The sequence below is a fragment of the Bos indicus genome, chromosome 15 (assembly GCF_029378745.1).
Source record: "Bos indicus isolate NIAB-ARS_2022 breed Sahiwal x Tharparkar chromosome 15, NIAB-ARS_B.indTharparkar_mat_pri_1.0, whole genome shotgun sequence".
Classification (NCBI taxonomy): domain Eukaryota; kingdom Metazoa; phylum Chordata; class Mammalia; order Artiodactyla; family Bovidae; genus Bos; species Bos indicus.
Window position 1 is genome coordinate 6,304,048 of NC_091774.1, and position 72,089 is coordinate 6,376,136.

A 72,089-nucleotide genomic window follows, 5' to 3' on the forward strand; every position below is an offset into this window, starting at 1 on the left:
CACTTTCCAGGCAAATCTATGTTTAATCTTCACAACATTCCTACCATGTAGGTGTTATTGCCACCATTTTACATGGAAGGAAATTAAGGCATAGGGATATGAAGCGACTTGTTCAAGGTTCACAGCTGTAAGTGGCCAGAGGCATGAAATAGAAGCACAGAGATGAAGGAACCTGTCCAAGGTCAAGCAAGTGGAAGAAAGGGATCAAAGCTGGGTCTCCAGACTTCCCCTCCCAATCAAAAGATAAACTTGCTGCCTGTGGGGCCCTGGCTTCACTTAGGCTTCCTCTGAAGTTCTGTCCTCACGTGCTAGGCAACCAGGCTTGCATAATTTAGAGGAAAGAAGGGTCAAAATATTCCTATGGGGACCTTCAGTTCAGTTCAGTTTAGTCGCTCAGTCATGTCTGACTCTCTGCAACCCCATGGACTGCAGCACGCCAGGCCTCCCTGTTCATCACCAACTCCCGGAGTCTACTCAAACCCATGTCCATCGAGTCGGTGATGCCATCCAACCATCTCATCCTCTGTCGTCCCCCTCTCCTCCTGCCCCCAATCCCTCCCAGCATCAGGGTCTTTTCCAATGAGTCAGCTCTTCGCATGAGGTGGCCAAAGTATTGGAGTTTCAGCTTCAACATCAGTCCTTCCAATGAACACCCAGGACTGATCTCCTTTAGGATGGACTGGTTGGATCTCCTTGCAGTCTCAAGAGTCTTCTCCAACACCACGGTTCAAAAGCATCAATTCTTCGGCGCTCAGCTTTCTTCACCATCCAACTCTCACATCTATACATGACCACTGGAGACCTTAGTGTACATTTAAACTAAAGAAGCTATTAAGGTGAAAGGCGACCTTAGGCTATGACTTTATTGAGCTTTATTGGAAACAGTTTGAAACCAAACTGTTACAAAACCAAAACAGAATTTCCAAATCTACTTACATTACAAGCTTGCTAGCTATGTCACCTTGGGTAATTCACTTAACCTCTCTGATCTTCAATTTCTATATTGCTTTAAAAACACATATAAATAGATTCACATGAAAGTGATGTTGTGAAAGGAACTGCTATAGCCCCTGATTTAGAATGGGTGTTTAGTAAGTACTCACATGATATATTCTTGGCCCTGGAAGTCAAAAGGGGGACCAGGGTGGGTGTAGGTCATCCTGGGGTCATAGGGCATTATCTTCTAAAGAACTTTAAAACCACAGGCAGACCCACAGGTTCTCAGCTACCCTCCTCTGTGCAGTCACCCTCCTCACACTCACCGGGCCCTCCCGTCTTTTCCCGTTGAGAGTTGCTGCTTGTGGTGAGCGTGGTGACAGCCCCAGATATGTCCACACCTGAATCCCTGTTCTTCTGTGAATATGCGAATCTACACGGCAAAAAAGGTTTTACACGTGTGACGAAGGTTCAAGGCTTCGAGCTGGGGAGAGTATCAGGGGTTATCCACGTGGGCCCAATCTAATCACAGTAAGTCTCCTACGTACAATACCTTCAAGTTGCAAACTCTCAAGAAAATGAGTTCACGTGTCCAATCACATAAGTTAGTTCACGTGTCTGGTGTACAGTTTCACACGCATGCATCCTCTACAAGGGGCTGTGCTTCTGTGCACTGTTTTGCACAGCACTGAAGACCATACAGTACTGTGCCATCTTTATTTCAGGCCTAGGGCATCTGGACGTGAGCCTAACAGCAGCATGACGCAGCTGGCACTGCTGTCCTTTCCAAGGTGCTGTACTGAAGATTCAAAGATTTTATGTGTGTTTGCTGTTTTTCATGTACTATTTGTGTGAAAGTGTTATAAACCTATTACAGTACAGGACTATATCGCCGATTGTGTTAGTTGGGGATCTAGGCTAAGTCTTGTGGACTTATGAACAAAATGGAGTTGGGAATGAACTCTCGGAACAGAGTGTGTTCGTATGTAGGGGACTTGCTGCTGCAGAGAACTTCTCCCAGCTGCTGTCAGGGAAAGACGTTAAGGACAGAAGGGTTAGAGAGGAGTGAAGGGCTTGAAGACGGAGGACGGGGCCACAGCCGACGCGTCCAGGCTGCCTTGGGAAGCTGAAAGCAGCGAGGAACGTGATGCCCCCGGGAGCCCCCGGCAGGAGACAGAGTCGTGCTGACACCTGGATTTTAGCTCGGGGAGACCCGTGTCAGACTCCAGACTGCACAGCTGTAAGAGAACGCACGTCTCGTCTTAAGCTGTGGGCTGGCGGTGGGCTGTTGCAGCAGCCGCAGGAAACTCACACGTGGCCGGAGTGGAGAGTGGGTCTCCAGCGGGCAGGCGCGCATCCTCCTGAGAGTCCGGCTTTAAATGTGAGACGCCCGGACCAAGGCGGGGGGAACAGGACCGAGTGGAGGCCTGAAGAGAGAGACGGTTCTTTCAGGGGCGCTCTCGACTCTAAGGGCCAGTGGGGAAGGGAGGACAGGGCCCCGGAGTCTGCGTTGGGGAGAGATGGGGGAAGGCAGCTGGTTTGCTCTGTCTGGTTTCCATCAGGAAGCGTCTGCAGAGGTGAAGGTGTCAAAGCAGGGACAGGAAGAGGGGAGAGAAGGTATAAAGAGAACCGGCTCTGGGGTAGAAACAAGAGAGATCCATGGACACGCGGAAGGGCCATTATCAGGAGCCTGGGATGAGTGAGATCAACGTGCTTTGGGTTGTGTGTTTTTTTTTGCACAGAAATTGAGGTGACTTCCCTGTGGTAAGAAGTCATGTCTCTTGATGTAGAAAGATGGGACGTGAGGCCAGACTCCCAAGAGTGGAGAAGATGTAGAAATCACATAGCTCAGGAGAAACAAAAACCCAGACACCCGATCACAGAGCCGAGCTCCTTGAGGAGGGAAGAGAATTATGGCAAATTCAGTCAGCAGGGACTCCTCCTGTGGTGGAGCGGTGAAGACTGTGCTCCCAGTGCGCGGTTACAGCTGATCCCTGGTCGGGGAGCTGAGACCCCGCATGCCACACGGTGGGGCCGAAAACCAGAAACCTCAGTCAGCAGCTTCCGCCGTCCAGAAACGGAGCCACTTGGAGCAAACGCCTATCTCCTGCCACGTCTGTCCTCACGAAAGGGAAAGTCACTCAGTTGTGTCTGACTTTTTGTGACCCCATGGACTACACAGTCCCTGGGATTCTCCAGGCCAGGATACTGGAGTGGGTAGCCTTTCCCTTCTCCAGGGGATCATCCCAACCCAGGGATCGAACCCAGGTCTCCTGCACCGCAGGTGGATTCTTTACCATCTGAGCCATCAGGGAAGTCCAACATGGGTCTCTGTCAAATGGTTTTGTGCAGTTATTGAGTATCATTGGATCATTTTTTTCTCCATTTTGTCTTATCCTCAACATTCTGAAGTTGGGAGGGGATGTGAAGTGGTGGCAGAGTCAGGGAGGTAAACGGGAATGTTTGAAGTTAAAAACAAGACAGAGATTGGATCCTGGTTGCCAACTGTAACCACCCTCTCATGTGCCTGGGCCATCTCTGCTGCTCAGCTGGGATTTAGTGGCCTCATTTGCCTGTTGCGTTCACTTTGCGACCCCATAGACTGCAGCATAGCAGGCTTCCCTGTCCTTCACTATCTCACTGGAGCCTGCTCAAGTTCATGTCCATAGAGTCAGCGATGCCATCTAACCTCTGTTGGACTCTTGGATTGCAGCACGCCAGGCCTCCCTGTCCATCACCAACTCCTGGAGTTTACCCAAACTCACGTCCATGGAGTCAGTGATGCCATCCAACCATCTCATCCTCTGCCATCCCCTTCTCCTCCTGCCCTCAATCTTTCCCAGCATCACGGTCTTTTCCAATGAATCAGCTCTTCGTGTGAGGTGGCCAAAGTATTGGAATTTCAGCTTCAGCATCAGTTCTTCCAATGAATATTCAGGGTTGATTTCCTTTAGGATTGACTGGTTTGATCTCCTTGCAGTCCAGGGAACTCTCAAGAGTCTTCCCCAACACCACAGTTTGAAAGCATTGATTCTTCAGTGCTCACCCTTCTTTATGGTGTCACATCCGTACATGACTACTGGAAAAACCATAGCTTTAACTACATGGACCTTTGTCGGCAAAGTGGTGTCTCTGCTTTTTACTACGCTGGGTTTGTTATAGTTTTCCTTATAAGGAACAAACGTCTTTTAATTTTGTGACCAGGAAGGATCAAACCCATGCCCTCTGCAGTGGAAGCATGGAGTCTTAACTGCTGGAGCACTAGGGAAGTCCCCCACTTATCTGTGTTTTTAATACAGACTCTGATATAGAGCTGAGACTGAGAATTATTGTCTTAATTTGAATCTTTCCTCACCGGGAGGACAAAGGGGAGATTACCAGGAAAGATAAATGGAAAGGAAAGTGTGAATCAGATTTCTGGACCTCAGTTTAGTTACCTTTAAAATGAGGATAATAGACCCTTCTTCCTTGGGTTATTATGAAGCTTAAGGGAGGCAATATGTAATAAACATCTAAGACTGACTCCTACAGAGTGAAGACAGTACACACATTCCGCTCACTTAATAGTAAAGGCTGCCAGCTTCATGCAGTGTTTAATACAGCTGGTTTGTGTCATCTTTAACTTAACCACTTATGCTCTATGTGAAGGGTGTGTAAGTTACACCCTGACTGCCCTGAGCTCTGGATGCTGAAGAAAGCTGGATGGAAATTACTTCATCACTCAGTGGCTTAACCTTGAAGCACTTCTCTTTCTGGAAACGTGTAGCTTTTCAACATTGCTGACTCAATTTACAGAATGAGCACAAGAAGAAGCATAACTTAATCACATTTGCAATGCAGAGAAGAGTGTGCTGGAGGGTTTACATGCGACTTTCAAATGCACTGTCTCATCCAACCTCCCTGAAGCCATGTGAGGGAGAAGTTAATGTCCCAGTTACATAGATGTGGAAGTTGAGGCCCAGAAGAACTTAGATGATTTGCTAAAAGTTACCTAAGTAGGAAGTGGCAGAACTGCGAATTGAACCCAGTTAGTGTTAGTATGATTTCATGTCTGATGCTCTTTACCTTCACCACCAATGATTCCAACAATCACCTGTTCATTTGGTCAGAGGGTAGAGACATCCATGCTGATCATCACAGTTCAAAAATGCATGATGCAGGGAACATTTTTGCCTGTTCACAAACTATTCAAAGATCCATCCACTTCACTGGGTAAACTGCACTCGGCGTGTGCTCTTTCTTTTACCGGCTCACATTTCCCATTGGCAAACTCCTACTCAGCCTTGAAGACTCAGGCCTCCCTGAGCACCTCCAGGTAGCTTTCCCGGCTACCTATGCCACCCCAGCTAGCCAGACACATTCTCCTCCTTTTTTCTTTTCTTTAAAGCTCAAGGGAAAACAAGCTGTATCTATGCAATCAGTTTCTTCTTGGGCCTAGAAACCAAAACAGCTATAAAACGACGACTTGCTACCTCTGGAGTGGAGCAGCACATTGGACGGTGAGACAAGGTTGCTGTCTACAGGGGGTGGCAGGATGGAGACAGGATGACCCTTCGCTGCCTTTCACTGTCTCTGTCCAAAACTAAATTTCCACTGTCTCCTTTGCTTGCTCTGAAACTCACAGGAAACAAAACCTTCATTAAAAAAAATGTCAGTTTTTTTTTTTTTTTCCTAGTAAGAAATTGGCTTAAAAGGCAAACGGTCCCCAAGTTCACACTAGAGTGGAAATGACTGATAGCTGGTCTTTTCCCAGAAGCAGATTTTCAGAGAGGGGAGGGCCTGAGAGAACTCTGTGTCCTGGAAGGGAGGCGCAGACACCATGGAGGCGAGTGTCAGTCACACACAGACAAAGGATTCACAAAGCAGAAGCCAGAGACCCTGACAACAAGCGTGGCCTTCTCCACCTCTGTACTAGGGCTGGACCTGTCATCTGGGATCCAGGTCCAAAATCCTGTTTCTTTTTTTTTTTCCTTTTATGTGTATATTTTTTTCTTTTTAATTTATTTTTTTTATTGAAGGATAATTGCTTTACAGAATTTTGTCGTTTTCTGTCAAACCTCAACGTGAATCAGCCATAGGTATACAACACAACATTTACACAAACACTAGAGAACCGAGTTCACTAGAGTTTGGGAGTCTTGTCTAAATCATTTCTCATTATGTTCAGGAGAAAGTACATTGATAAACCTTATAAACAAGACAGTGAATCACAATAACTGAACACAGGGCGTTCTCATTTAGGGAGAAAAGGCTTTTTCACTGAAGACCTAATGCACAGAAAGCCACATCATGACTAAGTCATGTACCCAGGGAGGGTTAACATGGAGAACAGCTTGAACCACTTGGAAAAAGAACATGGGGACAAGGACCGGATCCTACATCTCTGCACATCCACATTCTGCTTCCTCTGAGGACAAGCTCAAATTCTGCCTCCTTCAGGAAGCCTTCCCTGATTCTACCCACCCTGCACTTTCCGCCAGACTCCCACAGTACTTCACCTGAACCACTGTTAACTTGTCTCCTGCCGGGAGCAGGCGCTCCGCCCGTGGCAAAGGTCATGAGGAAGGAGGCTTGGCATACGCAAAGGCGGGGTCGAGCCTCAGGAGTCCCCCTGGAAATTCTCGAGCATCTACCCCCAAAACCAGAGTCTGCCTACTTTCTGCTTTGTGCTCTCACCTACACCTCTGACTTTACGGGGGGCTGTCCCCCACTACCTCTCTCTGAAAAAAGATTTAACTTACAGCTCCAGTTACTAATTCCTGGGTGTGACAGTGTTTCAACCTACAAACTCCCTTGGAAGTCCTCTAGCCTGCCTGAATAGGTTTTTCCGGCCACATGTGATTGCTCAGAGCCTCCCAACTGTGAGAGGCATGAGATGTTCTAAACTGTCTAAATACAGATTCCTTTGAGCAGTTAAAAGATTGATTAGAAATTGTATTGGTGAAGGGTTTTTCACTTGTTGGGCCAATGTTTGCTGCTAAGTTTCCATATCCCTTACCTGCTGTGTCCCTGGCAGTGTATTGATTAATATAACTGGTGTAAGTAGTAGCTTTAATGTTTGTAACCTTGGACCCTTGAGTTAATTCTTTTTCTTGTTATAGCCCACCACACCTTTGCCCTGTAGGAATGCAACTTTATCTAATGCTTTTGGAGGGTGGCGCCTGACTAATCACCTATAGAGAAAAATAAGTTTTCTGAAGAAAGGGTCTTAAAATGTTAACAGGCCTCCGGGCCAGAAGATGATGCAAATCACCTAAGCTTTTGCATATGATAAGTTTGCAGGAAGAAAGCCTGGCTTACTGCATGACTCTACCCCTTCCCCCATTATCCTCTATGCATAACTTAAGGTATAAAAACTACTTTGGAAAATAAAATGCGGGCCTTGTTCACCAAAACTTGGTCTCCCCGTGTCGTTCTTTCTCTCACCTTCTGGCTGAATTATTCAGCCTCTTTTCTCCACTAAATTTTCTCACTGAGCTATCCTTATTTCACCACTTTTTATATCTTTAATTAACACTTAATTGATCTATTGTTTCCTGATCGCTGAAGCCGTCTCCCCTTCAAATTCCCTGGATCCACCGGGGCTGGACCCCGGCAAGTCTCTAATAACCCAGCACAGCACCTGGCGCACAGGAGGTGTCAGGAAATACTTCTTGAGTGAATGTGAGAATCTATCTCATAAACATTTTTCTGCTCTCTAGATAGGTTCTAACCCAAGCCATGTTTCTTCAGCTTGTTTTAAAAGCTGTTAAAAGACTTCAGGAGGGAACTGAAGCACTTACCAAAGCCTCTCAAATAGAGATATTATTAACACATTAACACATGCTGTACATGTTGGCATATACATTTAAGCACAAGAACAGCCTGCCTTTACAGAATACAGTTGACCCTTGACCAACACAGGTTTAAACTGTAGGCCTACTCACACTTGGACTGTTTTCTTCTTTATCCCTCATTTTATTTATTGGGATATAATCGTTTTCCCACGGTGTGTTACTTTCTGCTGCACGGTGAGATGAATCAGCTGTATGTACACACATATCCCCTCCCTCTGGGAGCTCCCTCCCAGCCCACACCCCCATCCCCACTCCTCTAGGGCATCACAGAGCTGAGCTCAGCTCCCGTGCAGACAGCGGGTGCCCACCAGGCTTTTGATACATGGGAGTGTATGTATGTTAATCCTAGTCTCCCAGTTCACCCCACTGGATTTTCTCAATAATAAATACTAGAGTATGACAGGATTGAGCGTTAGTTGAATCTGCCGACACGGAAGTGAAGATACAGAGGAACTGAGTATACTGAGGGCTGACTATAAATTACATGCAGATTTTCGGTTGCACAGAAGGTCAGCACCCCAACCCACCCCCTTGGTAAGAGTCAACTGTATATGTGTTGTGCTTAGTTGCTCAGTTGTATCCAACGCTTTGATACCCCATGGGCTCATGAGGTCTTTGAGACAGTAGCCCACCAGGCTCCTCTGTCCATGGGATTCTCCAGGCAAGAATACTGGAGTGGGTTGCCATGCCCTCCTCCAGGGGATCTTCCCAACCGAGGGATCAAACCCAGGTCTCCCATGTTGCAGGCAGATTCTTTACCATCTGAGCTACCGGGGAAGCCCAAGAATCCTGGAGTGGGTGGCCTAACCCTTTGCCAGGGGATCTTCCTGACCCAGGAATCAAAACAGGGTCTCCTGCATTGCAGGTGGATTTGTTACCGACTGAGAAACCAGGGAAGCCCCAACTGTTATATTAACATGTGTGAATGAATCTATTCAGAGCCCTTGTGTGGTAGCAGTGGATATGCACATAGAGTCAGAATTAGTGGGACTGAGGACCATGGTTTAAAAAGCAGGCCCAAGGGCCCCTGCCCAGCATAGCTGCTGCAGAGCCACATTGTCTGGGAGTCCTCTCTGAGTCCTTTGGGCGTACACAAGGCATCCTGTGCCCCTTCTTCCTGTCTTCTCCATCCACACAGCCAAGGTCTCCCAGCTGCTGCAGGCCTGGACCTACAGCTCCATCTGGGCCAGCCAGGTGCTGGAGGGGAGACTAGAAAATAAGTCCTGACAAGTCAGTCATAGCTGCCAGTTCAGCCTCTAAACACACACCCTACGACTGAATCCTGGCTCCTCCACAATGTTAGCATGTGTCTTATATGAGCCGTCTCATGTCTCTGGATTTGATTTTATCTGCAAAGTGCAGGTAGTAGTAGCATCCGCCCTCCAACGCCTTGTGAGCATGGGCCAAGGTCATACACATATAGCACATAAATCTGGGATATAAAAAGTATTTAGCAAACGATCGTTATTATCATTGCCATCAGAACTGTTTTCTGTGTCTTTCCAAGGAAAATCCAGCTGTGGACTGGGGTTTTCTATTGCACTGATGCCACAACCACATCTTCCAGAAACTACTCTAGGACCCCAGATGCATCCAACTTTGTCACAGTACACACAAGCACACATGCTCCTGACCTACAACAATGGAGGGGGGTGGGGTAAGTGCAGAGATTCTCCAGTTAGACTCCTTAGTCCCAAGACACCTACCACTAATCAAACAATATTCTACTGTTTAAGTAACACAGCCTCAGCCTCTGACATATCCAGAAATGCTGTTTATTAACTTCAGAATTAGTCTCCTATTCCTTTTCCTCGACAATTTTGCAAAAGTAAATATGTAAAAGCCCCAAAAGCAGAGTAGCAAGTTGTACTTTTTTCCATTGAAAGACTCCCCCATTTGAGGGTACTCGATCACATTATAACACTGCAGAACTGTCAGAGTGTAATTAGCCTGCATTGCTTCACGTTCCTGGTGGGGCAATTGTTTAAGACACAGCTTTATAAGGGACCAGATGAAACAGTGAGAGACCTGTGATGCTGTGACCTTCAGGGTACCCGGCAGGGGAAGGGGCAGAAGGCAGGCCGGGAGAGGTCTTCCTTGAAGACAAGGAAGGCCATGTTCAGCCTGAAGATGCTCCCACTTCTGCTCTTACTCCACGTGCAGCTTTCCAGGGACTTTCCAGTATCTTTTGCATCCCTAGAAGAGAAAAACAGAAACATTGTTCAGGTAACTCAACTATCATTTAGGTGGGTGGTTGATTTGCTGGTGATGAGAAAATTTGGGGGTTATCTTCTCTTTTTAGTTGAAACCGCCTGAAGGAATTATGTGAATGATTTGCTTGAGGCTGAACATCTTGTTTCAATGATTAGGAGAGTTCCAAACGGGGCTTTCCGAAAGCCGGGCGTGCAAACACGCTGGACTCTTCAAACCCTCGGAAAACACGGCTGCCAAGCTGCTCCAGCAGGGAAAACCTTTTAGAAGGAATGGTTTTAATTATAAAATGATTTTCTTTTTCACTTACCTAAGACTTCCTTTCTAGAATGTCTGCAATGCAGTTACTACATGATTCGTGCTTTCTGTATGAACTTGTTTGTGCAGCCAAATATCTCAGGTGTACAAGACAGTGTGAGGATGGGAAACTATAAGAAACCAGAAATCAGTTCATTATGTGGTCTTATTTCCGAAAATCAGACTATGGGGCTGTTTATAAACTCTGGGAAGCATTGTAAAAAACAAAACAGATAGCTTTCCCCCCATTGTTTAACAGTATGAAAGGCCAAGTCTTTAAAGAAAAACAAAGGAATGCTGTCAGAAATTTGTCATGCACAATTTTCTCAGCATTACAGTTTTAGAAAAGCATTTTTTTCTTGTTGATTCTTTTTGTTTGACTTGAAAAAAAATACTTCTTACCATGATACAGTAACCCATGGCTGATAGCCAGAAGTGATTAAGTACTTATTCTGCACAGGGTGTCCTGCTCAGCATTTCTCAAATATTGTCTCATTTCATCCTACAGCAACCCTGTGATGACAGATTATTAATTCCACTTTACAGATAAAAGTGAATCTTAAATTATCTAAGTGATGTGTCCAGGACACACAATTAATCCGTGGCAGAGCTAAGTTTTGAACCCAAAGCTATCTGATCTCAAAGCCTGTGTGAACACAAAATTGCTGTGTCCTGTGTCACTTGCAAAGTGCCACTTAAGGATGCTTAAGGTGAAAGAAAGAAGTCTCATAATTGGCTCATTAACAACCTTCAGAACCTGTACTTAATGAGTTTCTGGCCCCTCTTGAAGAGTTACTGTGGTGAATAAAAGGCTAATGAGAGTGATGCTGCTGTTACTCCAAAACATGTTTGGCGTTCTTCTCTTAAAATTCTCAGTTCTCATTTGGGAAGCAACGTGGTGAACTGGGACCCGATTATCATCTTGGCAAGTTCCTTATTTTTTTGCATCTTTATGTCAGTGTGAATGATTAACCCTCCTCTACAATAGTGAAAAGAGGATTAAAAAAGAGAATCTGCGTTGCTGCAACTAATACTTCAAGAAGTCAATAAATGCTTATGCTGTTTTGTTTTGTTTGCTTTTTAATAAAAATAAGAAGGCAGTCTCCTAACTGTATACTAGCATTTTGCTTGAGATTGCTTGAGATGTCTATCTTACCCTTCATGAAATACCTATTTTTATGAATAACAGTAACTGTAGCACTGAAGGGATAAACTGTTCTTTCCAGTAGGCCCTTTTCTCTCAACCAGCAAATTTGTGCTTTTATCTTTGTGGCGATCAGGTTATTAGCCCTGGTTTGACCTCTGTAATAACTTAAAAAGGGATGCAAAATCCCAGAGAACTGAAGGCAATTTCACAGCAAATCCCTTATGTTTGTCTTTTTCCAGAATTACCTAGAGAAGTTCTACCAATTGCCAAGGTTCAAATATAAGTCTGAAAGGAAGAGCAAAACTAATGTGATTGTCGAGACACTTAAAAGGATGCAGCAATTCTTCGGGCTGAACGTGACAGGGAAGCCAAATGAGGAAACCCTGGAGATGATGAGAAAGCCTCGCTGTGGAGTGCCCGACTCGGGCAGCTTTATGAGAACCCCAGGAAACCCCAAGTGGGAAAAAACTAAGCTGACCTACAGGTGATATTTCTCGAGTTTCAGTTTATTCCCTGAGCCAGTGTTCACTGAACTCTTACTGTGTTAGACACTGATACAGAACTTGGACCCCACTAGAGACGAGTAAATATCCCTGTTCTTACACAGTTTACATTCTAGTGAATGAATGAGAGGATGAAGTGGAGAAGATCCCATGGGTTCTTATCAATCCAAAGCCTGCCATTTTTGGTCTCCTTTCTCTAACAGTCTAAAGAAGACTATGGCAAAGTTAGGCTGTCTGTCCAAGAACTCATGTAGGTGGTTTGTGGTTTAGTCACTAGGTTATGTCTGACTGTTTATGACCCTGTGGGCTGTAGCCCACCAGGCTCCTCTGCCCATGGGACTTCCCAGGCAAGAATACTGGAGTGGGTTGCCATTTCCTTCTCCAGGGGATCTTCCCCATCCAGGGATCAAATCTGAGTCTCCAGCATTTACAGGCAGTCTCCTGAATTGCATGCAGGTGAATTCTTTACCACCGAGCCACCAGGGACCCCCCAAAAGACTTAATCATTGCTGGAGATAATCTAGCCTCACTTTTCATCCATTTTGAAGATAATAACAGTAATAATGATACACTATATTTATTGAAGACCACTATTTGCCAAGTAGTGAACTAAATGCTTTATATATATTTACTCTTACAAAAACCTTATGAGAGGGTTTTATTTTATTTTATTTTACCATCCTCATTTTATGAATAAGGAAGTGAAGTTTAAAGACATGTAGTAACTTGTCCAGAACCCAGGTCTGTCTTCAACCCTAAGTCCTTCACCCACTCCTTACACACTGTTCAGTGGTAGCATGTTATACGTGCAACAAACTCCAAACTAGAGCAATTTAATCTACCGAGGGACTGCTGTTCTAAAGACTAACGTGCCTTCTCATTTTGAAGGATTGTGAACTATACCCCAAATTTGACAGAGACGGATGTGGAAGCAATTATTGAGGAAGCCTTTAAAGTCTGGAGTAAAGTGTCACCCTTGACCTTCAACAGGACCTTGGACGAAGAAGCAGACATCCAGATTTCTTTTGCCCAAAGAGGTGGGCTCAAAGAAGTCAGGCTCAATGTTGCTTTCTCTGGCTAAACTGAAAAGTGGCTAATACCTAACACAAATTGTTTTATTTCAGATCATGGGGACAATTCCCCATTTGATGGACCCGATGGAATTCTTGCTCATGCCTTTCAGCCAGGCCCTGGTATTGGAGGAGATGTTCATTTTGATGCAGAAGAAACATGGACCAAAACCTCTGAAAGTAAGTTAACCAAGGTTATGTCCACATGTAGCTTCTAACTGAACTTTCCCATATTAGAATTTGCACGTCTACATGCATACACACACGCACACACACACACACACATTATTCTTATGACCTCAAGATACTAAGTTAATTTAGGTTGAGAAAAAATCTTAAAAGCTAAATCCTGACCTTGTTTCCTAAGGCAGGAATCAAAACAACAAATCATGGCTAAGTCCTTCCTGTTCGTATTTGTATAAATGAAGTTTTATTGGGACAGGGCCACATACTCTTCTTTTTATGTATCATCTATGACAACTTTCATACCACAATATCAGAGCTTATGGCTCACGAAATCTAAAATATTTACTATCTGGACTCTCATTAAAGAAAGTCTGCTTACCACTGATTTAGGGCATATCTTTATTTTAATATTGTGAAATTTTATGATGTTTGAAAAGATTTCTACTTTTGGAAATTCAGAAATAATAAGGTTTATTTAGAAAACTGTCCTACTTAGGAAAGAGCAGCCATCTAGATATTCTTGTTTATCTAGTCATTTCATCTTAATAGAGCTATTTTTTCAAAGATATATTCCCATATAGCAAACTACCCCTTTCAGGAGAAGACTCAGGGTAAGAATAAGATCACCTGAAGGGAATAACTGAGTGGTGCTTTAAAAGGTTATAGGGTAACAAGAGGCCATGGGACACTTTTTTGAAAATAATAAGAAAGGAACATTTTATCTTCGCTTGGGACCTGTTCCTCCCACCATTTCCTCAACATCAATGATCTAAGTATTTATTCTATCTAAATCCCTGTGCTTGGAGCTGTGTGTTCACAGCTTTGTGTGTTCACAAAGATAATAAACTCTCCCCATGACTTCGGATTCTTGTTGCCCTTCCCACCAGGTCAGATGGTCACTACCGCTCACCTGATCCAGAATCCCACCTGACTGTTCACCTCTGGTCTCTGTCCCTCTAATTCTCCCCAACACTGCAAGGAGTTTTGTTCTTGGAAAGCTCATGTCCACATTTGGAAAGCCTGGTATTTACATTTTCTAGGCCAAGTATGTCCACTTGACACTGAAAGCTCTTGGGGATCGTCCAACATCATCTTTCGTGGCTTGTCTTCGCATTTCACACAGAGCAGCCACACTGCAATTCACTGCTCCCAGATGACAGCATCTGCTTTCCAACCGTCCTACATTGGCTCACGTTGCTTCCTCTTCCTGAAATGCCCTTGCCCACGCCCAAAGCCCCACCTTTCAAAATCTCTCTTTTTCCATACTATGTCAATTGGTATGGAAACACCCCATTTTGTCTTCTTCTCAGAATCCTAGTAGCCTTTGTTTTGTCTTCTCTGACTTCCCTCCTCACTATTCTGCACATTCAAGTTGTTTGCACGTGTCTCCCCGGCTAGTCTATGCATCATGATAAATCCTCCAGAGCCCCTTGCCCAGTACTTCAGGCACTCAAAGATGTTTTTTGAAGCATTCATGAATGCAAGGTGGAAGGATGTGATGATCAAGAAAGTAAGTCGTAGAGCATGGGTAGAATATTCAAGGCTAATTATCATCAGGAAGTGTTGAACACTGGAAAGAGCACAGGTCTTGCTATCATAACTGGGTTCAACCCCAGCTCTACCAGTTGTTAGTTGCAAGACAAATAACAAGGTTCCAAAATCTCTGGGCTTCAGTTGCTTTCCTGTAGAAGTATTTCTAATAATACTTCATAAGAACGTTGCTAAGATTAAATATTATTACAATGACTAGCATATAAGAAAGTGCTCTACAACTATGCTTTTTTTTTTTTTTTTTTTAAGTAGGCAGTGTTAGAAAATGCCTGTGTGTTTGTGAGATGGCACGTAGACCAGCTGGAGGGAAGGGCTCACATCAGACATCCAGTCCTCAGACATCTGCCGGAGCCAAATGCAGTAGTCTTCGACTTGGCAAAGGAGCTTGGGCTTTGTTTGACAGGAAGTGCAGGCCTTGAAAGTTTTTCAGTTCCTAGTTACAAAAGGCACCGTACTCCTGGAAGTCAAAAGACAAGAGTAGGAACCAATAAGGGGCGGGGTTTGTCTCTTTCTGGTGGAAAATTCCCGATGCTTCCTGGAGAGCTCAGAATCAAGGAAGAGCTGGCGCTAGGCTCTGGGTGGTCAGGAAGCCAACGGGAGTCAACCCCGCACGGGAGGCCTGGCTGACCGGCTTCTTTTCTATGTGCCTCTTCACTTCGACTCGGCTTGTGGTGCTGTGGGTCTGGGAGGCTGGCGAGGAGCAGGTGTGGGGAGAGGACCTCTGAGAGTCTTGAGACTTGTGATGGCCTCGTCATCGTTTCCCTAAGCCTCAGGTCTGTCGATTATGAGAACTGGAAGAAAGGCAGTCCTCTTGTTTCTAAGACCTGATGAGGCGCTCATTACTCCTAATCACAACCTGTGAGTCCTATCTTGTTTCCTTCTAGCCTCTATTTCATCAGATAATGAAGAGGGAAGGGAGAAGTCAGGCAGTTTGGGCCTCGAAGCTGCGTTCCTTGAGATCCTATTCCCACCACCCTTCAATCCACTTCAACCCATTCACTGCACACGCTTGCATTTCAGATTACAACTTGTTTCCTGTTGCTGCTCATGAATTCGGCCATTCCTTGGGGCTGGCTCACTCCTCTGATCCTGGGGCCTTGATGTATCCCAATTACGCTTTCATTGACCCCAGCAGCTTCTCACTGCATCAAGATGACATCAATGGCATTCAGGCCATCTACGGTAAGGTCGTCTGAAGTACATGGTGACGCCTGGGCACGTCAGGGATGCTCACTGCAGTCTGCTATGATGATGGATGTTGGAGGGCACCTGGGAGCCCATCAGGAGAATAAACAGGGAAAATGTGGTAGATGCAGGCCATACAGTAATGTGCAGCCCTGAAAAACTCTGAATCAGGTGGACACCGATAAGTCTTTTGGAGAAGGAAATGGCAACCCACTCCAGTATTCTTGCCTGGAGAGTTCCATGGATAGAGCCTGGTAGGCTACAGTCCATGGGGTCTCAAAGAGTCGGACATGACTGAGCGACTTCACTTTCTTTCTATAGTTCCTTTTGAAGAAGGAAATGGCAACCCACTCCAGTGTTCTTGCCTGGAGAGTTGCATGGACAGAGGGGCCTGGTAGACTGTAGTCTATGGGGTTGCAAAGAGTCGGACACGACTAAACAACTAACACACACAGATGTGTCTTTAAAACATTGTGATTCCTGGATAAGAAACAGAATGATACATATTACACAGTGTGCAAATTATGCAATATGTTGAATCCACACAAATTAAGAATGCATACAAAGCAAAGCATTTTCAAGAAACATGCTAACAAACATATATTTACATATATATACATGTTGAACATATCAAGATAGTTGTCTGTGACAGAAAGAAGGAAGTGGGATGGGATGGAGTATGAAGAGAGAGAAATGTTTTTTAAAGCTGAGACTGACACTTTTCAGGGAGGGATATAGAGGCCTTTGGCTCTGTCTAAGTGTGGTCTGGACCATTCCATCTCTCCTTCCTCTTGCCCTCCTGCCCCCTAGTAGCTGTAGGAACAAGAAGCCAGAGAAAGGTTTGCAGCTCTTTCTATCTCTAAAAAAAAAAATTTAAAGTGTTGATGGGACAGGAGTGTTGTGGAGTCACATTGGGTAAAACATTCTCCCTTTCTGGTAAGACAGCAGTATCAAAACCAAGCAGGCTAGGGTCCCACAACTATGAATGTTTTTCATGACAGTAGAATTTTCAGGAACAATGAGACCTAGTCTAACTGCCCCTACTTCCCAATTCCTTTTCCTCTGAAAACACCTCCTTTTCTCACTCACCCATATTTTAACTGCTTGCAACCTTTTGTTCTGCAATGAGAAAATACATTACAATTTAAATATTTATAGGAAAGATATTTCTAAAATTGGACTTAGATTTATGCTGTTTGGCAGAAGACTGATGGATAAGAGCTTCTTGAAGGGGGATTTTTGTGGGAAATGAGAAAGTAGATATTGAGTGACTAAACATGCAGAAAGAGGAACCAAGAAGGGAAAGAAACGTGGGATTCTGATTTTAAATTGGCAGAGGGGAAGGGGAAGAATTCACACTTCTTTGCTTCACAACTTAACCTGGAACTGTCCTTAAAGTCACAACTATTCTTTTGTTTATTTTTTATCTAATTCTTCGGGTGTGCTGGGTTTCTGTTGCTGCCCAGGTTTTCTCCAGTTGCGGCCAGAGGTGGCCTCTCTTCGCTGCGGTACACAGACTTCTCACTGCAGTGGCTTCTCCCGTCGCGGGGTACAATCTCCAGGGTGCTCAGGCTGCAGTGGTCACGGTCCGTGGGCTCTCTACTGGTGGTTCCCGGACTCTAGAGTGTGGCAGACGGGCTTAAATGCTCTGTGGCATGAGAGACCTTCCCAGATCAGGGATCAGACCCATGTCTCCTGCATTGGCAGGCGGACTCTTTACCAACTGAGCCATCAAGTTGAGCCTGTTTAATTTTTTAATTATAAAAAAAGACTTTTAAGAGAGCCTTAAAAGACTTTTAATGTGTGAAGGCAATGGCAACCCACTCTAGTACTCTTGCCTGGACAATCCCATGGATGGAGGAGCCTGGTAGGCTGTGGTCCATGGGGTCTCGAAGAGTCTGACACGACTGAGCGACTTCACTTTCACGCATTGGAGAAGGAAATGGCAACCCACTCCAGTGTTCTTGCCTGGAGAATCCCAGGGACGGTGGAGCCTGGTGGGCTGCCATCTATGGGATCGCACAGAGTCAGACACGACTGAAGCGACCTAGCAGCAGCAGCAGTGTGTGATTGGAGAAGGAAATGGCAACCCACTCCAGTATTCTTGCCTGGAGGATCCCAGGGACGGAAGAGCCTGGTGGGCTGCCGTCTAGAGTTGGACATGGCTGAAGCAACTTAGCAGCAGCAGCAATGTGTGACTACTTTAACACCTTGTAGGATGGCCAAATAGCATTTCTTTTCATATGAAGACCCTTCACTGACCTGAGATATATCGAATGTACACCCTGGGCTTATGTTTATAGAAAGTCTTTTTTAAATTTCAGGACCCTCAAGCAACCCTGTGCAACCTACTGGACCAACCACCCCCACCGCCTGCGACCCCAGACTGACGTTTGATGCTGTCACCACACTCCGTGGAGAAATACTCTTCTTCAAAGACAAGTATGAGAATGAAATATTCCTTCTTTTGACTTCTTTTACTGGCTAACTTGAAACTGTATTCTAATTAAGTCACATATTACACATTACTCAGCTTTTCCTTTGAAATCTATGCATGTGAATGTCATTGGAATTGATAGTGCTTTCTGGGTAACTTAAAACATCCTGGAAGAGAAAAAATAGTTAAAACATTTGTAAATATTCAGATGTTTCTGAAGATGTATACAAACATGGGCTCTAGCTGTTAGAAATTCTGTGGCTGGGTTTCCCCAAGACCAAAATAGTATTCGGTCCTACCCAAATTCAGTCAGGTGAATGGAACCAGTCACTTCGTAAGATGCGGGAAAAATCATCTGACTGAATTTTTCAATTTTCCATTGGCTATTTTGTGACTGTGTACCCACAGGCTGAGTATGCTTGTATTCTAAATATCTTCATCATACTGTAGCACCAGTAATGAAAGAGCCTAACAAAATAAGACTTGTCGGTGTGTGAGAACGGAGGTGATGTAAAACGCAATGGAGTAAGGCCCCTCCTGTCAGCTCCCCTGACACCTGCAGAGTTCTCACCATATGGATGGCGTCACCACAAAGGACTGGGCATATGCTGGTCACCGACTGCCAGCATCGCCGTCACTGGGTGTCATATCCTCTCAGCAGGCTTACAGGGCCAGTTCCGGCCCCAGACTCGCAGAAACCGCCTACGTAGACTGTCACGCGTGCTTCTCTCCTTGTGTTCCACTAGGTACGTCTGGAGGAAGCACCCTCGGCTACGAATGGCGGAATTCAATTTCATTTCTCTCTACTGGCCGTCCCTGCCAAACGGCATACATGCTGCTTATGAGGATTTTGACAGGGACCTAATTTTCATATTCAAAGGTGACTGCCCGAGGTTTTCCTCTTCTTCTTGTTCCCGGTGGAGGGAAGGGCAGGACTCCTTTGTGCTCTTTCCCAGGTTCAAAGAGGTGAGTCAAGGAGAGAGTGTTAACGCTGGCTGCGTTTTTGTCGAGAGACCTGGGTTGGGTCCTCTGTCCACCACTAACAGCTGTGTGAACTTGAGCAGGTTGTACCCTCTTCAGGCATTAATCTCCTCATTTACAAAATGAGAACACTTCATTAGACCACCTTTAGCGTTCCTCCAGCCTTATCCCAGGTATAATTCTCTAAGATTCCCCCAAGGTTCTAGTTAAATCTCTGTATAGAAGTCACATGAGATAAGACATTCAAGTGTGGGACCCTGAATGCCAGGCTTAGAAGTTGGGAATATTTTACAGGTGTTGGGGAACCATGAGGTCTATCATAGCCCAATGATCTTAACTTGACCACCTTTTTCTTTTCAAGACTATTTTTTCCATTTTTATTCCTATGATGAATGTATGCAAAGGTTAAGAAGTGATATACATTTTGTAGGAATGGAAAAACTTTATCTGACATACACCTGAATCGTTGACAGGCACCCAGTACTGGGCTCTGAGTGGCTATGATACTCAGCAAGGTTACCCCAGGCATATATCAAGCTATGGCTTCCCGAGCAGTGTCCAAGCAATTGACGCAGCTGTTTCCTACAGGAGAAAAACGTACTTCTTTGTAAACGACCAGTTCTGGAGGTAAGATTTTTTTCCATTAGAGATTGAAATCTATGTTTTTCACCCTGTCTAGAAACCATCGATGATCAGGTATCTGAAGGTTTAACACATCTAGATGGTCTCTGATAAGCATTCTTTTTCACAAGATGATTGATGTTGCTATGGCTTTTGAAATTTTCATAAAGTTAAGACACCTGCCCAATGGTATTGAGCACTCTATATCCTGAAAAAGAGCTAACTTGAATAGAGCACTAAAGTGGGATCCAAAGAAAGAATTAGTCCAAGTCTCATTTATTCATGAAATTCTAAGAGTTAAATTCTACTACACTCAAGCAAATGTTATACAGAACTTGATTCCCAAGTTGAAATTATTGTTTATATTTTTTCAGATAGAGATGATGAATCAATTAAGTAAAAGCCTTAGAAACATAAGCTCTCCTTTCGAAAATAACACTGCACCAGCAATCAGATATCTGTCTTAGTACTAGTGATAGCAGTATATTTTATAAATAGGTAGGTACCCTTAGGTAGAGAAATTAACCATCATTAGTTTCAATAAATAGGATATTGTGAAGAACTAATGAGAAGATATGTGTGAAGGCACTTTTTAAAAGTATATACAATTTAAAGAAAATTGTTATCATTGTATATTGTATTGGTCTTAAAACATGGGATGATTTTTTTTTTTCTCATCAGCTATGATGACCAAAGTCAATCTATGGAACCAGGTTATCCCCAAAGCATAGCAAGTTTTTTTCCAGGAATAGAAAGTAGAGTTGATGCAGTTTTCCAGGAGAATTGTAAGTAGAAAATAAACTTAATAAATTTGTTTAATTTTTTAAAATAGTTCATTTGCATGTGATAGTTATAATAGGACTGGAATGGGGTTTTTTAATTGAAAATATCCAAGATCTTCTACAAGCTAATTCAATACATTATATCTTTTCTTTTATATAGCCTTGTTCCTTTTCTTCAGTGGACCAAGATATTATGCATTTGATTTTCATGCTCGTAGAGTTACTAGAGTCGACAGAAGCAATACGTGGCTTAACTGTTGGTACAGTTGAAGCAAAATTAAATGTGATTGTATCCATTTTCTGAATATGGAAGGGAAGTCTAATTTGCATATCTATTACACTGTATCCTATTTATATTTTCTGAATAATAAATAATGTTGTTTGCTATCACTGTATTCATTGGACTTGTCTTCAGTGAAATTACATTTGGAGTATCCACTGTTTGCAGAGGTTGATTTGGTTCTCATACATTCCGTCTCATGTTAGTGAATCCATCACAAGAAGGAGATTAAGTCTTCTTTGCCACCTCAATCAATATTCATTATTTCCTAACTTGTTTATTTGACTTCTAAAATGCCCATTTATTCTTAAGTCTTTTAAATACATCTTAAGTGTACCTGCTACATGTTATTTAGCACTGTATTTTGGTTAGAAGTAAGGATTACAACCCCAGAAAAGGAAATTGTAACTCACTCCAGTGTCCTTGCCTGGAAAATCCCATGGACAGAGGAGCCTGGCCAGCTATACTCCATGGGGTCACAAAGAGTAGGACACAACTCTTCGAGTGAATAAACAACAACAACAAGTATTATGAACAACATAAGCAGTACACATTGCCTTGACAAAAATGTGATGCTATTTTCCACTCTTGGAAAAAAATATTGTTGATACCTGTTGTGGATTGAATTGTATCCCCCTAAAAATGGTATCCAACTAGTGCATCCTAAAAGAGATCAGTCCTGGGTGTTCATTGGAAGGACTGATGCTGAGGCTGAAACTCCAGTACTTTGGCCACCTTATGCAAAGAGTTGACTCATTGGAAAAGACCCTGATGCTGGGAGGGATTGGGGGCAGGAGGAGAAGGGGACAACAGATGAGATGGCTGGATGGCATCACCGACTCGATGGACATGAGTTTGAGTGAACTCCGGGAGTTGGTGAGGGAGGCCTGGCATGCTGTGATTCATGGGGTCGCAGAGTCGGACACGATTGAGCGACTGAACTGAGCTGAAAAATGGTATGCTGAAGCCCTCACCCCAGGTACCTATGCAACTAGCATCTCTGTTGATGTAGTTAGCTAATATGAGGTTATACTAGATCAGGGTAGGTCTAAAAACTGATGTTTTTATAAGAAGAGCAGACACTAGATATCCAGTAGAGAAGGCCTTGTGAAGGTGTAGCAGAGTGGGAATGGTGCATCTATGTGCCAAGGATTGCCGGCAACCACCGGAAGCTGGAAAGAGGCAAGGAAGGATCTGCCCTAGAGCCTTTAGAGAGAAGGACATGACCCTCCTGACTCCTTGATTTGATCTGTAGCTTCCAGACTGTGTTAAAAAAAAAAAAGGTTTCTCTTGTTTTAAGCTACCAAGTTGGTGACAGTTACAGCAGCTCTGGAAGCTGAAATAGTACATCTGCACTTAAGGAAATGAATCAATACAGAAAGTCAGAATTGAAACCCTGGTAAAGATAATTGGTATCTTCCCAGAGGAGCAGCAAAAAGGAGGGGTACCACCTCCTCTCCTGCCTCCTCCTTGGCTTCTAGAGTCTGAGCAAATGGGCGAATTAGATCTGTTGTTCTTTATTTCTGTTTTCCCTGAGCTTCTCAAAAGGACACCCTCTACAGAAAACTAGGGTTTGCCAGACAAACAGAACTGTGCTGGGCACAAAATTCAGTAACTATTATTTAATTCAATTACACTGAGATGAGATGCATAAATTTGCTAATGGATTTTCTATTAAGAACTTTAAGATTTGTGGGATCATAATGGTTAGTCCCAGAAAAGGCAATGGTAACCCACTCCAGTACTCTTGCCTGGAAAATCCCTTGGACAGAGGGGCCTGGTAGGCTGCAGTCCATGGGGTCGCTAGGAGTTGGACACGACTGAGCGACTTCACTTTATTTTTTCACTTTCACGCATTGGAGAGGGAAATGGCAACCCACTCCAGTGTTCTTGCCTGGAGAATCCCAGGGACAGGGGGAGCCTGGTGGGCTGCCGTCTATGGGGTCGCACAGAGTCGGACATGACTGAAGCGACTTAGCAGCAGCAGCAGCAATGGTTAGTCCAGACACTGAAATTATTATAATATCCAGGGGGCCCAGGCTGGTGCTCTGGGATGACCCGGAGGAGTAGAATGGGGTGGGGGAGGGAGACTCAAGAGGGAGGGGACATATATATAATTATGACTGATTCATGTTGACGTACAGCAGAGACCACCATAGCACTGTAAGGAAATTATCCTCCAATTAAAAAATCATTATAATATATTGGCAGTTGTTGGAATGTAATACAATGCAGCTTATTACATAATAAATATGTGAACTGTAAAATATATTTAACACTATCATATACTTTGTTCTTTTTCTGTTAGAATTTTTAAGCCCAGCAGATGATTAATTTAGTATAATTTTATACTTAATTTTGGTTCAAAATTTATCTATTAAATGAATTTAAAATAAATATTTTAAATGACTGACTTGTGATCTACTGAATTTCTTAATATACTACCATATAGTCCATCTAAAGTATAAAGGGAATTTTCAATATATTTGTGGGTATTTTCCCTTATCAGAAATATTATACTATTGATATTAAACTTTTAGGTATTGCTTCATAGGTTAATGAAATATTTTGTCAATATTCAATGTCTTCAAAGAGTCTCTTGAGTATGTCAATACTTTATTCTCAACTTACTTTATAAGATAAAATAGAAACTAGTATATACTATAATTTCATTTATTCACTTGTTCTACAATTAATCACCTACCTGTTCCAGGTACTGTGCTAGGAAAAGTGAGGGAAATAGATAAGCAATTCATTGTATCAATGTCAAATGGCAAAAGGACCTGTAAGAATTTGAGATTTCATTTTTAAGAGTCAATTTCAGACTATGGCATCTTCTAAAACTTCTTATGAAATCAGTTTTTACAGGCACAAAGATGGGAGATTCATTTCAGAATACCTGCTAGTGGTACCAGCTATTTATGACAGATTCTTGGCCCAAGCCTCATCTATGCATTTTCAACACAAGAACAGAATTCATGTTATTTTTTTAACCGTATTTCACAGGCAAAGAAAGTGAACAGCAATATAAAGTATAGTAAAGAATTTTAAACATTTGCCCTTTTCAAGGTTTTCTTGACAATGTGTGGTATTTTCTGGATGCTGTGTTGAAGTTTTGAGTACAAGAGATGTGAGAATCTAAGCTTAAAACTTAAGAATGATATTACTTTTATCTTAGGTTGAGTTTCTTCCAAAGCAAAGGCTAAGACAAGACCGTAGCACAGTCACTTTATTGGGGACGTGGTCCCAGCAAGCAAGAGTGAGGTTGAGCAAGCAGAATGAAACAGAAAGAGAGAAAGTTCATTAATTCAAGTACGTATCGCTGAGGTTTCTGCTGCAGGAGCTGGGGCTCAATTCCAGCAGGACTTACTGAGAAACTTACAAAACTCCTTTCAGTTGTTCACTTGTTCTCCAGTGGGTGGGAGGCTGGAACATTCGTCCTTCAGCTCCCCGCCCCACCACCAGGTAGCTCTAAGGAGTTGACCTGTCAGTCCCCATGGCAGCTCAATGCCCGAGCAAAAAGCACAAAGACACCCAGTGAGTGGTTAAGGGTGGACTGTGTAAGGTGAGTTATGCACAGCTGCACAGCTAAGCTCAGAGGTATGCTGGGAGACTGTCACACAGGGTGCCAGAGGCACCTCCTATAACTTTGTTGCTGGGAGATTAAAGTGAGAAATTAGAGTTGTCTTCTCTGGGGAAACTTACTCACCCGAAAAAAAAGGGTTTACAAATACCCAACCTATAGAAATCTCAGTGGGGCAAAGACTTACTAGTTACCCCTATTAACATGATCCCCCTCTTCCTTTGCTGCAGTAAATTTCATTTGAGGTAGCAATGCAGCTAAAAGACTGCTTTGTAGCCTCGCTTATGGCTAGATATGGCCATGTGTCTAATTTCTTGCCAAAAAGTGTAAGCAGAATACTGTACGGGCTTCTAGAAAGAGACTGGGCATTTACTTTCTCTTCCTTCCTCTTTCCTGCTGCCTGTATGTGCTAAGTCACTTTTGTTTGACACTGTGCAACCCCACGGACTGCAGCCTGCCAGGTTCCTCTGTCCATGGGATTCTCCAGGCAAGAACACTGGAGTGGGTTGCCATTTCCTTGTCCGGCTGCCTGTAATGCAGACGCAATGGCACAAACTTGAGAAGCCCCCTGGACCACGAGGCACTGCCCCTGAGAGCTGGTGTTGCCAGGTGTCTGTGCCTACATCCCTGATAACGTGGTGTTGTCACACAAGCCTTGGACTACCAAATCTGGACGTGAGGGAGGAAGAAATGTTTCTTAATCATTTGGTACTTGGATTTTTTCTATTACATTCTAACCAAGAAGTCCAACTAATGTACCATATAAAGTGTCTGGAATCCACCCTACTGCCTTGCAGTAAAAGGTCATCGACCAGCAGCCCTGCCAAAGCACACGTAGTTTCCAGTCAACTTTCTTGTCTCTCAATATTAAACAGATTTCAGATCAATCTCCAGACATTTTTTTAAAAGCTTCTAGTATCAAAAACAGACACCAAAACAGAAATTTTGAAGAAACAGACAATCCTGGAAGCAAAAGAAAATGTCAAAATAAATGAAAAAATACTTAACATTCTTTAAAAATAAGACATAGCTTACATCCAAAAAAATTAACAAAATACAAAAAAATAAAAGGATACTCAGAGAACTAGAAAAATCTCTTGGACATTAAAAATATAACTAAGATAAACTCAATAAGTGAGCTGGAAATAAAGTTGATGGAAAGTAATAAAGGATATATTGGAAACACAGAGATTCAACCCAAGAGTTCCAATAGCTTTGCATTCCAGAAAGAAAAAGAGGAAAGTAGGTAGAAAGAAATTATCAAAGAAATAATAGAGGAAATTTTCCTTGAAGTTTTCATAATGAAAGAGCTCTCATTGCCAAGCAATGTACTGCAAAAAGACTCACATTAAGAGATATCTTTATAAAATTTCAGAATACCTGGGTAAAGAGACTTCCAAAATTATTCAGAAATAAAAAGAAACATACCAAGAATAAAAGGCTTTTCAATAACAACACTAGATTCTAGAAAAACAATGAAACAGAAACGTCAGAATTCTAAGGCAGATTGATATCAGCCTGATATTCCATAACCAGGCACACTCTCTGTAGAGTATGAAGACAGAATAAAGGGTATTCTAGACATGAAAAGACTCAAAACATGCACTTTCCTTGCAGCCTTTCTTAGACCCCCACCCCCATTACCCATGGCTGCCTACACGTGCATTTGCTCCAGTCCGGTCAGACCTCCTGCAGCTCGTCTCTGCCGTGGTCCCTGCTTCCTTTCATTGCACCCTTTCTTAGACATGGCTGCCTACACATGCATTTGCTCCAGTCCAGTCAGACCTCCTGCAGCTTGTCTCTGCCATGGTCCCTGCTTCCTGTGGCCTCCCTCCACTCATATGCCTTCTCTTTTCCTCTTTGAGAACCAATCCTACACACTCTTCAAGAGCCAGTGCAAGCTCAACCTGCTTGAAGCCTCTAGATCACACTCATCTGCAGTGATCTCAGTGCCTTTTGGGCCATTTCAGTCTTCAGAATCTTTACTGTGCATTTTGCCACTTTTCTCCATTTTACCTGGGGTTAGTCTGTGTATGTCTGAATTTTCCAACAAGTTTGGACCAGTGTCTTATTCTTTCTTGCATTAATAATGACAGGCAAAGAGTGAGTGCTCAATAAACATCTGGTATTTACCCAGTTAATTAGGATAATCTGATTCCTAAATCAATTGTCTTTTCACAATACCGTGTCTTTGAAAACTTTGTTCTTTGAAAAACAGACATGCCTTGTTTATTAGAAGACAGGAAGTAAGGAAGTATCTGTATCAAGAGCAAGACAACAGCTGAAATCATATTCCTCAGAAGAAGCAAAAAATTATAATTTTGCAAGCATAACAGGTGATGCAACAAAAGATAAAAAATTTTACAAAGAAAATTATCTTGTTATACAAATATTATGGGCTTTGATTCAACTGAAAATTATTAAACTCCCAAGAATTTATGCATAGGAAAGCCTCCAACTTTGCAAGGGCAAAATTAGCTTGGAGCCTCAGTTTGTATTATTTTAAATTCAATAATAACAGTGACTGTATTTACCAAACAAATCATAGATTATGATTGTGAAATCAACTCAACCTAAGAAAAAAAAAAGCATACCATGACACACTCCATGGCAAATGTCCTTTTCTGTTTTTAATTAAAGGATAATACAAGCCAATTCATGCCACGTCTCACTATTATTTTCTAAATTCTATGCAAACAGAACGAGGCTTCAACTGGAGAGAGAGGAATGAAGAACCTTCTTCTGCTTTTGGTCTTTGTAACACTGTCCTCTGCATTTCCTGCAGACCAAAGAATGGAAGACGAAGAGAACCTGCAACTGACTCAGGTACTGTCTCAGTAAATGTCATTCGTGGCTATCCATAAAAATTTCACTTTACTGATTGTCCGAGGACCTAAAAAGACAGCTCATTCTTACCAAAGAGTCCTGAACTTTTTTGTGAGGAGCTGATTTTCCTTTCCTTGGCCCTAAAGACATCAGGAATGGTGGAGGGTGGAGGGTGGAGAGTGGGGTGGGCTGGAAGAAAGGCAGGATTTGCTATTTAAGCACTGGATACAAGTGAGGAGAGAGTGAGCAGAGACAGAGTCAGCTCTGTAAGAACGGAGATATCCATAAAAGCATCTGAAGACCAGCCAGGGGGACCCAAGTGTAGTTTGGAGCTCCTTATCCTACATGTACGAAAACCACGCTGCTTTGGAGATTCCCTCTAAAAATCAATCCAGGTACTTTGCCATATTTGATGGAATTACTTAAATGTGATTACATGTGAATAATCATATTTTCTCCATAATTTGTTTCAAGGAAACACCAAATGAAAGTAACAGTAAAAATGTGTATGACACAAGATCATCCAACACATAGAAGAAGCATGCTTCTCGTCTGTTAAAGTTTGGAGTTCCATAGCTCTATGGGTGTAGCCGGTTCTGATCACACACAGCTCAATGAGCTTTTGGAAACTGAAAGAGAGGGTGACTCTTCTTCTTCCTCTTTGTTTTCTTCCTCTCCCCTTCCTTTCCCTTGTTATTTATTTCCTTTTCCCCTCCTGCTGCCGGAAAGGATCTCGGAAAGCTTGCTTCTCCTGAGATGGAGGTCTGCTCCCCTGTAGTCCGTGCCTTTTTTTGTCTTTTCGGTTAGGCATATCTCAACCAGTTCTACTCTCTTGAAATAGAAGGGAGTCATCTTGCTCAAAGCAGTAACAGAAGTCTCATAGATGGCAAAATCCGTGAAATGCAAGCGTTCTTTGGATTGACAGTGACTGGAAAACTGGACTCAAACACTCTGGAGATCATGAAGACACCCAGGTGTGGGGTGCCTGACGTGGGTCAGTATGGCTTCACTCTCCCCGGGTGGAAGAAGCACAACCTCACCTACAGGTAATGCTCCTGCTCTTAATCTAAATTAACGTGAATGTTATCTCTAAGAAGCAAAGATAATAATGGTTTATTTTACCCAGCACTTCCTGTGTGCATAGCACTTGATAGGTTTTATTTATTCCACCCTCTCAAAAAACTTGCGACTTAGGCACCCCTGTTATTATCACCTTAAACACAGGAGAAACTGGAAGAAAAAAAAAAAAAACTTGTTTAGCATAGGCCAGTTTGCACAGCTCTTCTCAGCAGACTGGCTCTGCAAATATGCTCTAATCTCTAGCCTCTGCCACCTCCATAAAAACTCTAGGACCAGAACCTCTATGGTCTGACTGCAGATGCTTAAAGGTACAATTGAAGTGTGCTCAAGGGAAAATGAGAAAATGGAGTACAACCAGCTCATGTTGGAGACATGTATGAGTTAGATTGTCAAATCTCAGGTGGACCTCGGATATTGCAAAGGAGCTGGCTTATCGGCAGAAAGAGGTTAAGGGGTGACCTGTGACCTGAGATAGAGGCAGTGGCCGTGAGCACTGCTCCAGAGCCCTCCTGGCTGGCCTTAAAAAGTCTAGTAGTCCTTCCTTCTTCTTCTTGAGCCTTAGGGATTGAGGTAAAAGTAGATTCAGCAAAATAGAGAATATAAACAAAAGCAAGAGCTTTTCCTGAGAAACAAACTCTTTGTGGCTGTCAAGTGAGACTTAACATATGACACATGCATAAAACTGATTTCTATAAGCTGTTTGAGAAAATGAATCTCAGTTCTCTTTAGAAGATCATATCATACAGTCATATGCACAGCAAATCCATGCATAAAATGATCTTCCACCTTAAGACATGACCTTAGGGAAGTCATTTAACCTCTTTGAGCCTCATTTGTCTAAGTGCAATCATACTACCTGATGAATAGCACAGATGAAAGACTGAATTATTAACATATAGCAAATGTAAAAATACCTAATTTAAATGGTAAAGCATTGTAGAAATGTAGCAATAGCACCATACCAAAAGTTACTGCAGCATGTGATGGATAAGATAGAAATTATTTTCTTTTCCTAGTATATGTGTTTACATGCTTGTATAACAGCGAATTGATACATATCTGTTAATTTGTAAGAATTGTAAACTACACTCCTGATATGGCTCGAGCTGATGTGGATGAGGCTATCCAAAAAGGTTTAGAAGTGTGGAGCAAAGTCACTCCACTAATATTCACCAAGATTTCCAAAGGGATCGCTGACATCATGATTGCCTTTAAGACCCGAGGTAAGGTTTTCAGCAGAGAAAGCAATATAGCCATTTTCATCTTGGGAGCTTTGACGAGGCTGATCCTCTTACCCCCTGTTTCCCAGTCCATGGTTCGTGTCCTCGTTACTTCGACGGCCCCTTGGGAGTCCTCGGCCACGCCTTTCCCCCTGGTCTGGGATTGGGTGGAGACACTCACTTTGATGAGGATGAGAACTGGACCAAGGATGGAGTAGGTGAGCCCAATTTTCTTTACAAACAAAATGTTACTATTCATACAAATCCCTGAAAGGAATAGCTTTGCAATTAGTTGCTTTTTACTTCCCAGTTTCCCTATGATGTTTCATATTCCAGATGACATTGATGAAAGTGTTCAGTGTCTATTCAGACAACTGTGCTTGTACAGTTCAGAGCTTTATCCACACAGCACTTTCATAAAGCTGCTAATCCTGTTATTATCAGAACATTCTTCCCTTCCTCATATGTTCATTCATACATCTGCAATGCCTAAAGGGCCACTACATGTCTGGATCTATGCAAGGTGTCGTGCAGACCACAAAGTTGTTCTAGAAAAGTTCAGAGCTTCATGATCTTGGGTGGTGTATAAGGCCTAGACCCACTCACCACCATACAAGGCAGAAAGTACAGTGTATTATACCAATGGCAGAAGTCATCTCTAGCTTGAAGATTGAAAGAAGACTCTGCTGCTGCATCGCTTCAGTTGTGCCCAACTCTGTGCGACCCCACAGACGTAAGCCCACCAGGCTCCCCAGTCCCTGGGATTCTCCAGGCAAGAATATTGGAGTGGGTTGCCATTTCCTTCTCCAATGCATTCATGCATGCTAAGTCACTTCAGTTGTATCTGACTCTGACCGACCCTATGGACAGCAGCCCTTCAAGCTCCACTGTCCACAGGATTTTCCAGGCAAGAATATTGGAGTAGGTTTCCATGACTCTGGGAGGTAGTAATTCCAAGTTAGTGATTGAAAGATGCTGTGTGGGTACATGGCCCATAGGACGTCCATTTATATACATGAACCTCTTCACCTAACTCTTGCTTGTCTGCCAAAGAATTGGATCCTGGTCTTTATATTTGACTTATTTCTTTAGGCCATGGGCAGTGATTTTATTTCTCTTATTGGGCCTCCCTGGCATGAAGATAAGTGATATTTTATTATGTTTCAAATAAAAAAACGAAACTTTGTTATCTCAATCCCATGGATGGAGGAGCCTGGTAGGCTGCAGTCCACAGGGTCGCTAGGAGTCGGACACGACTGAGCGACTTCACTTTCACTTTTCACTTTTCATGCATTGGAGGAAGAAATGGCAACCCACTCCAGTGTTCTTGCCTGGAGAATCCCAGGGACGGGGGAGCCTGGTAGGCTGCTGTCTATGGAGTCGCACAGAGTCAGACACGACTGAAGCGACTTAGCAGCAGCAGCAGCAGCAGCAAACAAAGGAGCAGTTCGGTAGACTCTCAGGTTCTCTCTACTCTTTTTTTTCTGTCATTTACCACAGTCATCATGTCTCTGGTATTTGGTTTCCAGGGTTCCAGGAAAGAGGATGCTGTGGCTTTCTGGTGGGTGGTACACAAGCCCACAATCAGTCCTGACCACATAACTCTATGTAGTCTGTGAGTCAGTCATAGTTTCTGCAAAACTGAAAGCCAGTGACTCAAAATGACGCACAGCCTCTCCTTGCTAAGTCTGAGCACGTGATGGAAGTGTTCTTCCAAGAGCTAGGCAACAAAGAGGGGAAAGGACTCCATGCTGGCTGAACTTCAAGGGGAGTTTGGAGGTGGTGGCTGCACTGCCACAGAGGTAACATTACAGCCAAGAAAGTGAAAGAGGTAGGGTGACCCCAGGATCCAAATGACAGAGGAGTTGAAGGGACGGGGTCTGTCTCCTGCTGAGATGTGTTCCAATATTTTCCTGGATTTGGCCTGAAGGTCGGGTGGATACATCCAATCAGGCAGGTATAGGAAATATTCTAGTGCTCACCAAAGTCAGAAATGACTCCCCTCACTCAGCCAGGCTTTACTTGCATATCTAGAAGCAGAGATTAGTCTCAGGTTTCACTATCATTTTTTTAAAAATATTTATCTATTTGTATTTAGCTGCATTGGGTCTTAGTTGCATCAAGTGGGCTCAGTTGTTCCATGGCATGTGGGATCTTAGTTCCCTGACCAGGAATTGAACTCATCTCCCCTGTACTGCAAGGCAGATTTGTAACCACTGGACCAGCAGAGAAGTCCCCTCATTATCATTGTATCCCTATTAGTTCCAATTTGTTGCTGTTTGCCGCTAGGTTGTATCTGACTGTTTTGCCACCCCATGGACTGTAGCCCAACAGGCTCCTCTGTCCATGAGATTCTCTAAGCAAGAATACTGAAGTGGGTTGCCATGTCCTCAACCAGGGAATCTTCCTAATGCAGGGACTGAATCCATGTCTCCTGCACTGGCAGGCAGATGCTTCCCACCTGAGAAGCCCATTAATTCCAACACTTAGTGGTAAAAGGCTTCCCTGGTGGCTCAGAGGTTAAGGCATCTGCCTGGAATGCGGGAGACCCGGGTTCAATCCCTGGGTCGGGAAGATCCCCTGGAGAACGAAATGGCAACCCACTCCAGTACTCTTGCCTGGAGACTCCCATGGAGGGAAGAGCCTGGTAGGCTACAGTCCATGGGGTCACAAAGAGTCAGACACGACTGAGAGACTTTCCTTACCTTACCTTAGTGGTTAAAGTACTATTCCCCACACTGCAACTGGCCCCTTGCCAAAGGGGATGTGTGGGATGGATTATGAAAAACTCCAGAGGGTCCTGGGCCCCAAGCTGGCAAAACTTGCCTGAGCAAAGCAGAGGATAAACATAGCCCTCCACCAAGTTCTGGGTGGATAGCCAGGCAACAATATTAAAAAAGGGTGTTTTGTAACTGCTTTATTGTAATACATTCCCTCAGGGTTGAAACTATTGGACCTGGGGATCCCTAATCTTCTAACTCTCAGCTTTCTGACCTACACGGGAAAATGTTTTCCTGTTCTCTAATAAAAATGTAAAATCTCAAGCATCCAATCAAGCATCTCCAATCAAATGGATTTTTTTAAATAGAAAATTTGGCAATAATGTATAATATACCTTTTTACTATATGTGGGCTCTCTTTATGCAAAGGGCACAAAAGTCTTAGTGCAACTCCATTAAAAGCAATAGACAGCAGTCATCTGCTAATCCCACTGCTTCCTAAGGGGTTGGAAGTCACTGCATGGTGATATCAGAGAGATCTGAACACATGGAGAGGGTTTCCTGGGAATCTCCCAAAGTGAGGCCAGTTTCAAACCTGTATGTGAATGTAAATGCTTCACACACATATGCACTGGCACCAGGCAACTGAAACAGCCCTCAGAGACCACTACAGATGCAGGGCTGGGCTGCAGAAGAGCAGTGGTCTGTGGCATGGGGGAACCTACATGCAGGAAGATGACACAACTTATCTATAATAAGGGCAAAAAAACCTTGCAAAGCACCAGTCCTTAGCAAACATTCAGAAAGTGTTTGACACTGATAATTATCTTGGTGATTATTAATACTAATGATAATGGTGATGATTAAGTGATTTCTAGGAGAAAAAAAAATTCACAAAGGTACTGATGTATAATGCCCAAACTTATCTATTTAGTTGCATCTCCAAGAAGGCAGAAATGAAATCTTTTTTCTACTGTATCATACAGCCTATAATATTGTCAGTACATGAGAAATGCTCTACAAATAATAGTAAATGAAGCCTTTCAACAGTCCTTTACTCAAAATCTACTCTAATCCATGCTTTGTAATATAACTGGAATATACAATAGCGTACAACACACAGACTCTACTCTCCAGGGGTTTACAGTCTAGACGGCACATTCTATAAATGGCATTTAAAGTTAGTATGATCAACCTTGGGATAAAAGGTACTATGGCAATGTAATAGGAGCACCTAAAAGAAATTCCAGCCCATATACAGAGGTCAGGGAGGAAGTGACGCCAACCTGAGACTTGAAGGCTCTGCAGGAATTCTGAAGCAAAGTGGAGTAAAAAGTGTTCTAGACAGAATAGCCCAACCAACTCAAGTATCAGAACTGTAATGGAGCAGAAGGCTAAAATGGTGTAGATTAGAATCCTATATAGAGGGTCTTGAGAGCCAGAATAAAAGTTTGCACTTCGTTTAGATGATCTGAATTTTAATTACTTCTTTAAAGAGTCACTTGTCCCATCCCTGTTCAAAAGCACACAAAGTGATGTTGCCAGCCAGACAAGGGGAGGCAGCAAAAGCCAGAGCAAAAAGCATGAAAGTCCATGAATAATTCTTTGCCTTTCCATGGTTGTTTTATGCAAACATCACTGGACAAGGCTCCATCACAAAAGGCTCAGCATTTTCCTTAGTATCCATAGGTTTAGCTGCAAGTCCAAGGACAGTCTTTTTGATATACTTAGAAGCTTACAGACTGTAGGAGAGACAGACAAACAAAAAGGCAATTCCAACCATGCATGGTACAACTTCTGGTGTGGATAAGTAGAGTATTCCAGTCTTGTCCAGGAGGAACATCTAACCATCCTTTCATCCAAATAAAAGCCTGGATATCCAGCACCCATTACTAAACTGTTTATCAGTCCCCAGGAAGATAATTAAGACATGGTCTCTGGACTGAAAGGGTGCACAACTTAGGGAAAGAAAAAAAGAATGCAGTACTTATTTGCAAAGACAGAATTAAGCTCAGTCTACAGAAGCAGAGAGAGGTGCAATTAAGTCAACCCGGATAGGAGCTGGGGGAAAGAAGTCTTGTGACGATGACTCTGGAGGGGGTCCCTGAGGCCTATGCAGGACAGATGGGTGAAGGGGGTGAAAGAGATAATACTCTGGGCAGAAGTGATGGAGATACAGAGACACAGATGAAAAAGAGCATGGCATAGATGAGAAATGCAAGTGATTCCACATGGCTAGCTCAGGGAAAATGAAAATAAAATATGAGGCTGGGGAAAAAAGCAGGGACTAGTTCATGGAAGGCTATGTTTAGGTATTTGGACTTGATCCTACAACCAGTGGAGAATCTCTGAAGAATATAAGTAGGGGAAATATGATCATGTACAGATGCCTAACAACAACCCAAAACTGGTGGCTTTTTTTTTTTTCCCACTACTATCCATTTCGAGACACCTGTTTTCTGCCATCTGCTTGCTCTGGGTTACATTTCTCCATGATGTGACTAATACCAATTATCACTGTTGAAAAATTTCCCAGATAAATAATGGTTCATGTGTCATAAGAATTGTCTGTTTGACAAGCCTTTTTTTTTTCATTTCTCTCAGTTACTTCCTAATCTCAGATGCAATCATTCTTCTGATTGACTAACATACTCATGTTTTCCGTTTTTGTTAAGGATTCAGCTTATTTCTTGTGGCAGCTCATGAATTTGGCCATTCACTGGGGCTCTCTCACTCCAGTGATCAAACAGCGTTGATGTTCCCAAACTATGTCTCCTTGGATCCTAGCAAATACCCACTTTCTCAGGACGATATCAACGGAATCCAATCCATCTACGGTGAGCAATAAATCTGAATATATGTGAACTGAATTGAAGGCTTTCCAGGAAGGACGTTGAGAAAAATCACTTCTCGAAATATTATTATGAGGAAAGTATTCTCTTGGGAAAGATCCTTCTGTAGGTATTTCCACATGCCTTCTTAGTTCACTGAGGTTTTTTTTTTTTCATCAAAGCAGGGCCACCTAAGGTACCTGAGAAGCCAAAGGGACCCACTCTACCTCATGCCTGTGACCCCGATTTGACTTTTGATGCTATCACCACTTTCCGCAGAGAAGTAATGTTCTTTAAAGGCAGGTAAACCCATTCCCTTAAACACCTCAACTTCCTGTGAAGTTTTTCTTTTCAAGAGATTTGGGGATAAGAGAATATATCTTGCTTTTTGTTTTATAACTGTCTACATTGCTTGAATGTATTACTCTGTGCACATACCTCTTACCTGTTTGATAAATTGTTGTTTTTTCAAATGGTTATTATCTACTTAATTTTTCGAGTAACTGCCATTCCACTCTCCACAGAGGTGACACCGCTTTACATTCCTACCAACAACAACTAATGGTCCAGTTTCTCCACATCCTCACCAATGCTTGTGCTCTGTTTTTTCATCCCTGCTCAATGTCACCTCTCGGAGAATGTGTTCTGTGGCCTAATCTCCACCCTCCCAGGTAGAGGTGAGCCGCTCTTTCCTCTGTGATACCATTGTTTTCATTTACACCCCATCCCATCCCCTATCAGTCACTCAGTAGGTCTTGTCAAGTCCTACTGCAGACACATCGATGGCCTATGTCCACTCCCTTCTCTCCGTCTCCACCACCATCTCCAGCTCATCCAAGCTACCATCATTTCTCATCTCCTACTCCAAAAGCCTATTTACTAGCCTGCTTGTTTCTGCTCCCATCTTTCATACATGCAACAATAATAAATTAATTTTTAAATGTTTTTAAGGAAATTTTTTAATTGCCATTGAACCAGAGTCTACTTTCAGTAACTTCTTAGCTAAAATAATACCACAATCCCGACGATGTCCTGGACCTGGCTTACACCTGGCTACAGAAGCGGAGAGAGGTGCAATTAAGTCTAGGAGTTAGAGATTCAATTATTAAATTTTCAAGAATTTTGTAAACTAGCTCATATTGATTTAGTACCTTGAAATTGGCCTTGGTTGGAGTACCTACACCCTGACAATCACCAAATGATAAAAATTAGGTCTTTTTCCCGGAGAAGGCAATGGCATCCCACTCCAGTACTCTTGCCTGGAAAATCCCTTGGATGGAGGAGACTGGTGGGCTGCAGTCCGTGGGGTCGCTAAGAGTCAGACACGACTGAGTGACTTCACTTTCACTTTTCACTTTCATGCATTGGAGGAGGAAATGGCATCCCACTCCAGTACTCTTGCCTGGAAAATCCCTTGGATGGAGGAGACTGGTGGGCTGCAGTCCGTGGGGTCGCTAAGAGTCAGACACGACTGAGTGACTTCACTTTCACTTTTCACTTTCACGCATTGGAGAAGGAAATGGCAACCCACTCCAGTGTTCTTGCCTGGAGAATCCCAGGGACAGGGGAGCCTGGTGGGCTGCAGTCGAAGTGACTTAGCAGCAGTAGCAGGTCTTTTTCCTACCTGGAGAGCCAGTTGTGAAATATGCATCAATGGACCATTCCTCGAAGTTGAATCAACAAAGTGTTAGCTGTGGTAGGAAATCTCTTCTCTCACTATGTAGTTACTGCACTTAACTTGCAACATGGTGTGCCAGTTATGTATACCATGGCCACACTTTCAGAGCAAAGTGTCAGGACATTTACCATCTGACAAGGATATAGGGGCAAAAGGAAAGAACATGTGAAATCAGACTCCTTCCACCCATGACTATGTAGCACTACAGTTCATGGGGTCACAGTGTCAGATACAACTTGGCGACTGAACAGCACCAACAGTGACATGCTGTCATACCATGCTCCTGATAGCTGAGGCTGAGAGGCCACTTGTCAGGGATGGGTTCCCAGCATGGGAAGAAAAATGAACTATAAGGACTTTTCAGACCTTGCTCACGGATCTACCTCAGAGCTTTACAGCCAGAAGGGAAATCTGAGGAAATATTTAGCAATGACAATAATAACATTTTTAATTCTAGCAATCAATACCAGAAATTTTTTCTTAGAATGCTTGGTGTTGACTTAGAATATTGGGAATTGCTGCTTTGGCAAAAATGAAGTGACCAAATACACTGAGAACTGTTAATGAGACTTCCATGGGTAGTTTGCTACTCTAAGTACCCAAAAGAGTGGGCACAAAGGCATGTCCTGACTTTGGTGATCCAAAGGGTAGAACTGAATTCATAACCACCTAAAATTTCTGAGGAAAATTATGCTAATGCTATAAACTGATGAAAATATCAACCAATTAGATAAAGTCAAGTCTAAGTTTGCAGTGGTTTCATTGAAATAGATACACATAGACTGTATATAAAGTATGGTTTCCTGTCTAACACAGGCACATATGGAGGATCTATTATGACATCACTGACGTTGAATTTGAATTAATCTCTTCATTCTGGCCATCTCTGCCAGCTGATATTCACGCTGCATATGAGAACCCCATCGACAAGATTCTGGTTTTTAAAGGTAACATTGCCTATCATTATTCCTCTTCTCCTTGTGTATGCCTGAACTAGTTAGCAGATATTTTAATTCAAGGAATATAATCTTCATGCATGAGCCAAATGGACAGGGCTTCTGCTCTGACCTTAAGTTCCTATTATAAAGAACAACTATCCAAGGATTCTCTCTGGCTATAAAGATAAACGTCATCCCAAGTGCACAGGAGAGAAGAAACCTGTATAACAAAAACTAAAAACCTTTTTTTCTGCCAAATAAAGGTAACCCATCTCTCTTCTTATATTCCCTTTTTACTAGGGCTGCTAGATGTGGCAAATAAAAATACAAGATGGTTTCAATTTCAGACAAATAAAAAATAACTTTTTAGTTTAAGTGTGCACATTGTAATATTTTGGATATACTTATACCAAAAATTAATCACTGTTTACTTGAAATTCAGATTCAGATTCAATTGGTATCTTATATTCAATCTAGCAACCCTACTTTCCAGGAGGATTTTATCAGATTACTTGCCTTTGAGAACATTAGGGCATGGAAATTTAGGAGAACAAATATACTCGATAGTTTTGTCAGCATTAGAGAAGAATCAGTATAATGAACTCAACTGACATGGGTATGCATACCATGAACTATGAAAGTGAAAGTGTTAGCATCCATGGAATTCTCCAGGCAAGAATACTGGAATGGGTAGCCATTTCCTAGGTATATATTATTTGTGTAATATTAATGATATGTAAGCAGCTAAAGAACATGGTAAGAGTAAATGGAGACATAAGATTACTAAATCTTTAAGATTTGCACCTGAAAGGAACTAGGAATCTAATTATTTTCAAACTTCTTAAGACACCTATTTCTCCCTTTAGGAAATAAATCAGAAGATAATCACTCTCCCTCTCGTCCTAGATGACAACTTCTGGGTGATCAGAGGATATGCTGTCTTACCAGATTATCCCAAATCCATCTATACTCTTGGCTTTCCAAGACGTGTGAAGAAAATTGATGCAGCTGTGTGTGACCGCAGCACAAGAAAGACCTACTTCTTTGTGGGCATTTGGTGCTGGAGGTAAGTTTGCAGACAATTGGCCCCTTGTTTTAGTCTGGAGAAAAATATCCACAAAGCATCACTTTAACACTGTCTTCCAAAAGTGTTATGTTGAAGACAATCTTAGGTGGATGGCATTCACCAAACAAAAGAATGTTTCAGTCAGGTCAAAGATCTTTCTCCAGCTTATAGAAATAAAGATAAAATAATAAGGCTGGTGGTGCCAACCAAGCTGCCAGTGACAAACATATTCAGTCAAAATCATTGAAACTCCGGAAAGGGCCCTTTGATTTAACAGTTCCTCAGAATAGAAACGATCTGGTAAATTATGTGGCTTTTTTCCCTCATAATTCCTTGTTTTTAAGACACTGTCAGAGATCTGACCAAATATACTCTTTGCCATTTTTAATTATTGATCCTACTAGTTTTCTTCCAATAGGATTACTTTTTTCCTACATATTTGCTTGACTCCAAGTTATGCAGTAAAAAAATTAGTCCTCTTCCCTGAAACAAAGGTCCCCCCAAAACCTTTCAAATCCATGTCTCCAGGTATGATGAAGTGACCCAAACCATGGACAAAGGGTACCCACGGAGAGTGGTAAAGTACTTCCCAGGAATTGGCCTCCGAGTGGACGCCGCTTTCCAACACAAAGGTAAGCCTCAGTGCCTGACTATTAGGATACTTAGAAGGCTTTACTGACTGTGAAAGAATTCAGCATGAAAACTTAAATGTTTCCATTTTAATGTCCTTTTACTACTTTGAGTACATGTAATAATAAACTGTGGGGATCTTATCAAAATTGAATAGTAAATTTGAGTTATATTCTCTGACATACTACTTCGAAACTATGCAAAAGGTATCAAAATTATCACTGATCATAGATGTCTGATAAAGATACCCCTGAAGAGTTTCAAGTGTGAAACATGACTGGGCATCTGAACTGAACAGTGATTCTCAAACCTCAATGTATATAGTTTAATAAACACAGTTTAGGGTTTGTATATGAAGCGACAAGTTCCTTAGAGTTTCTGAGGCAGTAGGATTGTGCCAGGAATCTACAGTTTTAAAAGAACCTTGGGCAAATTAATGAATCAGTCCAGCTACTATATCTTCAAAAACAACAGAGCAGACCATGGAGTAAGCAGAAGTCTAAAGATATTTTTGAGTATCGCCATCTTTTATTCTAGTGAAATTTAATACGGAACCTCAGAACTTAAAACAGATAAAGCAGAGCAGCTTTAGGAAAATGAGATAAGGCCCAAGACCATACTCATAGAGGCCTCTTTCTCCCCCTCACTGGGACATTTTTTGGAAACCTAGTCTGAGAACCTCTGGTATAAACTACAGCCCCTTGAAATTCATGTTTCATACCTTGGCTTTTTCCTCAGGGAAATAAAACTAATATTTTTCATGTGACTGGGTAAAGTAAAATGTATGTATATAGTTACACATTTATTTTCTCTCCATATCATGTTCAATTATTGTATTCTACATTCATAAAATTGAAAAGTATAGAACAATTATACAGTTGTATAAGATAACTAATCATGATTCTCTCTCTCTAGGATTCTTCTATTTCTTCCGTAGATCAAAACAATTTGAATATGATCCTAAGGCAAAGACCGTTACCCGAATAATGAAAACCAATACTTGGCTTCAGTGTAAAGAACCGTTAAATTCATCATCTGATTTTACAATCAGTGAGGGAAAAGTACATTCAGGAGTGGAGATGTTTCATTATAAAAGTTTAAATTTTCTTATTTTTAGTATTGTTCACATGATGAACAAAATCTACAGTTACCAATAAATTCATAGACCTAAAATAAACCTCAAGGGATCTTTTAATCTGAACTCTGCTTCAAATTAGAACAGAACTGTTCTTTAACATCAAGTCTCCAGGCCTAGTTATAAATATCTATTGAATGAAGAAACAGCTGTTTTGAGCTGCCTGATTCTTTTTACAGGAAGTTATGTATAAACAAAACTCTCACTGGACTTGAAGCATATTTTATGTTTTGTAGACTTGAAGAAGTAAGCTATGTGTCTTGTAATAACAAAATACTGAAGACATTTATTAAACCAATCTTTAGCATTCTATTTTGTCTGGACCTTTGGAGTTGGAGAGGCTCAATAAACTGCAACCCACATCCCTACCCATGTTTTGAATCTACTAAGAAATATACAGTTGGGAGAGTACAATACCACCTTTATTACTGAAAAGCTTATGCTAGAGAATGTATCTGTGGAGGAGCAATCTTCCTAATATCAAATTCTAGAGTGAGACATCCTTACTCACAAGTCATGGGAAGAACTAGAAAGCACCCTGCCTCCCCATGGAAAAGAGAGCTACGTACAGACTGCATGGAGCCCAAAGAGGAAGAAATGAGGATGGAGGCACATCTGTCTAGTTCCTGCTCCCAAATCCACCAATCAAATAAGTGATTCTGCCTCCCAAGGAGAGGAGTGAGAACCTAGAGAGATGCAGGAAGTGCTACACTAAAGATAACCCCCCCCAACAATTCAGAAACTAGCAGGAGTAGGCAAGTAATGTTCCCTCCAACCCTCACCCTCCAAGCAGAGACCAGCGCATTGAACCATTCCTTAGAAAGCTTAAAAGCAAGTTTTGTGCACACTGTCCTCATATATCATATACAAGAAATGTGGAAATTTCTTGTGTTTCCTGTGTATGTGGGTCGTGTGTGCTCAGTTGTGTCTAACTCTTTGCAACGCAGTGGACTGTAGCCCACTGGGCTCCTCTGTCCATGGGAGTTTCTAGGCAAGAATACTGGATTGGGCTGCCATTTCCTTCTCCAGTTTATGGGTCAGCTGTCCTTATACCTATTGGTAGAAAGTTCCTGTCCTCTGTTATACATGTACATGTTGGGTTTCTAAATTCTTGTGGTTAAGTTTTGCCTTTACATCGTCAAAGCTGAATGCTTAGCAAAGCTCTACATAAGTTTTGTGACCCCAAAGATGGAAGGCTGTCAGTTGAACTTGATTCTGATTAGGTGATAGATTGAGTAAGTATCAATTGATAGAAAGTGAGAATAGAAAAATCTCAGGAATTCCTACAGCTAGTCCTCCAACTCACACATTTTTTCCTTGAGTTAAGTATTATCAGATTCCTAAAAGAATGGGATATTCTTTTACCCCAAAGAAAAAAGTAGTTGCATGTTTGAAACAGAAAGTAACTTTTAAGAAGTACAGTTTAATACCTAGCATGTAGGAGATAGTAGGTCAGCCTTTGGGAAAAAAAAAAATAGTGCTGGAATAATCAAATATCCAAACACATAAAAAAACTTAGATTAACTCACATGTTCACAAAATTTACTAAAAAATGGGCCATAGACCTCTAAATAGAAGAATTAAAAATATAAAGCTTCTACAAGAAAATAGTTTTTAAATGTTGTAGGCTTGGATTAAACAAAGCCTTGGATTTTTTGATTTTTCAATAAGACATAAAAAGTGTGACCCATAAAAGAAAAATTAGTGAATTGAACTTCATGAACATTAAAAAACTTTGCTTTTCAAAAAAAAAAAAAGAATGAACCACTACACATTGGGAGAAAATATTTTCAAAATATGTGATAAAGGACTTATATCCTGAATATATAAATAATTCTTACAACTCAAAAATAAGAGGACAAACAGCTCAACTTTTTCAATGGCTAAAATATTTGCTATGAGTGGCAAATAATACATGAAAGGATATTCAACATCTCAATCATTAGGAAAATGCTAATTAAAACCACAGTAGGATACTGCTACATACCCACCAGCACGGTTAAAATTTAAGACTGAAAATACCAAATGTTGCCAAGATGCAGAGTAACTGGAACACTCTTGGAGTGTTGGTGAGAGTGAAAAATGATGCAGCCATTTTGGAAAATGGTCTGGCTGTTATAAGTTAAACACATATACATCATGTGACCCAATGACCTCACTCCTAAATGCTTAAAAAAAATGAAAACATGCTCACATTAGTTATACAGAAGTGTTCATGATAGTTTTATTTATATCTAAAACCTGGAAACAACCCAAATGTCTATCAAACTGGTACATCCAGACAGTGGAAAACTATTCAGCAATAAAAAACAATAAATGAATGATACATGCAACAATATGGACGCATCTCAAAAGCATTATGGCTAAGAAGACGGACACAGAAGACCTCATATCTTATGATTGCATTTATATGAAAAATATAACAAGGCAGACTATAATGATAGAAAACAGATGGCTGGTTGCCAGCGGTCAGAAGTGGAAGAAGGGATTGACCACAAAGGCATATATGTGATAGAAATGTTCAATATCATGATTATGGTGGTGGTGGTGACACTACTGAATATATTTTTTAAACCATACACCTAAAATTAGTGAATTTTATTATATGCGAATTCTATTTCAATGTTGCTTATTAGAAAAAGTAGTGCAGCTTAGTCGAAGGCAACGGCAACCCACTCCAGTACTCTTGCCTGGAAAATCCCATGGATGGAGGAGCCTGGTAGGCTGTAGTCCATGGGGTCGTGAAAGAGTCGGGCACCACAGCGATTTCACTTTCACTTTTCACTTTTCACTTTCATGCATTGGAGAAGGAAATGGCAGCCCACTCCAGTATTCTTGCCTAGAGAATCCCAGGGACAGAGGAACCTAGTGGGCTGCCGTCTAAGGGGTCGCACAGAGTCGGACACGACTGAAGCGACTAGGCAGCAGCAGCAGCAGTGCAGCTTAGTATTTAACATTGGATTTCTCAGGGTGGTGCTAGTGGTAAAGAACCCGCCTGCCAATGCAGGAGACATGAAATGGGGGTTGGATCCATGAGTCAGAAAGATCCCCTGGAGGAGGGCATGGCAACCCACTCCGGTATTCTTGCCTAGAGAATTCCACAGACAGAGGAGCCTGGCGGGCTAGAGTCCATAGGTTTTTCGAAGAGCTGGACATGACTGAAGCAACTTAACATGCACGCACACAGATTTTCAAATGTTAATCAAACTTCCTTTGTTTCCTTACATCTGTTCTCACTTCTGTGGCATAAACACCTGGGGTATTCAGAGAGCATCTGAAATGGCACTCAGATTTGCTTATAGGCATTTACTTTCTCCTTAATTTTCAACCCTGGAATATCTAAAAACAGTTTTCCAAGGAACCTATGTTGACTATTAGAGCTGTATTCAAGATTTATAAGTATAACTCAAAGATCAGCTGATTTCATTTATCCTTTGAAATTTTAATGAACTTAATTTTGAAAAGCCTCTGGAGTTTTCTAAGGCCCTCCACCAAGCTATTGGGGAAAAAAAATTCATATTCTTAATGTCCTTTAACCAACCCACCTCCAGTCATCTCACCAGTCACTTCTCCCCTGGATTCCACCCTCCTGCTCCTCTGTCTGACCCCCTCTCTGCTTTGCCCTCTATGAGGAACCCAAGCTCCTCCTTACTGAATTATTTTTCTCTTTAAACATAAAGCAGTTAAGCTGTAACTTTGTTTACTGTCTCTTAAACATGCCATCAGGGCCTCCCTTTACTTGGAGAAGCAGCTTATTTTTTCTCCTAGAGAAGAGGACCAAAATGCACTTGCACCTTACTTCATAATGAAGATGATTTAGTTTCCCTTTACCACCTTGGAGGCTGGGGAAGGGTATGCGCTCAGGAGCCAGGTTGCTTAGACTTGCAGCCCACTTCCTCCCCTTAGCAGCTGTGGAACACTGGGCAAGTTACTGACTTCTCTAGACCTCGGCTTCTCCATTTGTGAAAGGAGAATAGGAAGGGACCCAGACGCTGAACAACTAGTCGCATAGAGCATGTAGAATTAGCACTCGAGACACACTGCTTGGTAACTGTGAGCCATCATTACTGGAATTAGGCAAATTAAACTGTTTATCCAACAGTAAGTTAAACCATTTATCCAAAAGTACAAACAGTTGGAAAAACGAGAAGCCTGCTATATAATACACTTACTGGGGATAAATTAACTGGAAGAACAAACTTTGTTCCAGTTTGCTGTGTCCTTTCTGGTTTTCTCAAGGACCTCTGCTCAGGTTTTCAAAGAAAGAAACAGCTTTAAGAACAAGCGTGAACAAGACTATGTTAACAAATATTTATTCATTTTGGAGATTTGAGCAGTTGAGATGGAACAGAATTAAATTCACACGCAGAGAATGTTTTGAATTATTCTTGCCTTGGGACAAAGAGAGAAGCTCATCATGATCTTTCTGTTATTCATCATGGACGGACTCTCCTAAGAGTGTCATCTAAATGAATCATTTGTCCCAGAGGAAAACGCGATGATTTGTTGTTTTGGGTTTTGGTCTTGAAGTTATTCTGAACTCACGACATCTCCTTAGGTTGAAATTCAGTCCCTTGTTTGTCTTCAGGTATAGAGAACCTTAAAAAGGAAGATCAACACCTACAAAACATTTTAACATATTGAAACTGCTCACAAAATCATTCATTTTGGGTCTTTATTCACTCCTCAATACCATTATCTATCTGCAGTTTCCACATGAAAATAAAAATCTACTTTAAATCACTTAGAATTTGATCTCTAGGAACATCAAAAAAATATGAATAAGATAGTCAACAATGAATTTGAAACCTCCTTACAGTTGTAAGTTCCCAGAACAAAGAAGTGTTTCTGTCTGACCACTATGTACAGTTTCATGCAGTATTTCTTGCTTAATTGACCATAAAGCCAGATTTGATTTTAATCTTGAGCTTTGATTAATTAATGATTTTTGTCCATTTTTGTGAATTATAGTGCTCAATTTCATTAGTAACAAATAGAAGCATTTCAAAGTTCTTGTATTTTTTAACAAACTGAGTTCAAAATTTCAAGTTTCCTGTAAAACTGAGAAGCAAAATACTTCAAATAGGAAATTTCAACTGACAAATTCATGAAGTTGAAGTGGAAACAAAATGGGTCTAAAAACCTCAAGAAATATGATACTAAGACCATATGAGAAAACGCATCTTAGATTATGAGGTTTTCAAACAAACCTGATCTGATCTTCTCAGGAGTCTTGTGTTGGAAAATCTGTTGAGATGGATTTCATCGAAGATGGCACATCGTTATTTTTCATGTAACACTTACCTCGGTATTATAATTGCTAATGTCTCAATTATTCAATATATGTTTATCTAATGCCTGCTGTAAATCAGATGCGCTGTTGAGGATTATCCTTTCATTCAACAATTATTTATTAAGTTCTTACTCTGTGCCAGGCACTGTTTTAGGGCCAGGGATAAAACAGTGAACAAAACTGCAAAGCACCAGGCTTCATGGACCAGTCAAAATAAAGAAAGGACAAATAAACCAAAAATTGTAAGTATGTCAAGGATGATGAATGCTCTGAGGAAAAGCAGGGAGCAGACTGTGTGGGTGCTGAGCCTGCTTGCCTCGGGGTTGGATTCCTCGCTCAGAACGGGGTGGTGGGTGCCGCCGCCTGCAGGCCGAGCTCCGGCCTCAAAGAGTCCATCTGAGGAGAGGCGCTGAGAGCCCTGGGCGAAGGAGAAGCCTCTCCCGGCAGTGGGGGCCGTTTCCCCAGACTCAGCTCTGCCACAGCCTCGGTGCTGCCTGCTCCTTGCCGGTGATGCGGGCGGCTTTCCCCCACCTTCGCGGGGAGACAAGGACTGGCGGCTTCCGGTGTTCGTAGCTCCTGGGTTGCTAGTCTCTTCCGGCTTCGCAGCCATCACTCAAGGAACTAATATCCTGCGTTAAATCCCTCTTGTTTCAAATGCTTGAGTGATTTCTGTTTTCTAGTTGACACTTGACTTAATTCTGTGAGTAAGGGGACAGAGAGCATGGTGGACGTGGGTGTTTCGGGGAGAATCACGCAGAGCCCTTGGTGAAGAGCTGATCCGACATCTGCAGGAAATGAGCAAGCAACCCAACCTGGGTGACATGGCGCCCAGGAGGAACCGCGGGGGCAAGGGCCCGAGGCTCAGCTGCAGACCGGTGAGCTCCCAAGACCTGGGGAAATTGGGCTAAGGGTGCAGGGGGGGACGGAGATGAAGTTAGGGAAGCGGCAGGGACGACAGGTGGTGGACGGTCTTGTGGGCCTTTGTACAGGCTTTAGAGTCCAGAGGTTTAAGAGGAGAAACATCACTTGACTTGCGTTTAAAAGAATCACAGGCTACTCTGAGGACAATAAACTGTAGGAGCAAAAGAGAGAAACAGGAGGTGTCTATCTGCCACCACAGATGGTGGTGGTTAGCAGCGGGAAGCCTGAGGGTGTACTATGAAAATAGGACCGGGGAACTTGCTAGCTGACTGGGGGTGAATGGTGTGATGTGAAGAGAGGAGTCGGGTGTAACCCAACTTTGTTTCTGAACAACTGGAAGACTGGAGTGTGTACTCACTAACGTGACCAAGTCTTGGGGAGGAACAACTCTGAGGAGAAAATCAGTGTGTCCAGTTGCCAGTTGGATACACAGACCTGAAATTGGGAAGGGAGCCTGAGCATGGGTGAGGGAGAGGTCCATCTGGGGGATACAGTGTAGAGACACAGGATTGGATGGGGTCACTCAGATAAAAAAGAAATCGAGAACTGATCCCTAGTCATTGACAGGTTAAAGATAAAGATAAACTGTGTTGTGCATTTTGATCCCCACAGCAGTTTTATTTATTTACCTGGTCACATTCTTCCTGTGGGGTGTGCATCAAGTTCATGCCAACAATATATGTCATCATTATATTTTAGATGTACAGCTAATAAGAGCTTCCCAGGTGGCTCGGTGGTAAAAGAATCCACTGGCCAGTGCAGGAGACACAGGATACACGGGTTTGTTCCCTGGGTGGGGAAGATCTCCTGGAGAAGGAAATGGCAACCCACTCCAGTATTCTTGCCTGGGAAATCCGGGACAGAGGAGCCTGGCAGGCCACAGTCCATGGAGTCACAAAGAGTCAGACATGACTGAGCATGCATATACACACATACATGTAATACATTTTTATCAGGTTGGAAAAATCTATAAAATGAGGAAACTGCCACCATGCCATCCTGAGAAGAGACCTATTATCTGTGGTGGAGGAGAACTGTACTTCTCCTTGCTAAGTGGCCTGCAAGCTCAGTTTCCAGTGGGCTCTTATGACTTTATTTTAGCAAGCATTATAAACACTGAAATTTTTTTCTTTTTCTATAAGAATGGAACTTGTTTTAAGAAATCACAAAAAGAATCAATGCAGGAGTTTAAGATTAGAGGCAATATGTCTTTAAAAATTCATTTGATCGTTTTCCACCTCAGTTATTCAAATCAGGAAAGCATCTTCCTCAACACATATCAGAATGGAGCACCTAACTTATTTGAAGCAGATACTCAGATGGAAAATAAGTTTTTTAAGCACTTATCTTCACTGTTAAAAATAGGTTATCTGCAAGCTTATACAGTTACGGTGAAGATCGCTCAGTCATGTCTGACTCTTTGCGACCCCATGGACTGTAGCCTACCAGGCTCCTCTGTCCATGAGATTTTCCAGGCAAGAGTACTGGAGTGGATTGCCATTTCCTTCTCCAGGGACCTTCCTGACCCAGGGATCGAACCCGGGTCTCCCACATTGTAGACAGATGCTTTACCGTCTGAGCCACCAGGGAAGTCCATGCAAGCTTATGAGGACTCTTTAAATAATCATAGTAATAATGACCATGTATTAAACAATATTAAATAATACTAGTTATTTTATGGAATCTCATTTATCCTTGTAACAATCCTAAAAAATCCTAAAACTCCTATTGCACTTTATAAATAAAGAAGTGGGATTTAAGATTATTTTATTTTTCTTATCCAAGGTCATATGATAAATGTCAAAATCCAAATTCTGCCTCATAAAGTCTCATTTTCAATGTTCTCATGGAATATGAATGTTTTAACACTCTATTATGTCCAGTACTCACCACCACTCAAAACAAAACAATACATAATTTCCTTGCACACATTTGTTATTTACCTATGAGAACCTGATTCTTCTGTTCACTCCCCAGCCTGCAGCTGCACCCAGCAGGCTCCATTGTAGCATGTTTCCTGGTTCTTCTGTAATATGTTTCACCAAAGTTCTGATTTCATGATTGCTGTGGTTTATTTTCTCAATATGTGTAAAGGAAAAGGAAAGAACACAGTACCTTCCCTGTTAAGCAATCCTACAACACACCAAGCAACCAAAGGCAATAACCCAGGTGATGGTTACTGGACCCAGTGGTGCCTGCATCCTTCCATGAAAACACTCCTGCTGAATGCAGTTATCAAAGAGGCTCTGGAAAACTCAGAAGTCTCAACTCATCAGCCTCTTGGCCAGGAACTCCCTTATTTTATAGTAATTAAAAAATAACTAAAATATTGACTTGCAAGTGATTTATACAGAACTGCCTAAGCAAAGTATGACAATATGATGATTGAAATTCTGTATTTCACTAATTATTTCACATCCATGACCTTATTTGGTTCTCAAGATGACCTTGGGAGATAGAAAAGAAAATGGTGGTAATTAGTCCATTTAATGCAGAAAAAAAGTTAAGATACATACTAAGATGATAACAAAGATGGAATTCATATTAGATACCCTGGCTTGTGGTTCTGTGTTCTTTTTACTATAACTCTTTTCTGTATAATATTCTTTGCTTCTCCAACTTCTTGTATGTTGTTGTTAATATTGTTTTAGTCTTTACTGACTCTTTTCCTAAATGTAAGACCATGCCTTAGGAAGTTTTATATTTAATATAATGTCTAATACCTAAGAGGCCTCAAGGAATATGTATTGGGTTGGAATAAACAATCTTGTAGTCATACTGTTATGATCTTGTTTAGGCCTTCATGTTCCCTGCATTTATTCCATGAGAAATAAGCCTTCCTGAGGTCTCAGTGGTGGTTTAGGAAATATTAAAATCCAACTCACTGCCTTGCATCATCCAAAGAATACAAATATTCAGGAAATTTAAATTTTAACACCCCAAAACATAAATGCCAGTCACCCTAAGTGTTATAAGAGTGGAAGCAGCCTTAAGTGGAAACAGCTGTTCACAAACCCACAGAGCTGCAGCTTTCTAAAGATGTCACATATACAGACAGCCAGTTAGTTAACCTGAATGAACAAGATGCTGATGTTTATTGAGGAAGCTGCAGGTCAATCCTGATGGTCATCCAGTTGGCAGGGACAGTCCTAACACTCTCCAAATATTGCCTCCCCCTCTCCCCTGAGCTGGCCTCTCTGCTGGCTAAACTCAGCCGGGCCTCAGGCAGAGGCCAGACTGAGTCCCGTCACTTCTCATGGTGGAACCTGCCCACCTTTCTCCTTGGTTGCTGCCTCTGGGCCAGTGATCCTGGGCTGGGTTGGAGTTGGAGTTAGACTGCCAGATCCTCCTTTTCTTATTCCTCATTTTGATTTTTCGTGGCCATGGGTAGTAGCTAGATCTTAGTTCTTTGCTTCATTCCCTTATGGGAACCTGAAATTTTCATTGAATGATGTTGAGCTATTTATAACACCTGGGCTGGAGTCATCATCTAGTGCTGAAACTCTGAAACCTACCCCTTTTGAGAAAAAGCTGTGATAACTGAGCTCTTCAAACTGAGCTCCAGTAAATCTGCAAAGGAAAATCATTTAAATCTTCTAATATCTGTGTGGAAGGGACTACCTTTTCTCCCCCCAAAAAACATAAAATACACTTAACAATTTCTTCCTTAGAGCAGTAATTCTTAATTCTAGAGGCATTCCTCAGTCAGTTTGACTGCTGTAACAAAATACCATAAACTGGGCGGCCTAAACATGAATTTCTCACAGTTCTAGTGGCTGGAAGATCAGAGTGCCAGCATGGTGGACTTCTTGGTGAGAGATCTCTTCTTGGTTATGTCCTCACATGGCATGTTATATCCTTCTTGGTGTGTATAAGCAGGGAGAGAGAGAGAGGGAGATCTCCTGCCTCCTCCTCTTTTTATAAGGGCACTAATTTCATCATCAGGGCCCCACCCTTATGACTTAATCTAACCCTGCTTATCTCCCCAAAGCCCCATGTCCAAATACCATTACACTAGGTATTATTAATAGGATTTCAACATATGAATTTTGAGGGGATATAAACATTTGGTCCAAAGCAATGCCAATGCACAATTAGAATCATTTGAGGAGCTTTTTTATTTACTAATAATTAGGCTCCTTTCTCCCAGACCAATTACATTAGAATCTCAGGAGAGTGAGGCTTGAGACTGCACATTTCTGAGAAGCTCCCAAATGACTATCAACTACAAATTGGCATTTGCCAAGAGCATTTGCCATCTGCTTCTGCAGAGACTGAATCCTGTGCTGCTGCAGCTGTTGACCCTCAACATGCCCTGAAGGCAGTTCAGGGTGGAGAGTGAGGCATTCTGTGCTCCAGAGAAACTGGGGAACAGGTCTTTAGATATTTTTAGGAACTGATTTCACGATCCCAGTCCTTTCATCTCCTCATATCTCAAAAAGCTTTCATGTTGACATCATCAGCCTGGTGACTATTAGAAAACCTTTCGTAAAGTAAGCCTTGATTGCATTGATCTCCACCTTCACCAAAATCTTATGCCCATGTGACACAGTCACTAAAGCCCACAAGCCTAGAGCCCATGCTCTGCAACAAGAGAAGCTGCCAAAATGAGATGCTCACACACTGCACCTAGAGCGTATCCTCCACTCACCACAACTAGAGAATGCCTGTGTGCAGCAATGAAGACCTATCACAGCCAAAAATAAATAAATAAACACATTTTTTTTAATTAACTGGAAGGTTTCTAAACTACAGATTGTTAGGCCCCACTTTAGACTTAAGGATTCATTAGGTGATGTTGATATGGTTGGTCCAGAAAGGCCACTTTGAAATCACTATAGTGTGCCCTGCCCCCATCAGCACCGCTCCTGCTTTTTTGGCCCTCCTAACTCATTGTGGCTGCAATGGTGCAAGTCTGAGAGGACAGAAAGCACAACCAAGGAAGACAGGTAGAAAACCCCATCCCTCAACTGTGCTTGGATCTGGATCTATATGTTGTTGTTGTTTAGTTCCTCAGTCCTGTTTGACTCTTTGCCACTCCATGGATGCAGCACGCCAGGCTTCCCTGTCCATCACCAATTCCCAAAACTTGCTCAAATTCATGTCCATCGAGTCGGTGATGCTATCCAACCATCTCGTCCTCTGTCATCCCCTTCTCCTCCCACCTTCAGTCTTTCCCAGCATAAGGGTCTTTTCCAAGGAGTCAGTTCTTTTCATCAGGTGGCCAAAGTATTGGAGCTTCAGCTTCAGTATCAGTCCTTCCAATGAATATTGAGGGTTGGTTTCCTTTAGGATGGGCTGATTTGATCTCCTTGGTGCCCAAGCGACTCTCAAAAGTCTTCTCCAAAAACCACAATTTGAAAGCATCAGTTCTTCAGTACTCAGGCTTCTTTATGGTCCAACTCTCACATCCATACATGACTACTGGAAAAAGCATAGCTTTGACTATACAAACTTTTGTCGGCAAAGTAATGTCTCTGCTTTTTAATACACTGCCTAGGTTTGTCATAGCTTTTCTTCCAAGGAGTGAGTGTCTTTTAATTTTATAGCTGCAGTCACTGTCAGAGAAAGCAATGGCAACCCACTCCAGTACTCTTGCTTGGAAAATCCCATGGACGGAGGAGCCTGGTAGGCTGCAGTCCATGGGGTCGTGAAGAGTCAGATAGGACTGAGCGACTTCACTTTCACTTTTCACTCTCCTGCATTGGAGAAGGAAATGGCAACCCACTCCAGTGTTCTTGACTGGAGAATCCCAGGGATGGCAGAGCCTGGTGGGCTGCCGTCTATGGGGTCGCACAGAGTCGGACATGACTGAAGTGACTTAGCAGCAGCAGCAGCAGCAACAGTGAGTGATTAAAGACAGCTGTGACAAAAAGGAGAGGGTGAAGTAATACAACTCCAGTGTTTGTGACAGCCCAGGGCTTTGTGGCTCAGCTAATAAAAAATCTGTCTGCAGTGCGGGAGACCTGGGTTTGATCCCTGGGTTGGGAAGATCCCCTGGAGAAAGGAAAGGCTACCCCCTCCAGTATTCCGGCCTGGAGAATTCCATGGACTGTATGGTCCATGGGTTCACAAAGAGTCAGACACAAGTAAGTGACTTTCACTTTACTTTCACTTTTCAGGGCAGTCCAGGCAGCACTAACCAATCACCCCAGCTAGCTGGATTTTGGAGTGAGCCATTACTAAGTAGGGTGATTCCATCAGGGAAAGTCAAAACTCGATTTCTAGGGGTTAATAGAAATCAATCAGGTTCCACAAACTTCTGCAGAGTTATTAGAAAATACGGGGTTGAGCCATTGACAACATTCAAACACCACTGACTAGAAGAGAATGAAACAAGATTACAGAACAAGGCATAGACCTGAATTAGCTCTCTCTTAACCTCTGTCTTAAGCTCTTTCAACTCTCATAGTTGAGTGGACCCAATAGGTCAAGTCTGGTTTTTACAATTTGCTGAGCTTAATTCTTTGAATCTTGACTATTTAAAAGTCTCCATGTGTCTCCTAGTGAAAACTGTTTGATCTAAAAAATGTGCTGTTTCATCTATTCTGCAGGGTCTGACCACTGTTTAGTAAAGGGAAAAATACAAACATATACAATCTACTCCAGTGCTTCTCTAATGTTAATGGGCATTTGAATCACTGAGGGAGTAGGGTACAATGAGATGCAAAATAGCCTTGAGTACAGCCTGAGATTCTTTGAAAAGCATTTGAATCTATCCCATCTGAACTGGTATTATAGATTATATCACAAATGTCAAAATCCTGAAAGAAAACATGGGAGAATTTTTTAAAACTTTTTTTTCCTTTCTACATAAGTTGCAAATCCAAAACCATAATAGAAAAAAAACTGAAAAATATGACAAAAATCTAAATTTCTCTAAGGTAAAAAGTACTATAATCAGGGCAAAACAGGAAAAATGTTTGCATATGGAAAAGGATTGTTTCCCTTTTTAATGTTGAAATTTCTTCACTAAGAAAATGACTATCAACTTAGAAACTCAAATTGTCAAATGAGAGGAACAGTTCAAGGTCAATAGAAGGAAGGCTTACATATGAATCTATGCTCAATATCACTCATAGTTGAAATAATATAAAAAGTAATGGAGATATACATGTGTCTATATAGATACAAATAACTTTGATGATCTTAGAGGTAATATGCATTTTACCTCTAAGATCATCAAAGTTATTTGTCTGCTTTTTAATGTGAAACATTGTTGATGGGAGTTAATGAGAGTATAGGATAAAAACCATTACCACATCCTGCTGGTAGAGATGTAAACTGTTGCAATGTAGTTGATGGGCAATTAAAATACATATAGCTTATGATTCAGTGAAGACCATGTCCAGAAATTTATCCTAAGGATATATTTGCATATATACTTATGTGTTCCATGTCCAGTTCTAACTGTTGCTTCCTGACCTGCATATAGGTTTCTCAAGAGGCAGGTCAGGTGGTCTGGTATGCCCATCTCTTGAAGAATTTTCCACAATTTATTGTGATCCACACAGTCAAAGGCTTTAGCATAGTCAATGAAGCAGAAATAGACGTTTATATGCAGGTCAGGAAGCAACAGTTAGAACTGGACATGGAACAACAGACTGGTTCCAAATAGGAAAAGGAGTATGTCAAGGATGTATATTGTCACCCTGCTTATTTAACTTACATGCAGAGTACATCATGAGAAATGTTGGGCTGGAGGAAGCACAAGCTGGATTCAAGATTGCCGGGAGAAATATCAATAACCTCAGATATGCAGATGATACCACCCTTATGGCAGAAAGTGAAGAGGAACTAAAAAGCCTCTTGATGAAAGTGAAAGAAGAGAGTGAAAAAGTTGGCTTAAAACTCAAAATTCAGAAAACTAAGGTCATGGCATCTGGTCCTATCACTTCATGGCAAATAGATGAGGAAACAGTGGAAACAGTGTCAGACTTTATTTTTGGGGGCTCCAAAATCACTACAGATGGTGATTGCAGCCATGAAATTAAAAGACGCTTACTCCTTGGAAGGAAAGTTATGACCAACCTAGATAGTATATTCAAAAGCAGAGACATTACTTTGCCAACAAAGGTTCATCTAGTCAAGGCTATGGTTTTTCCAGTGGTCATGTATGGATGTGAGAGTTGGACTGTGAAGAAAGCTGAGCACCAAAGAATTGATGCTTTTGAACTGTGGTGTTGGAGAAGACTCTTGAGAGTCCCTCGGACTGCAAGGAGGTCCAACCAGTCCATCCTAAAGGAGATCAGTCCTGGGTGTTCATTGGAAGGACTGATGTTAAAGCTGAAACTCCAATACTTTGGCCACCTCATGCGAAGAGTTGACTCATTGGAAAAGACCCTGATGCTGGGAGGGATTGGGGGCAGGAGGAAAAGGGTATGCCAGAGGATGAGATGGCTGGATGACATCACCAACTCGATGGACATGAGTTTGAGTAAACTCCAGGAGTTGGTGATGGACAGGGAGGCCTGGCGTGCTGTGATTCATGGGGTCGCAAAGAGTTGGACATGACTGAGTGACTGAACTGAACTGAACTGATACATACGTGTGTATGTGCACATATACACAAGGTTGAGTTTCCCCAGAAAATCACTGTGGCCCTGCTTTTAGTAAATTGTTAGAAATATCAATATGAATAAAGGACCAATTAAATACATTACTATACATCGTTAAAACTGAATACAATGCAACCAGTAAAAAGACTAAAATATAACATACCATTGATATTAAAAGATATCTAAGGACTTTATCAAAATTAAAAACCTTTGCCCCATGAAAGGCCCTCTGAAGATGACAAAGAAACAAGCCACATTCAGAATACCCTGGACCCCACAGCCAGCCATATAAAGAACTAGCCCCTATCCACCATCAGGCACAAAATCAGGGCCGTGCAGCCAGAGACCTCAAGAAATGGCTCGAGCCACCAACTTGGTGGCACCAGATCTCAGACAACTTGCACCCCTCAGCAAACCACCCCAGGATCCAGCTGTACTTGCCAGTGGGCCAATACCAGCTTTGGAACACCCTAGAGCCCACAGCCAGCAGTGTCAGGAACCAGCCCCACCTACCAGCAGGCCAACACTAGAACTGAGATACCTGACCCTGCAGCCACCCACCCCAGAACCCAGCCCTACCCACCAGCGGACCATCACCAGCCTGAGACCCCAGGTTTCTATAGTCAGCTGCCTTATGATGAGGCCCCACCTACCACCAGCCAGCAGCCTCCTCAGGCCAGGGGCCAATGGTGCCTACCAGACTTAACATAGTAGTCAGCCCTCTACAACAGAAAGATTCAGAGTTCACATAGGGGGCACCCTTAGAACATATAGTTCTGGTGACCAGAAGGAGTGCATTTCTGGGATGCATAGGATGTCTCATACCAAAGGCCACTTCTCCAAGATTGAGAAATCTAACCAATCTACCAAATACACAGAAATAAGATTAGCAAATCAGGCAAAATGAAGCAACAGAGGAACATGTTCCAAATGGAAGAACAAGATAAAATCCCAGGAGAAGAACTAAATGAAGTGGAAATAAGTGACCTACCCAATAAAGAGGTCAAAGTAATGACCATAGAGATGACCAAAGAACTTGAGAGAAGAATGGATGAACAGAACAGAGAAGTTAGAAGAAGAACCAGAGATGCAGAATACAATAAATGACATAAAAATTACACTAGACAGAATAAATAGATTAGATTATACAGAATAATGAATCACTGAGCTAGAAGACAGAGTAATGGAAATCACTGATATTAAACAGAAAAGTGAAAAAATAATTAAGACAAATGAGGACCATTTAAAAGACCTCTGAGACAATAAAGAGTAACTTTTAAAATTATAGCATTTGCATTATAGGGGTCCCAGAAGGAAAGAGTGAGAAAGAGGCATAGAATATTTGAAGACATAGTTTAAGACATTGAAGACAAGATACACTATATTTTAAATGCCAAAAATTAAAGAGAGATTATTAAAAGTAGCAAGGGAAAAGCAATAAGTTATGAAAAAGGAAACTTTCATAAGGCTAAGAGCTGACTTTTCTGAAGAAATCCTGAGGCCAGAAAAAAGTGGCACAATATATTTAATGTGATGAAAGAAAAAACCTACAACCAGGAGTATTCTTTTCAGCAAGGCTTTCATTCAGATTTGATGGAAGAGATCACAGATTTACAGACAAGCAACAGCTTAAAGGGTTCCACTCCACCAAACTAGCTTGACAAGAAATGTTAAACAAACTTATCTAAGTGAAAAAGAAAAGGCCACTACTAGAAACATGAAAATTACAAAATAAAAAGCTCATTGATATAGGCAACTATATAGTAAAAATGGTAAATCAGCCATGTACAAAGTTAGTCAGAATGTTAAAGACAAAAGTAGTAAAATTAGCTACATCCACAATAAATAACTAAAAGATATACACAAAAAACAATGTAAACTGTGATGTCAATAAAGTAATTGGGGTGAAGGGAGGCAAAAATGTCAAAATGTGCTTGAAACTGAAGATCAGGAACTTAAAATAATCATTCATAATCAAAATCTATAATAGGTACACATATACGTACACAAAAAGGAATCTGAACACAACACTAAAGATAGTCATCAAATAACAAAGGAAGAAAACAAAAACTGAATGACCAAAAAGAACTAGAAAACAGCCCCCAATTAACAAAAATGGAAATAAGAATATACATCTTAATAATTACTTTAAATTTAAATGGAAAAGCACTCCATAACAAACATAGGATGGTTGGATGGATATAAAAAAAAGACTCATACATATGATGCCTACAGTAGACTCACTTCAGACCTAAAGATTCACACAGATTAAAAGAGGATGGGTTAAGATATCTTTTGCAAATTGAAATAGAAAGAAAGCTAGGATAGCAAGACATATCCAACAAAATAGACTTTAAAATAAAGACTGCAATAAGAGACAAAAACATTACAAATTTATCAAAGGATCAATCTAAGAAGAAGATACAACAATTTAAAATATATATGCACCAAACAAAGGAGTTCCTAAATACATAAAGTAAATATTAACAGACACAAAAGGAGAAATTGACAGTAACACAATAATAGTTGAAGACTAACACCCCACTTACATCATTGGAAAGTTCATCCAGACAGAAAATCAATAAGGAATCACTGGCCTGAGGGACACATTAGACCAAAGGAACTTAACAGATACATAAAGGACATTCCATCCAAGAACAGCCCAATACATATTCTTTTCAAGTGCACCTGGAATATTCTCCAGGATAATCAGATGCTAGGCCACTCATCAAGTCTGAATAAATTTTAAAAACCTGAAGTCATATTAAGGATCTTTTCCAATCACAATGCTATGAGACTAGAAACCAACTACTTGGGGGAAAAAAAAACTGCAAAATATAGAAGCACTTGGAGACTAAACTTACGGTTCACTGCTGAAATCAAAGAACAAATTTTAAAAATACCTGAAGGCAATTGAAAACAAAAGCTCAACTTTACAAACTCTATGGGATAGAGAAAAAGAAGTTCTAAGAGGGAAGTTTATAGCAATACAAGCCTACCTCATGAAACAAGAAAAATCTCAAATAAACAAAAATCTAAAATAAACATAATCTTGTGCCTAAAGCAACTAGAGAAAGAAGAACAAACAAAACCCAAAGTTAGTAGAAGGAAAGAAATCATAAAGCCCAGAGCAGAAATAAATGAAATAGTGACTAAACTATAATAGAAAAGACCAATGAAACTAAGACCTGGTTTTCCAATAAAAGAAAGATAAAAATTGGTAACATTTATCCAGACACAAGAAATGAAGATAAGATCCTCTTGGAATCAAAATTAGCAATGAAAAGGAAGAAATTACAACCAACACCACAGAAATAAGAAGAATCACAAACAATTACTAAGAATAACCATATGCCAATAAAATGGACAAACTAGAAGAAATGGACAAATTCCTAGCAATGTATAATATCCCAAGATTGAACCAGGAAGAAATGGAAAATATAAACAGACCAGTTGCTGCTGCTAAGTCGCTTCAGTCATGTCCAACTCTGTGCTACCCCATAGACGGCAGCCCACTAGGTTCCTCTGTCCCTGGGATTCTCCAGGCAAGAATACTGGAGTGGGCTGCCATTTCCTTCTCCAATGCATGAAAGTGAAAAGTGAAAGTGAAATCGCTGTGGTGCCCGACTCTTCACGACCCCATGGACTACAGCCTACCAGGCTCCTCCATCCATGGGATTTTCCAGGCAAGAGTACTGGAGTGGGGTGCCATTGCCTTCTCCAGGAAATCTTCCCAACCCAAGGATTGAACCCAGGTCTCCCATACTGTAGGCAGACGCTTTACTGTCTGAGCCACCAGGGAAGTCTTGGTTCTTGGTAGGACACAAAGGGGAATATATACCCAATGCAAGAAAATTTATTGAAGATAAGAAAGAACAGAAAGAACACCTCAAGATAGAGGTTGGTCAGGCCAAGTGATGTAATGGCCCAGGAGGGCTGGGGTACAGAGTTTTTAAGGCAAAGTCATTTGCATAATCCAGGGGTTGTTGAATGGCAATCTTCATTGACAGTTGCAGATTATATAAGAAGGTGGTCTACCATGCATATCCTTCCCATAATTCAGTCTGTTATAATTCGATGCATGTATTCATGGAATATTTATAAACAGTTAATGAGCCCAATGGGCTTCCCTTGTGCCTCAGCTGGTAAAGAATCCACCTGCACTGCGGGAGACCTGGGTTTGATCCCTGAGTTAGGAAGATCCCCTGGAGAAGGGAAAGGCTATCCACTCCAGTATTCTGGCCTGGAGTATTAAAAAGAAGAGAGATTACTTTGCCAACAAAGGTCCGTCTAATCAAAGCCATGGTTTTTTGAGTAGTTATGTATGGATGTGAGAGTTGGACCATAAAGAAAGCTGAGCGCTGAAGAACTGATGCTTTTGAACTGTGGTGTTGGAGAAGAGTCCCTTGGACTACAAGGAGATCAAACCAGTCCATCCTAAAGGAGATCAGTCCTGAATATTCATTGGAAGGACTGATGCTGAAGCTGAAATTCCAATGCTTTGGCCACCTGATGCAAAGAACTGACTCACTGGAAAAGACCCTGATGCTGGGAAAGATTGAGAGCAGGAGGAGAAGGGGGCGACAGAGGATGAGATGGTTAGATGGCATCACTGACTCAATGGGCATGAGTTTGAGCAAGCTCCGGGAGTTGTTGATGGACAGGGAGGCTGAAGTCCATGGGATCTCAGAGTCGACATGACTGAGCAACTGAACTGAACTGAATGCGTCCGGTGGCACCAAAGGTTATCTGAGTGCCTGATAATGTGAGATGCGCGCATGTTCTAGAGTAGGGAAGTCCCACCAGTGGGCCAATGGGGAATGTTTCTAGCCCCCTGACTATTTTGGAGTACTGAGGGGCATATTTGGAGTGGGCCTGGTGAATTGCTTGGTGGGATTAGGCAACCATTGGATGTTTAGCTGAAGGGGCTGCCTCTCATTGCTTTTGGCTGCCTTCCTGTCTAACAAGACCACAGTGATATATCACTGCATCTATTAGGACAGCTAAAATGAAAAACAGTGACAATACCAAATGTTGGCAATATGGAGAAAATGACCTCTTATATATTGCTAGTGGGAATGAAAAATGTACACTTGGGAAATTAATATGGCTTTATTTTTAAACAAAACGTATATTTATACAATGCAGCCATTTCACTTCCAAGCATTTGTATCAGAGAATAAAAACCTAGATTCACATGAAACCAATAAACAATTGTTATAGCACTTTTAAGTATTTTTTAATTGAAGTATAATTGACATAGTTTCAGGCATATAATATAATGATTTGGTATTTGCATATTCCGCAAAATGATCACCACAATATGTCTGATAAAAACCTGTCACCATAGATGGTTACAATTTTCTTATTGTGATGAGAACTTTTAAGATTTACTCTCTTAGCAACTGTAAAATATGTACTACTATAGTATTATTACCTATAGTTACCATCTGTGCATTATACCCCTAGGACTTACTTATTTTACACCTGGGAGTTTGTACATTTTGACCCTCTTCATTCATTTCATTCACGCCCTACTCCCTTGAGTCTGGTAACTATCCAACTGTTCTCTGTTAGTCAGCTGTATCTATGAGCTCAGTTTTTTTGTTGTTGTTTTAGATTCTACATGAGTACTACAGCAGCTTTATTTGTAATAGGCAGAAACAGAAACAAACAAAATGTATCCTCAATAGGTGAATGGCTAAACAAATTGTAGTACACCTATTTTAGGGGAAGCACACCGACTGAAACCGCCCACCCTGGCCAGGCACCATAGTAACCATTTGCATGAGTTGTTTTACGATAGGGGGTCCTGGTAAGGAACACGGAACTAATAAGCCACCACCAACAGTGAGAGTTCAGGAAAGTCCAAAAAGTGACACCACGTGTCCAACCAGAATCCTCGCTGGCATCCACCTTGTCTGAACAAGGTGTGCATCACCAGGAAGGACTCTGAGTAAGAATGATTGGCTAAAAACAACCCAGAAACTAATCCCATCACCATAAAACCACAGTGCCAGAGCAGTTCTCCTGGGTTCCCTTACCCTACTGCTCTCCATCTGGGCGCCCCTTCCCAACAAAAGCTCTTGCTTTGCCAGCACCTGTGTCTTCTTGAACGATTCATTTCCAAGTGTTAGACAGAGCCCACTTTCGGGCCCTGGAAGGGGTCCCCCTTCCTGCAGTACGTATATTGTGAAAATAAGAATTAATTAACTCAGCAATTCTGCTTTATTGACTATGCCAAAGCCTTTGACTGTGTGGATCACAATAAACTGTGGAAAATTCTGAAAGAGAAGGGAATACCAGACCACCTGACCTGCCTCTTGAGAAACCTGTATGCAGGTCAGGAAGCAACAGTTAGAACCGGACATGGAACAACAGACTGGTTCCAAATTGGAAAAGGAGTACGTCAAGGCTGTATATTATCACCCTGCTTATTTAACTTATATGCAGAGTACATCATGAGAAACACTGGACTGGAAGAAACACAAGCTGGAATCAAGATTGCCTGGAGAAATATCAATAACCTCAAATATGCAGATGACACCACTCTTATGGCAGAAAGTGAGGAGGAACTAAAAAGCCTCTTGATGAAAGTGAAAGTGGAGAGTGAAAAAGTTGGCTTAAAGCTCAACATTCAGAAAACGAAGATCATGGCATCCAGTCCCATCACTTCATGGGAAACAGATGGGGAAACAGTGGAAACAGTGTCAGACTTTATTTTTTTGGGCTCCAAAATCGCTGCAGATGGTGACTGCAGCCATGAAATTAAAAGACGCTTATTCCTTGGAAGGAAAGTTATGACCAACCTAGATAGCATATTCAAAAGCAGAGACATTACTTTGCCAACAAAGGTTCGTCTAGTCAAGGCTATGGTTTTTCCTGTGGTCATGTATGGATGTGAGAGTTGGACTGTGAAGAAGGCTGAGCGCTGAAGAATTGATGCTTTTGAACTGTGGTGTTGGCGAAGAGTCTTGAGATTCCCTTGGACTGCAAGGAGATCCAACCAGTCCATTCTGAAGGAGATCAGCCCTGGGATTTCTTTGGAAGGAATGATGCTAAAGCTGAAACTCCAGTACTTTGGACACCTCATGCAAAGAGTTGACTCATTGGAAAAGACTCTGATACTGGGAGGGATTGGGGGCAGGAGGAGAAGGGGACGACAGAGGATGAGATGGCTGGATGACATCACTGACTCGATGAACGAGAGTCTGAGTGAACTCCGGGAGTTGGTGATGGACAGGGAAGCCTGGCGTGCTGCGATTCATGGGGTCGCAAAGAGTCGGACACGACTGAGCGACTAAACTGAACTGAACTACTACACACAAGAATTTGGATAGATTCAGAAGGACTTTATGCTAACTGAATTCTTCCCTTCATATGTACCTCCGCTATACTGGGACAATTCTGTTTCCTTGTTTACTTTGCTTCTTGAATTCCCCCAGCTCCTCAACAATCACTGTGGCAAGTGGCAGCATCTGATGGATTGAAGTTTTCAGTTCAGTCTCTCAGTTGTGTCCGATTCTTTGCGACCCCATGAATCGCAGCACGCCAGGCCTCCCTGGCCGTCACCAACTCCCGGAGTTCACTCAGACTCATGTCCATGGAGTCAGTGATGCCATCCAGCCATCTCATCCTCTGTCGTCCCCTTCTCCTCCTGCCCCCAATCACTCCCAGCATCAGAGACTTTTCCAATGAGTCAACTCTTTGCATGAGGTGGCCAAAGTACTGGAGTTTCAGCTTTAGCATCATTCCTTCCAAAGAAATCCCAGGGCTGATCTCCTTCAGAATGGACTGGTTGGATCTCCTTGCAGTCCAAGGGAATCTCAAGACTCTTCGCCAACACCACAGTTCAAAAGCATCAATTCTTTGGTGCTCAGCCTTCTTCACAGTCCAACTCTCACATCCATACATGACCACAGGAAAAACCATAGCCTTGACTAGACGAACCTTTGTTGGCAAAGTAATGTCTCTGCTTTTGAATATGGTATCTAGGTTGGTCATAACTTTCCTTCCAAGGAGTAAGCGTCTTTTAATTTCATGGCTGCAGTCACCATCTGTAGTGATTTTGGAGCCCCAAAAAATAAAGTCTGACACTGTTTCCACTGTTTCCCCATCTGTTTCCCATGAAGTGATGGGACTGGATGCCATGATCTTCGTTTTCTGAATGTTGAACTTTAAGCCAACTTTTTCACTCTCCACTTTCACTTTCATCAAGAGGCTTTTTAGTTCCTCCTCACTTTCTGCCATAAGATTGGTGTCATCTGCATATCTGAGGTTATTGATATTTCTCCCAGCAATCTTGATTCCAGCTTGTGTTTCTTCCAGTCCAGCGTTTCTCATGATGTACTCTGCATAGAAGTTAAATAAGCAGGGTGATAATATACAGCCTTGACATACTCCTTTTCCAATTTGGAACCAGTCTGTTGTTCCATGTCCAGTTCTAACTGTTGCTTCCTGACCTACATATAGATTTCTCAGAAGGAAGCCCTCATTCACACCTGGAGAACAAAAATCACTGATGGCTGTGCCATTTCTTACTAATATGGCAGGACATATTTTCATTTCACATTTTAAAATGCCTTTAGCCCCATCAGATATATAATAACACATCTCTTAAAACACTTCTAAATTACTCAGTGATCAACAACCCAAATGCCTAATGGGCCAGGCAGGTAAGATGTTTATTAGGCCATGCGTGGTATTTAGGAAACGGCTGAGACTGTGACAAACTGGAAAGAACTCCAAGACAAAGCACTCAAATGCAGATGTTTATATGACTCAGCCTGGGCCAGACAAAAAACAGCAATGTCCTGCCAGCAGTCACAAGCAACCCATCCTCGTCTGCCTGCTGTGGCATCCTGTTTCACTGCAGATGAGTCTGATTACTAGAAACATCTTTATGCTGAGCTGATATTTATCTGTGGCGATTTCTCCCTATGACCTCTAGTTCTGAGCATTTCCTTCACATGAGAAGTGTGGACCTGATTTCAGAGTACATTAACTGGACTTGTTGGCACGCAGTTAAGAACTAGTTCCTTTATTAAGTGCCCAGAGCTGCCTACATGCAGGCAGTGTTTGTCCTCACACAAACCAGGGTAAATGCAAACTCTGTCATTTAACAGATCTAAGACATTGAAAATGTGATTTAATCTTTAGATATCTTCCTATTCAAAATGAGGATAATAATAATAATGGCCAATCTGCAGAGTTACTGTGAGGATCAAAGATGCAAACATTAAAATGCCAATTAGATGTCAAGGAAAATGCTTTTGTCAGAAAATGATTGTGACAGAGGACACGCTGGGGCTTATTGTTCAACTTTCTTGGATTTTGTGAGTGGAAAATATGCCAATTTTCAGAATAATTTCATAGCCAAGGATCCAAGGTTGAGCTTCCTTTGTTCCCAATCTACCAGGCTCGTTTCCTCATTTTGCCACTAGATGGCAACTGCTCCCCAGAGCATTTGAGCTCCAAGGATGTAAAATCTCCAAAGTTTCTCAGAGGCTTTCTTTGATGTTACAAATCAGGCCTAGAGCTGCACCAAGTAACAGGGAGGCCTTGTAAAGAGAATTTGTTTTACTCAATAATTAAGAAATCCAGGGCCCTTTCCTGAAATTGAACCAGGGAAGGGGTGATGGTCCAGAAGAGCCACGTGTGACTCCCTCACTCCCTCAGCCAGCCTGGGTTTGCTCCTGCCACACACAAGGCCTTTGCACCTGCTGGCCCACCCTCCTGGACCCTCTCTCCGCTGCATTTGGACAGCATGCTCCGTTATCCCTTTACTTACTAGCTCGCAGGCCCCTTACCGTAAGGCCCAGGACTGCTGGGGCTGTGTCCTGTTCCCTAGACCATCCCCAACCTCAATAGATGTGCCCACTACATAATAATAAACATTCGCTCAATAAATATTTGTCAACGAGAGTTAAAGAGTACCCAAGTTCTCAAACGTTGCTCTTCCACTAGCTGAAACAACACTGTTTCTCTTTTCCTTACGAAAGCAAATCCAGGTGCCAGAGAATGAGAGAGACACTGCATACAGCCCGGAACTGGGTGTGGCAATGGTCCCCACTCCCCACCGATGGAAATCACATCTCATCTCCGACGTATACCTTGAGTCTCCAGTGACGACAGTAAGGCTAATAAACTAACCTGAGATACTGGAGGAAAGTCGGGAATGATGCATTTCTTTCCTTATCAGTAAACATTGCTCCTAATATAATAGTCATTGTGGAGAAAAAGCTGTTGCCAAAATCCCAGATTCCTTTGTTTGGTACGTGCGTCAAACTCAAATTAATTCATCCTCTCCTTCCACAGTCTGTCTCTGACTATGGCGTCACGGCTGCAGGACTTCGGTCATTGCTCTCCTTGGAACCCACAGGTGGTCGTCACCTTCTAATGATCCTGCCTAAACCTAGGCAAAATGGCTGTCTGGGGAGGCCTTACAAATAGCTGTGAAAAGAAGAGAAGTGAAAAGCAAAGGAGAAAAGGAAAGATATAAACATCTGAATGCAGAGTTCCAAAGAATAGCAAGAAGAGATAAGAAAGCCTTCTTCAGCAATCAATGTAAAGAAATAGAGGAAAACAACAGAATGGGAAAGACTAGGGATCTCTTCAAGAAAATCAGAGATACCAAAGGAACATTTCATGCAAAGATGGGCTCGATGAAGGACAGAAATGGTATGGACCTAACAGAAGCAGAAGATATTAAGGAGAGATGGCAAGAATACACAGAAGAATTGTACAAAAAAGATCTTCACGACCCAGATAATCACGATGGTGTGATCACTGACCTAGAGCCAGACATCCTGGAATGTGAGGTCAAGTGGGCCTTAGAAAGCATCACTACGAACAAAGCTAGTGGAGGTGATGAAATTCCAGTTGAGCTATTCCAAATCCTGAAAGATGATGCTGTGAAAGTGCTGCACTCAATATGCCAGCAAATTTGGAAAACTCAGCAGTGGCCACAGGACTGGAAAAGGTCAGTTTTCATTCCAATCCCAAAGAAAGGCAATGCCAAAGAATGCTCAAACTACCGTACAGTTGCACTCATCTCACATGCTAGTAAAGTAATACTCAAAATTCTCCAAGCCAGGCTTCAGCAATATGTGAACCGTGAACTTCCTGATGTTCAAGCTGGTTTTAGAAAAGGCAGAGGAACCAGAGATCAAATTGCCAACATCCTCTGGATCATGGAAAAAGCAAGAGAGTTCCAGAAAAGCATCTATTTCTGCTTTATTGACTATGCCAAAGCCTTTGACTGTGTGGATCACAATAAACTGTGGAAAATTCTGAAAGAGATGGGAATACCAGACCACCTGATCTGCCTCTTGAGAAATTTGTATGCAGGTCAGGAAGCAACAGTTAGAACCGGACATGGAACAACAGACTGGTTCCAAATAGGAAAAGGAGTACGTCAAGGCTGTATATTGTCACCCTGTTTATTTAATTTACTCTGTAAATATGCATAGTCCATCATGAGAAACGCTGGACTGGAAGAAACACAAGCTGGAATCAAGATTGCTGGGAGAAATATCAATAACCTCAGATATGCAGATGACACTACCCTTATGGCAGAAAGTGAGGAGGAACTAAAAAGCCTCTTGATGAAAGTGAAAGTGGAGAGTGAAAAAGTTGGCTTAAAGCTCAACATTCAGGAAATGAAGATCATGGCATCTGGTCACATCACTTCATGGGAAATAGATGGGGAAACAGTGGAAACAGTGTCAGACTTTATTTTGGGGGGCTCCAAAATCACTGCAGATGGTGACTGCAGCCATGAAATTAAAAGACACTCCTTGGAAGAAAAGTTATGACCAACCTAGATAGCATATTCAAAAGCAGAGACATGACTTTGCCAACAAGGGTCCGTCTAGTCAAGGCTATGGCTTTTCCAGTGGTCATGTATGGATGTGAGAGTTGGACTGTGAAGAAAGCTGAGCACTGAAGAACTGCTGCTTTTGAACTGTGGTGTTGGAGAAGACTCTTGAGAGTCCCTTGGACTGCAAGGAGACCTAACCAGTCCATTCTGAAGGAAATCAGCCCTGGGATTTCTTTGGAAGGAATGATGCTAAAGCTGAAACTCCAGTACTTTGGCCACCTCATGTGAAGAGTTGACTCATTGGAAAAGACTCTGATGCTTGGAGGGATTGGGGGCAGAAGGAGAAGGGGACGACAGAGGATGAGATGGCTGGATGGCATCACTGACTCTATGGACGTGAGTCTGAGTGAACTCCGAGACTTGGTGATGGACAGGGAGGCCTGGCGTGCTGCAATTTGTGGGGTCGCAAAGAGTCGGACACGACTGAGCGACTAAACTGAACTGAACTGAACTCTTTCTAAACCCTTTCAGTCAGCTGCATACCACTTATGAGACTTTTGGCATATGTGAACTATTGTTTGCTAAGTATTCTTTGATTTGGCTCTTTTTCCTATGAATAGAGTGTAAATGTAAACTTCACTTCACTTTCACAAATGAGATTGATGTGTTCACCAGTCATCCTAATTCACATTAAAATAAATACTAAATTATTAAATGTTTATCCATCTTTCACTGAAAAATATAAAATATTTCACACTCCTTGGCCAGCACAGTACTGGGCCATGCTGCTTACCCTGTTGGATCTGTATGCCTTTTAGTGTTTGCTTTGGCAGCACATATACTAAAACTGGAACAATATTTGAGTTTTACAAGAATGAAGTAGTTGATCTTCTGTATTACAATGTGCACATATTTAACAATACTTAAATGTTTACACTTAAATGTTTAAGAAGGCAGATTTCATATTGTGAGTTTTTTGCCACAAGTATGAGTGAGAAAGCAAAAAAAAAAAATTATGAATAAAAATAAAAGAGAGAGAGCCAGAAATGCATAGTTAAAGTAATAGAGGACCTCAATTCTAGACTTCAGTCTACTGCTTGATTAGCTTTGATATGTTCGGCAATTCACTCAATAGTTACTTTCTCTTATCTCTTACATACAGATAATGCCACATGCCACAGATCTTTAAGATACTATAGGAAAAATTAAATTAGCAACTTTTGGGGTAATATTGTGAGAAATGTAAAGTACCCCATAAATCAATATTTTAATTATTGTATTAAATAATAACTTTTATTCACACCAGAATCAAATTTTAATAATACAGGACCATAATGATAGGCTCTTGTCAATAATTCAGTAGAAATTGTTATTAGATTTCAAACCAATCAACCCTTTCAAGGGAAACTGTGCTTCTCATAAAAATAGAATTTCCTAGACTAAGTTTCTCCAGGAGGCAAAGTTTTCTCTTTATTTTGGGCATATAAATACAGTGAAGATGCAGTTCAAAATTTTTTATTCTGGCAACAAAAGATTGAAAATGACTTGTGTTCAGACCAGAGAAACTGAAAAGTTCAGCATCCACTTGCCAAATACAAAGTCCTATATGCTGAAAATTTTGAACATGTTCTCAAGTCTCATCTTGGTCCTGCGCACAAGATGAGACACAAATTAACCTGGATTTTACACACAATCAATGCACTTTCTATACACAAATACAAACAGCTCAATACTGCAGGTGACATTTTCCCATAAATTTAAGTATTTATTTGCATCCATGGAGTCCCTTAGCTAGAGGAAGTTCTGGTGCCATTGTTACTTTATTGCATGTTGCTTTTCACTTTGCTTAACAAACATAACCCAGGGAAGTTCGTAATACACTTAACACACAAATACTGTTGGTTTTACAATTTCTGTCAACATAGGTGAAAAGCACATCAGAATTTTATTTTATTAAAAAAATTACTTCTAAATAAAAAAGATCTTGAGGCTATTTATTCTTGGTAGGAGTAAACTTGAATTTATATGCCAATTTTGAGGAACTGGCAATGGCTATCTGGAATGCTGTGTTGTACACAAAGAGAAAACACGCCATAACACTGTCTTAACTGCCAAGGGCCCAGGTGGCCGGGGTGAGGCGACTGGTCACCTACTTGCCATTTTTCATCTAGTTCAATCTTAAACTCTCCAGACATTATTCCCCATCAGTTCTCTTTCTCCCACCACCATTCCCTTATTGAATAAGCAGTAGAGCCAAGTTTTCCCAGAGACAGTAGTAAGTAAGGGAGGAAGGAAAAGTCTGGCAACTCTCCTGACCCCAGAGTGATGATGATGCCTTAGGGGACCCAGAGCCACCAGGAAGGAGCTGAAAGGCTGAGAGATGATGTGCTAGATGGGGCGTTGCAGCAAGGAAGGCAAAGAAAGAAACTCAAGGCACAGAACCAGCCAGACACAAGAGGATCCTGGCAGGTAAACACTGTTTAATGTGATGACTGTGTATTAAACCTGAAATCAGCATGTAGCCCCTGTCAGTGAGCCAGCAGGATGCCTCTAAGTGCTTACTCTGGCTCTTGCATGTGTATATTTTCCTGCTCTAACACATACTTAAGGCAGATGCTGGGTTGTGGTGAGGGATCTCATTTATGGTTATTTACTTGAGCCAAGCTGTGATGCTCGTGTGGACAAGTCTCTACTTATTTTGTCCCTTTTGAAGGATTAAAAAAAAAAAAAATCCTCCTACTGATTCTCCTGCTATAATTCTTCCTGTTTTTTTTTTTTTTTTTTCTGGTTCTTAGGAAAGAAGGAAAGTTTGCAGAGGGGTGATGCTTACTCCAAAACCCTCAAAAGAAAAGCCAGAGGTCCTTCCTTTGCTAGCAAGACTAGAACTCTTTTTCAGAAAATGTTAAAGGACCACTGTGCCTTAGAATTAATTAGCAGGCCTGAGGTGCTATCCTTAGAAAGCTCCACTTGCAAGGTTGGCCTTTGGATGGCTTTCAGAAACATGATTTGGAAGGGTTCCCACCATTAACAGATTGAGTGGCTTACTGTGCCTAAACTGCTTGTGCAAACAATGTGGTTTATGCGGAACACCTGCTTTCCTTGTGGAAGTCTGGAATTTGGATTCATGCCTGGCAGAGGCTAGAAGCGGGGCCATGTCAACTGCACCCAATAAAAGCCCTGGGCAGTGAGTCTCTAGTGAGCTTCCCTCATTGAAACAACTCACACATCTCGTCACAACTCATTGCTAGGAGATTTAAGAATGTCCCATGTGATTCCATGGGGAAGGAACACTTGCAAACTTGCACCTGGCTTCCCCTAGACTTGGTCCTTCTGCTTTTGCCTTTGTTGACTTTTCTCTGTACCCTTTCACTGCAGTAAATCATAGCCATGAATATGACTGTATGCTGAGTCCTGTCCATTCTCCTACAAACTGTGCCACAGATTTTATTTTCTTGGGCTCCAAAATCACTTCAGATGGTGACTGCAGTCCTGAAATTAAAAGGCGCCTTCTCCTTGAGAGAAAAGGTATGGCAAACCTAGACAGCATATTAAAAAGCAGAGACATCCCTTTGCCAACAAAGGTCTGTCTAGTCAAAGCTATGGTTTTTCCAGTAGTCATGTATGGATGTGAGAGTTGGACTATAAAGAAGGCTGAGCACTGAAGAATTGACGCTTTTGAACTGTGGTGTTGGAGAAGACTCTTGAGAGTCCCTTGAACAGCAAGGAGATCAAGCCAGTTGATCCTAAAGGAAATCAACCCTGAATATTCATTGGAAGGACAGATGCTGAAGGTGAAGCTCCAATACTTTGACCACCTGATGGGCAGAGCTGATTCATTGGAAAAGATCTTTATGGTGGAAAAGATTGAAGGTGGGAGAAGGGGACGACAGAGGATGAGATGGTTGGATAGCATCACCAACTCAATGGACATGAGTTTTGAGCAAACTCCAAGGAAACAGAGAAGGACAAGGAAATGTGGTGTGCTTCAGTCCATGGGGTCGCAAGGAGTCAGACACAACTTAGCCACTGAACAACAAGGATGAACGTGGGGAATCCTTCAATACAACCATTTTTGCTTTACCATACTCTAGGGATATAAGAAGTGGGATCTGAAACTTAAATATAAGGTGTGAACTCCATAATCATCAACTAGAGAATCAATCTATGTCTTGGACATGTGGGGAAACATGATGAACTTTCTGTGGCAATTGCAGAAAGGATATTTTTCCCTTGAAAAGTATCATTTAATTTGTAACCTGATCCTGTATGGAAGAAAAGAAAGTTGCTGTGTAAGTAAAAGCTAGTTAACAGGAATGATCTTCCTTGCAGTAGATCTCAAAACTAGAAATCTAAGATTCCTCCTTACATTTTTTTAGGCCCTGCCCACTTTTTTAGAGGTATTTAGGAGTTGGTGATAGACAGGGAGGCCTGGCACACTGCAGTCCATGGGGTCGCAGAGTCGGACACGACTGAGCGACTAAACTGAACTGAACTGAGAAGACCTTAAATGTAAGGACCTCAGAGCTCATCACCCCTTCTTCTACGAGAACAGAAATCCTCTTTAGAACATTCCTCTCAGTTACTGCTTGAGCATTTCCCTTACACTTAATGGCTTCTCTAGTCTTTCCTCCAAAGTGCCCTAAGGAAATTCTTTTTGGCAAAGAAGTAGTTACAGATGTAGTGCAAATCAAATTCACATATATACATATCTCTAAGCATGCTTGTTTTCATTTAAAACATCATCTGAATTTTGCTTTCTATTTCAT

General features: G+C 41.9%; 2 protein-coding genes across 2 annotated transcripts; both read left to right on the plus strand.

Moving 5' to 3' along the window:
* Positions 1-9,887: 9,887 nt before the first annotated feature.
* Positions 9,888-21,013, plus strand: LOC139176159 (neutrophil collagenase-like). The gene is made up of 10 exons (XM_070767607.1): positions 9,888-9,998; positions 11,667-11,911; positions 12,819-12,967; positions 13,055-13,180; positions 15,758-15,919; positions 18,247-18,364; positions 19,106-19,239; positions 19,814-19,967; positions 20,643-20,746; positions 20,904-21,013. The coding sequence occupies exons 1-10, from the start codon at positions 9,888-9,890 to the stop codon at positions 21,011-21,013; spliced, it is 1,413 nt and encodes a 470-aa protein (XP_070623708.1).
* Positions 21,014-27,333: 6,320 nt separating this feature from the next.
* Positions 27,334-41,030, plus strand: MMP27 (matrix metallopeptidase 27). Its single transcript, XM_070803136.1, has 10 exons — positions 27,334-27,432; positions 28,240-28,478; positions 29,587-29,735; positions 29,822-29,950; positions 35,128-35,289; positions 35,469-35,586; positions 37,778-37,908; positions 38,806-38,965; positions 39,494-39,597; positions 40,511-41,030. The coding sequence occupies exons 1-10, from the start codon at positions 27,334-27,336 to the stop codon at positions 40,750-40,752; spliced, it is 1,533 nt and encodes a 510-aa protein (XP_070659237.1). The 3' UTR covers positions 40,753-41,030.
* Positions 41,031-72,089: the final 31,059 nt, after the last annotated feature.

Excerpts from the sequence above, each read along its gene's own strand:
- MMP27 (XM_070803136.1), top strand. The coding sequence starts at position 27,334 with ATGAAGAACCTTCTTCTGCTTTTGGTCTTTGTAACACTGTCCTCTGCA. Across the intron at positions 27,433-28,239 it reads AGAACCTGCAACTGACTCAG|GCATATCTCAACCAGTTCTA; the intron begins GTACTGTCTCAG and ends CTTTTCGGTTAG. Across the intron at positions 35,587-37,777 it reads GTAATGTTCTTTAAAGGCAG|GCACATATGGAGGATCTATT; the intron begins GTAAACCCATTC and ends TGTCTAACACAG.
- LOC139176159 (XM_070767607.1), top strand. The coding sequence starts at position 9,888 with ATGTTCAGCCTGAAGATGCTCCCACTTCTGCTCTTACTCCACGTGCAG. Across the intron at positions 11,912-12,818 it reads AAAACTAAGCTGACCTACAG|GATTGTGAACTATACCCCAA; the intron begins GTGATATTTCTC and ends CTCATTTTGAAG. Across the intron at positions 19,240-19,813 it reads CCTAATTTTCATATTCAAAG|GCACCCAGTACTGGGCTCTG; the intron begins GTGACTGCCCGA and ends AATCGTTGACAG.